This window comes from Myiozetetes cayanensis, unplaced genomic scaffold (assembly GCF_022539395.1).
Source record: "Myiozetetes cayanensis isolate MyiCay16 unplaced genomic scaffold, myiCay2020 scf5-8, whole genome shotgun sequence".
NCBI lineage: Eukaryota > Metazoa > Chordata > Aves > Passeriformes > Tyrannidae > Myiozetetes > Myiozetetes cayanensis.
In genome coordinates, this window is record NW_026087742.1 from 112,177,803 (window position 1) to 112,245,036 (window position 67,234).

Here is a 67,234-nt window from a genome sequence, read left to right on the forward strand (position 1 = left end):
CAGGGAGAGGCGGCTGCATCCCTCTCGCTTTAAACCACGGAGGGGGTCAGCCCAGAATTTGGGGGTTTGATGAGCCCGTGCCCAGTGTGACACCTGCTCCTATATCCCCCTTTCCCTCCCCAGAAACACCTCCTCTTTCCCTCGCAGGAACATGGCCCTCACCGGCGTCCTTCTGCTGCTGCTCACCCGCCTCCTGCTCGGCGGCGCGGCCCCAAAACCCACGTGTGACCCCAGCACCTGCGCCCCATGCCCCGAGAGGGACCCGGAGGGGCCAACCAACACCACTGCCGGGGGCTGCTGCCCACCCTGCCCCCCGCCCTGCGCCTGCCCCCCTCACCTGGAGAGCGAGTGCGAGATGCAAGGCTTCTCCAGCGGCCGCGTCCCCGCCGGCCGCTCCTTCTACATCGACTTCGCCCGCAAGCTGTGCACCTGCCACGCCGGGGGGGACATCACCTGCGCCTCGCTGTGCCCACCCCTGCCCCACGCCTGCCGGGCCGTGGGCAGCCCTGTGGCCGACGGGTGCCCACGCTGTGTCTGCTACGACCAGGAGGAGATGGCCGTGCCCGCCGGCAGCACCACCACCCGCGGCACCCAGACCTGCTCCTGCCCTCCCCAGGGCGGGCAGCTGCAGTGCAGTGGTGGGGAGGGCAAGGAGTGAGGCTCCTCTCCCTCTGCTGGGTGAGGGCAGGGGAGCCCCTGTGGCAGCATCCTCGCTGAGAGGTGCGGGATGCTTCGAACTGCCCCTCGAGGACTTGGGGGTTGTCAGGGCCGTGCCACGGAGCGCTGGAGAGGGGCCACTCTCTCCGGGTGTCATTTATACGCCAGGGCAAAATGTCTGTAGAGGGTGGGCTTGCTTGGTTGTAAGGTTTGTTCCACAGCAAGGGGCTGTCAGAGCTTAGACTGATTGCTGCTCGCATGTAACTGGAGCAAAGCGCAGCTATTTATTTATTTGTGAGATGGTTCTGCTTTTTGTATGTGTTTGTGTTTATATGGGCTGTTTACATTAAACTCCTTCCTCCCAGGAGCCAGGTCTTTGCTTCCTGTAATTCCATCGGGTTCGAAGTGGTGGGATCAAAATCTGGCTCACACCTTCTCTCCAATCTTGTCATGAGGTGGGAGGAGGGGGTGGGTTGGCACAGGGACGTGTTTTTGGGAGGCAAACCCCTTTCATGTCTCCATATTCAGCATTTCACCGTTCATTTCAAGGCAAAGCCTTGAAGACCCAGGTAAGGATGTTGGCAGTCAAGACTCAGTCCTTCACAGCCATCTTGACTGACCCCCTGTCAGTCCCTGCTGTGTCCCAGTTCAGCAGGAATACCCCAAATTCCACGTCAGTAGCTGTGTCCTCTGGAGACAGACTTGGGACAGCAGAACTTCACCTTCTGAATGCTTTGACATATAGAAATATACACACACACACACCATACCTATATATATGCAGGGATACATTGCTAAAAACCACAGCTTTATCAGGCTGAGTTGTTAACAAATGTTAACTGTGTTCCTTCAAGGGGTTGAATAAAATCCACATTACCAATAATCTTCTGAACACTTTACTGTTAAGGACACATATACTTTCCTCATGTGTTAGCTGGTGGTACTCAGGCCACACAAGCCTCTCTCCAACCGCCTTGGCCCCAGGTATACCTGGAAACTTTAAATATGTACCTCAATTTGTTTTCATTTTCTTCTCTACTACTCTGTCCAATGCTGTTTGACCACAAAAAACCACAATGATAAGATGGGATTCAGGTGGAGGATTAAGAAAAGGTTGGAGGAAGCAGGTGAATTTGATTTTCAGGATGTAACAAGGGTCCCCTTCATTGGGGCTGTCAGAGACTGACCTTGCCTCACCAACCTCACACACCCTCACCTGAAGGATTTCTTCCATCTATCAAACGTAAATTTCCCCTCCTTCAGTTTGAACCCATCATGCCTTGTCCTGTCCCTTATGAAAAGTCCTTCTCCATCTTTCTTGTCGTCTCCTTCAGGTACTGGAAGGCCACAGTTAGGTCACCCCAAAGACTTCTCTTCTCCAGGCTGAACAGTCCCCATTCTCTCAGCCTTTCCTCACAGGAGAGCTGCTCCATCCCTCTAAGAATGGGGATGGGAGTTTTACCCGATGATCCTTCCCCTCTGCTCTTCTCAATTTGGTGTAAAAATTTTAATATTTAGTAAGGTTAAAGCTCACTGCCACCTTCCAGACAGACACCGTGCCCACCAGCAGCACAAGAAATTCTTCCCATTACAGGTTTTTAATTAGGTGCTGTCTGGGTATTTACAAATAGCTGAAGGAATTCACATCCTCTATGTGTTTGCAAGGTGTGAGTGTTTGAGTCCCCGGGCTTTGCAAGCACAGTGATGGGTTTTGCAAGCATAGGGATTATCTGGAAGGAGTCATGAGGGATTTGGGAGACTCTCTGCCACCTGAGGAGGCTGGTGGGCTGCTGGGGTAGTTTATCATTTGTCACACATCTTATCTGTCACACTGCCTCCCTCCCTGGTGTGACTGATAAGCTTTGAGCAGGGGAGAATGACCCACAGATGGGGACAGCCCCTGAATAATATTGGTTTTGTGTGAATGCTCTTTATCCAAGCTCAGCACAGGAACAATGACAAGAGTTATTCTTCAAATATCTGTGCAGTAAAGTCCCCGCAGGCCCCTTTTTTAAGCTGCCCCTTGGAGGTGACGAAGAGTTTCTTTGCTCTGCCCTCACCTCTGATTTGAAGATACCTTCCATGTGGAGGCTCTGCCTGGAAGTCTCACAGGATCTCTGTCTGCATTTCATCACATTGGAAGAAGCATTATTTTACTTTTTCCTTCAACAGCACCAGCACAGAGACAAAAGAAAAGAAAAAAAAGCCCAAACCCTGTTCAAAGACACCAATCAGTTGCCAGAATTCATTAGTTTAAGTTTAATGTCTTGGGTTTTCAGCGTGCTTTACTCGAACGGGTGTTGTCCTGGATTCTCCGACACTGATCACCCGTGTGCTTGTCTACAGTTTGGGCACAGTGTTGCTGGAGTTATTTGTATTTTCCCCGGGTCAGATTTTCCCCAAGGCCTGGACAAGGGTGTGGTTTTTGTGTTTTCATTCACGTGGTCACTGTCACTTTGCATCAGAGCCAGGCACGTGTTTCCAGGTAGGCTGCAGATGTTCCTCAGGAGCAAAGCAACGTGCACCTCTAAACTAGCCCTGAAAATTAAGACAACAACTTCTAGGAGCTGAAATTTGCAGCTCCTAAAAAGAGCTCCTTTTACATGTAGTGAAATCAACATTTGGGGGGGTTGTTCGTGTTCTTCATTGTCCTGTTATTTTGTAAAATATCATTACTGATGCTTAGTTACTTGTGGAATCAACAGGGCCTTTCTTCATTGCATTAATCATAGAATCATTGATTTAAATAGAAACATTTTGTCCGTCAGCCATTTTTAACATGCCCTCTCAGTTCCTGCCTCACGAGGCTGTACAATAATAGGGTTAAATATTCACGAGTGAAAAAAAGCCCATCATTTTGGGCACAACTACACCCACTGCCAAGAAACTGAAGTATTTGCCCGAGTCCTTCCACCTTTCCTGACAACCTGCCAGGAGTGAATTCCTCCTGTGGAGTTCACCAAACAGCTTCAGCAACCCCAGGTGTTGGGGGGATGGTTCCCTGCCATTTTTTTCCTAGGCATTGTGCTCTTCAATTATCAGAAATCCTGATCCAGGTGATTTCTGATCAGGATGAGAACAAGGAGGCAGAGGTTTCCTTCCTCTGTGCAGGTGGGCAGGGGAGACCAAAAGAGTAGATTTGGCATTTTAAAACACATGTCCTCTGGGAACAGCAGAGATGACACTTTGGGTTATCTTGGTCAAAACTGCAGGACAGCAAGCAAGGGGCTGCAGAAGAAGAGGGATTTAGTGGCCAGGCATTCGAGGGCAAACTCAATGTATGCACATTTGATGCAGTGTGCATTCTGCTTCTGAAATTTAAAACAGAAATGTGTTTTTCTGATCAGTTAATTTCTTTAAATTGAAGGTTTGCATGATTTAATAGAGAGGGGTTATGCACATTTCCCCAGGATGTGCATATTTTGTGGTGCAGAGCACTAAAATACACAGTTCTATGACTAAAACCTTTTACTGGAGCAAAGACAAACATTATAAAAAAGCCTGTACATGAAAAAAAGTGACACACATTCATGTGGGGAAATAGCATACGTATTGTTTTAGGGTCAAAGTGATTTCTACAGGACAAGTGGAAAGGGTGCAGCAGGGAAGGTTCAGGTTGGACATCAGGAAAAATTTCTTCATGGAAAGGGTTGTTAAACATTGGAAGGGCCTTCCCAGGGAGGTGGTGGAGCCTCCATCACTGGAAGTGTTCAAGAAATGACTGGCACTGAGTGCCGTGGTTTGGTTGACAGGGTGGAGTTTGGTCAAAGGTTGGACTTTATGTCAGAAATCTCTTCCAACCTTAGTGATTCTGTGATTCTACTCCATGATTTAGCTTCAATGTGCATCTCAACTGTGCATCTAGCACTAAGGATGTCTCTTCTTTTAGTTATCATTCCGATACTGCATCCATAGCAGTATCCAATACTCAGTTCTGGAAGGCTGTTGGGCTTTTTCCAGCAGCTGGCTTTGAATCCTGGAATGACCTGCAGAGTCATTATTCAATGGCTATTCACAGTTCAGAAGCTCAAGAAACACAGAAAAAGTCCAGGGTATGTAATCAAGGATTAATTGTTGCCAGCTTGCAAATAAAAAAAAAAAAAGGAAAAAGGACAGGAATACAAAACCAGTTGTTTGAAAGCAGGATGGGGGATCTTAGAGGAAAATCATTATTTCTGAAGTTGCTGGAAGTGTCCCTGTGCGTGCAAGTGAGTCAGGAACATTGTTTTCCCCCAGCATCTGAAAAGCTAAGAAGGCAACAGAGGCATTACTTGAAATGCCAAATCAGTTCCTCAAAATCTCTGGAATTTTGTAATTCTGAGTTTCATTTGATGATGCTTCTTAAAATTTTCAAGAGCTTTCAGGTCTCGGTCCAGCTACAGTACTGAGTTAAGAAACTTAATCAGAATCAGCTGTGCAAAAAAACCCCCCTTTGTGTATTAAAAAAAATAACCCTTTTGTTCCAATATAAAAATAGAGTGAGACACCAGCAATAGAAATATTCTCTCTCCTTCCTGGCCTTAATATGGATCTTGCCCATGGAACCATACATATTCCTAAGTATCTTAGAGAAATCAGTAGCTGCACAGTAATTGAATTTGTAATTTCTTGTAACTGCACGTATAAATACGTTCCCTCGTCTTCTCTGTGTGCCAGCCTCTGCTGAAAGCAAGTGGCCTAAATCTTAAAGACCAAACAGGGTCATAAACTGAGCTACTCAGAAATGTGAGGCAACACAATCTGATGAGTGTTAAGAAATTCAGGGAAGTGTCCACAGTTTGCAGCTCACAGTGAAGGGCTGCAGGGGAAAGAGGATGCACACACACAGAGCAAAAGTGACATGTAAGTCAACCACTAGCTCCTTAGGTATTCTCTGCATGCTTTTTCATGGCCCTTTTTTTTTTTTTTTTTTAAATCTAAATTAAAGAATTCTTGGGTCTTAACGAAGAATTATCTAAATTAACTTTTATTACCACATTCACATTTAGCATATATGCATCAGCTTATAGTCAGGATTCAGGGATCAACTCAACAGAACGTGTGCCAGGAATGATGGTCGGGAGCAGGTCCAAGGGCCTCAGCCCCTGACTTGTGCTGGTAGTGACACCAAAGTCCAAAGACCAACAGAGAAGGTAAATACCCACAGATTTTTTCCCTGATTACTTCATAAGCCCTGGGTCACACCTTAGTTGCATCAGGAAGACAAACCAAACCTGACTTGCAAAGGTCACGTTGCTTCCAGGTTTTAGGAGGGTGTCCAAATTGGTGACTTGTCATTTTGTGTTTTAAATACACCACAGACTTAAACCCACATACCTCACACACTCTGAACTTGCATGAATTTATATATGGACTTTAAATAAATAACACAGTACCTAATATGTGTCCCAGCCTTATTGTGGCTTTTTTTTTGCAGAATCCTCATTTTACACTGCGTGTGGAGTTTGTTTTCCCTTGTTTTAGACTTGAGGATATTGCTCTGGTTTTTTACAAAGAGGCTTATTTAGAAACAGCAAACCAGCTCACCACTTCCTTAGAATTAAAGCTTTTGATTCCTTTAATGGCTTACTGAAGAGGGCATTCAGCTTTCAGGGGAATTTGAAGTCGACTAAAAATACACTGTATGGGGCATAATTTAGGTGATACAAATGTACAACCAGAGAATGGTTTGGGTTGGAAGGGACTTTAAAGATTATCCAATTCCACCTTCCACTATCCCAGGTTGCTCCAAGCCCCGTCCAACCTGGCCTTGGACACTTCCAGGGATGGGGCAGCCACAGCTTCTCTGGGCAACCTGGTGCCAGGGCCTCACCAGCCTCACAGTAAAGAATTTCCTTGTAATATCTAATCTAAACCTCCTCTCTTTCAGTTTGATGCCATTCCCACTTGTTCTTTAGAGGTGTGGGTTTTTCTTACTTTTGGTTTTTTTTTTTGGTTGGTTGTTTTGTTAGGTTGGTTGTTTATTCATTTCAGATTAAGGAAAAAATTGCTCCCTGGCAGCAGTGGAGTTAAAATTATTTCCAATGATATCACCAGGAGTTACTGGCACTAACTCTCAGACACACTTCTTAAGGTCAAAGAAATGATCAAATATTCCTGTGTCTATAACACACACTACTCAGCTATTCACAGATTAACCCTTTGAAAACAAAAATGATCCAAAATTCTTGGGGAAATACGTTCCGGAGTAAGAAAACAGCTGTAAAAAGATCATTTTTTTCCCCTAAGAAAATGGTCAATTATGCTTCTATTAGAACTGCATGTTCCCCAGGGTAAAAGGAGCTCTGTCACACAGATTGCTAAGCCAGGCAGGGCACCTGGGGGCTGTACCAGCTGTGGCCAGTGCAGTCACACACAGCCCCTTCTCCGGGTGTGCCGGGCTCTGGGCTTGTTCCCTTTGGGAGGCACACGTGGATCTCACCATGCCAGATGCTGGGGAAGAGAGAGTGTAGGAATAACCAATGCTCCTGGGCTAAGCAGAATAAATCTTCTCTTCAGATCACCCATGTTTGACTTGGTCTTTGCAGAGCGAGACTCACACGTTGGGTGAAATGAGTCGGAGATTCTTGCTGGAGAAGAATCACGGCCTCCTAATAAAGAGGCAGCTCCTTTCCTGAGGATTTCTGATTTAGGAGAACATGGCAATTTCAGAAATGCACTGCAATCTGTCTGAATGAGTTAACACATGGGACTGGCAGAGAGGAGATCTTTTCAAATAAGTCACTACCATTTGTGCTTGGAACCATTACTGGAAGTTTGCTCTCCATGCCATTTTAATTAATAATTTTGAAACAACAACAAAGAAAAAAAAAAACACCCAAAGTCACACACATTATGGACTATTTACCTGCTAATTCTTTCTTTCATTGAAGCTGCTCCTGCATTACAAAAGCATAATAAAAATCCCCATACTGGTAAGAACTAGTAAACATTTTTCTTCAATTGCATAAACAAGAAACCCCAAACAAATACAAAGGACTTTCCCTGGCCAGGAACTGGTTAAATAGTTTAAAACTACGCTCCAGGTTTCTTGAAAACATATTTGTCTTTCAGCCAAACAACACTGTTAAAAGTCATGTAAATGCTTTGCTTTAAAAATGTGCTTTTTTTCTGTTCACAGAGAACAGCAGTGTAAAAATAAATCATCCATGAGGCATATTCTCATTTTTAATTTTATCCCTTGATAGATCAGCTGCTTCAAAAATCCCTTTAACAACCAAGGACAGAAAAGTTACAGGGTTCACATTTTAAAGATTGTCGATTGTACAGACCCAGTGCTGCCAAACCCACGCAGAGATTTATGGGCCACTTCCGTCACGACCTGAACACACTGGATTCTATTAACTTGAACTATGTCATTTTACAGGAGCCTACAAGGTTGGAAAGGCATTTCACTGCCTTCTCACACCTTGCTTTTCTCTGGCAAAACCAGCTGTGACCGCTCAGCAGGCCCTAAAGATCTAAGTCACGGAAAAGGAGCAGGTTTTGTATTTCCAGGTGACAAGAATGAACAGATAACCTGATTTGGGCAATCACTTAAAAGCACCTTAGTGGCGATTTCACTGTGCTTTACACACTGGACGATCAGGTTACTTTAGGCCTCGAAAATTAAACCTTTTTGAGGGTGTTTGGCATGCCAAGGGCAGGGGGTAAGGGGGGGGGGGAAGGAATCCACACTGAGCTTGGCAAAATGAACCTGTTTACTCCTCAGCTGCACTGAAGAGTGAAGAGCAAAGTGCCCCCAGCACAAGGCTGATGATTTGATCGTTTGCACACCACAATTAAACGTGCATGTTCATGGATATGCTGTTTTCAGGAGGTGGTGAGAGTCTGGATTTATTATTAGGAAACCAAAAACATTTCACTTAATTGTTTAACATGCGAGATTTCCATGAGGGAAGGAAGGGTAGTTACATTTCCAACAGGATTTCAAAACTACACTTTGCCTTTTCAACTCTTAAGCTGAACATAAGGCTGAAAGGTTGAAAAGACTAATCAAAGTAACAGAAGTCAGAAAGACAACAACAATACAGCACCTAAAAATGGGTAATTCACACATTTTTGACATTTGTGTCTTGCATAGACCAATACTTATTATTTTTTTTTCTCCCAAGACGACTCAGCTTCAGAAAATAAATGTTAAATCATCTTTAATTACAATTAAATGCATGGGTTCCAATTTTTCAAAATACCAGGGTGTTCTGCATTTTTGTTTAAGTGCAAATACCATCCCCCTTGGAAAGGCTTTGTTTCATCCTGTGGGCTGTCAAGTTCATAGAAGTCAGGAAGATGAACTTCCAATTCTTCCTGACCCAAAATCCATGTTATTCATGCATTAAGTCGTTGTGGCTTCACTCCACTAGAATATCCATAAACCTGAAGCTACTCTGGAAGCACAGGAACTGGGAACTCCAGTTCCTCACTGTGGGTCTGGCTTCTGGCTGTATTTTGAATACCAGAACAATTATGTGGTGCACACCAGGCCAACGTGAGTCCCTGCCCTTCCAAGCCCTTCGTCCATACCCTGGTTTCCACTGGAAGAACACCCAGGTACACAAGCAAAATAAAGCTGGAGGGCTCTCCAAAAAGTTCTTAACAGAGATCAGGTACCAGAACAAGGAACCAATTCTCTGGCACATAAATGCAGCCTGATGTGGATCCTTATGGAGTTTCCCTGAGGTCAGCAGGACTCCACTTTGACACAATATCCAGACATAGGAAAAACCCACTGCAGAGCCAGAGTTGATTCTAAATATTTTCCAACACGATTATTTCTTTGTAACAGTCATTTAGAAATATATCCTGATTGTTTTGGAATTGGTTTACTAAACTGCAAGGCTTCCAAAGTTAAAAAGTGACAGGAAATTGCCTTGCATGTTACAGGAATCTTGAAAAAACTGGACTGAGAACTCTGGTTTGGGTTAGAAAATAAGAATTACAAGTTTCAATAGTCATAACTGCAGAAGAATCACATTGATTAAAAAAAAAATTAGTTCTATTGCATATGAATGACTTTACTTGGGGGCAAGGGGGGCAATTACACATGGGTTTAAAGTTAGGTCCCCTATAAAGACTTTTTAACTCATGTAAACATGTACCTTTCCTGAATGGTGAAACTTCGCTGAAACCAGCAATCTTTCTTACACAGGAAAAACGAAGGACACTACTTTTTCTTTTTTAAAATCATGAGAAGAACAAGCACCCCTGTGCAGTTCACACCCACTACAGAATTCTCACTGAACTAAAAGAAAAGGTTTGAGTTTCATATGTTAAGCAATACCTTTGATTATACTGGTAAAGCCTTTCCAGTTTCAGGAATTCACATCCCTATATTTTTATGTTTTTGATTTTACAGTGAAACTATTCCACGTTCCCCTTTCACAGTAAACTCTGTACAGTTCAGTCTCTGGGTACTGATAAAGTAGCTGAAGACAAGGTTGCAAATTTTTCAGAAGAATAAAACTTCTGCTGCATGGAGGGCGGAGGGAATAAAAAACGTAAAAAAAAAAAGCTAACTAGATAATGGCTTCTCTCTGAAAAATAAACTTTCAGAAGTTTGCAAACCCTGAGGCCTGGCTGTTTCCAATTGAGTTCCACATGGCACATAACATATTCCTGAAGCCTCTTCCAGTTGGCTGTATAGACATTAAATTGCTTTAATGCCTTCTCTCTTTTTAGGATCTCAGTCCTCATAGTTTCGAGGTGTGGGCAAATGCTCATTGCCACGTGATCTCCAAAGCATGGAAGTTTTGCCCACTTTGGTTTGCCCTTCCCTTCCCTGCTGGCTGTTGGCTACCCCCGGGATCAGCTGGATGAGCTGCTCCCATGCCCACCTGGAAGCAGGATGGGGAAAGTCTGAGGCAGCAACAGCTGGTCAGGGAAGGAAAGGAGATGGTGAAAAACAGCCTGGTGCTCCAGCACAGCCTGATTTGGAAAAGCAGGTGTTTGTCCACGAGCCTGTACTCAGTGAAAAGCAGATTATTCCTCTGCCTGCAAGTACAAGGATTAAAGGTCTATTCAACATGAACAAGAGTGGCTGTATAAAAACCCCAAACCAACCAACAAACATGATCTGCTGTATAATGGAAACTGTGGGGGTGATGAAGCGCTTTTGGAGTTAAACCAAAAACAATTAAAACCACAGAATCTGGCTCTCTGTTCCAGTAATCTCAGTTATCTTTTGCAGGGGCAGTAGGTTGAATGTTTCCAAAGGAGCAGGATTCATACATGGTTTCTGTCCTTTAAAATGTTTTGGGGTCAAACTGGATTTGACGACAGCCTTTGAAATAGTTATGCTATGTCGACACCTTCCTAATTAAACCTTTCATTATTCATTTACCCTGCTGTTTAACAAACATGGCACATTGGTGGCAAAGCAGAGAAGTCAGAAGAAAACAAGTTCTTTAGGAATTACCACTCCAGTGGAGCAGATGGCTACAGCACTTGAACTAAGGACAGATCCTCAGCCAGGAATAAGTGAGTGCCACAGCAGAAACATCACCTGTGTTGAGTAAAACCAACACCAATTTTTTTTTTGCTTTTAAACAGCTACTAGCCACTGAAAACCAGTATTATTTTCCACGTGCACGTGGCAATGCTACTGACATTTCTTCCATAAGTTTTTCTCCACACCAACTCACACCTGCTTTGGAATCTGCAGTGACCACCTTCCAACCATTCAAGCACGTCCAAGAGCAGGTGTGTTAATCCTACCGAAATCAACGGGACCGAAGCACACACGCCTGAGTGTCCTGTGAAGCACAAATTAGGTATTCAATTAAATATTTGCATCTGTCCAAGGGCTTTGTTCAAATACAATGTCTAAAAGCTAACATCCTTTTTTTTTTTTTCCCCCTGTCACATCAGAAACGCAACTAGATCTGCTCTAAACCAGAAGGAAGTTCTGATCTAACCCAACACTGTGACAAACAGGATTAAAAAGGGGATGTTGATCACACCATGAGGCTCCCGGAGTCTGTTATTTGTACTTGACAAAGGGAAATACAAAAGTTCCGAAAGTTCATGGATAGACAGACACAGACTTCAAACTTTGGGAAAATAAAAGAAATGAACTGTTTCCACAAAAAAAAAAAACCAAACAAACAACCGAAAACCAAAAAAACCAGCTGTTTTCACAACAGTTCTTCGTTTTTAAATGACACACAAGGATTTTCTACTCTAATAAAGCCTGCTGTATATTCTGGTAGTAAACCTCAGATTTGAAGAAACTTTTATATAAATCCATAAGTTATATTTCTTTTCGTATTAGGGGAAAATATTTCAAATGCAATAAAATAGCACAATTCATGACTGTATAGTAGGCAGCTTTTCATTTTTTTTTTTTTCAGATTCAGTTGTACAAACTATAAACTGTTAAGTTCCTCTAGCAACTGGAAAAGTTGTGGGTATTTGAATTTACTTACCTGAATAGTCATTTAGCAAATATTTTCAGATACAAGTCTAGATACAGAGTTATGTAATTTGAATATTAGTTTACACATAATATAAATCAATGTTTGACAATATCAAAATCCCATCAAACAGTGGGCCCTTCTTATGCTATTATCAAATATAGTATATCACCGTGGGATAGCTGAGAATCATAGAATGCTACTGTAGGCTTGTTTATTAAATTGGGTCAGTTTTCAGACCTTCCAAATAGGAATACTAAACATTTATTTTTCCCCTCTGGAAATTTTTTTTTTTCTCCTCCTCCTGCTTAATACAGTCGTCATCCCAATTTCTAGTGAATTTATAAAAATATTTTTTTTTTTTATCCAATAACCCCAGCAAGGTAAAAATAGGAGTTTTTATAGCAAATGATAAACAGGCTCACGGACTATGAGAGAAACTAAACTTATTTAAATTGCCATACATTCTCTACTGAATCACACATCAACAGTTCCTTTTTATGTGTGTTGCTGTCCACCTCAGACTAGCAGTTTTTAAGGTGCAGAAGCATCTTTCAAATATATGCATCTAACTTAATAATCAAGTTTCACACACTAGTGTCACATGCTTTAAATTTACATCACCTGCCCATCCAAAGCTGTGTTAAATAACAGCACTAATTGAAACTGCATAATTCATCAGAAACTGCAGCACTTCCAATTCATAGAACAAAGGGGTGCTTACGTGGTTCTTTATATTACTAGAAATAATTTTCTGAAATAAGAAAAAGGAAAAAAGAAAAGGGAAAAAAAAAACCAACCACATTTGAAAGAAGTTGCTGCACCTGCAAAAACACTCTTTAAGCTTACTATGAAATACAAAAAAGTGCACCCTTCTATATCTACATATAAAACATATTAGAAATAAAACTTGTGTAAAATGTTTGCTGTGCAAACTATAAAAAGTCAGTCAGTCAGTCCATTTTTTTTTCTTCCTAAGTGTTTTGTCACACTCTCTCGCTTCCTACTGCAGAGAATCGCTGTTATCCAAGACCAGCCCGCTGATGTTTGTTGTTGAGAGGTCTCCTCCATCGTCTTCCCCGCTGTCTACAGACTCATCCTCGCTCTGCCCTGCCATCATGACTTGCTGAACAGCCAAAGTAGCACCATCAGATGACAAAGACTGGAGGCTGTCTACATTCATGTTGACTGGAGCTGTAATGGTGACAACGGCGCCTGCAGGAGCACAACCACAGTAACTCAGCATCTTTCTTGCCTTCCAATTTTAAGTAATACATATTTATTTTTTACAACAGGGATTTTTTTTTTCCAATCAACAGGAAGAAAACCTAAGAAACTAGATTAAAAGAAAAGCCAGATAGGTCGTCAAACACTCAAGTACCAGGAAATGCCAGGATTAAGTTGGTCAGGAATCTTAAACTTAGCTGTGTTACAGACACCCACTGCAGCAATTCTCCAATCCAGTTATCACAAGACCATTTCTGCAAAGTATTCCTGCTTAATTCATTGCAGAAAAATGGGAGTGTTCATAGAGATTAAAGGTGATTCAAATGGACAAAGCTGTTGTCAGGTCCAGCACAGGCTGAGGGAAAAGTTGCTGCAAACTGAAAAGGAACAAATGACCAGGCAGCAGGACAGAAAGGGTGATCCTGAGATTAAAGCTGTTATTTATCTTCTGAAATTAGGCATTTTTGTTTGATCTGGTGCTGAGGAAGTTACTTCAGTCAGAGCCTTTGGAGACTCTATTACATCTCTCTGCCTCTCATTGTTCACCTCAAAACACATGAGGCAGATGCAGAATGGCAGACGCTCAGCAACGACACTGAAGCTGCAGCCCCGTAGTGCTCATCAAAGAGAACACTCCTGACGTGCACACACGTTCTGAGAGGCCTTAGCTGTACATCAGAGCTGTACATCTCGCTTTTGTTCTGCTGCTTCATAACTTTTGAGACAAAAACAACAGTCGCTCAGCACAAAATCCAGTAAAATATTCCTCTGAAAACACAGACAATAAAGAGAAAAAAAATCACACGCTTCTGTTGTGTTTTCCCAGATTAAAACCACGTTTATACTGAGACATGAAGAGGTTCCCCTCCCCCCAAAAGGCACCAATCCCTTCATTTCCCTGTTACAAAGGAATTAACTTGACTATCCATGGTCCCTCCTTACCGTCGGACATCGTGAGTTCGCTGGATTGCTGCTGAGCAACTCCTGAGGCGATGGAGTCAGGCCAGAACCTCTGGACCGGCCGGTTCTGAGCTGTTTTCTTCTTCGTTTTGGGAGTTTCGGAACAACTGGAATCCAGCATGGGCTGAAGAATTCGCCTTCTAGCATTGATAAACCTGAACACAATCGAGGACAAGGAGAATTTGTGACCAGCTGGCTGTGAATTCTCTCTCACATGCACAAAGCATGCAGTGGAAAGGAAAAAAATCAGGAATATAAAATCTTCTCCCCATCAGCTGGGCTTCACTTTTTTTTTTTTTTTAAAGCTTTTTTTCTGCTCTCAGAATACCCATATCCTTTGATTTTGGCAAACTAGCTAAGAAAGTGCTTCTATCATTTTGCAGCTCACAGCATTTCCCCCCCCCCAACTCAGAAGGAAAAATCCTCCAGACAGCACAACAGATGTACACTTCAGGATCTTATTAAAAACTAAGCACCAGAAAACTTGCTGACAAGCACAGCTCAGAAAGCTGATACTCTTCTCATTAGGGTCCACCTAAAATCTAGCCCCTGCCTAACCTAGTTTGTTTGGCCTGGTTTCATTTACTTCCTTGAGCTTCCGCATTACTTTTTTTATAGGCTCCCTGGCTTTCCAAGGGCTGGCTTCTGATCCAAGAGACAACAGCAAACACATTTTTCGGATCTTTCCCAATTCCTTTTCGTTCCCTGGTTTTCCCTTGTTTACTTTAGCATGTTAATTGCTGCCCTTCCCCTTCCTGCTAGTGAACAAGAAAACACTTAAAACCACATCTCATTAGCTACCAGCAATTAACTGAATCAACTTCGATGCAGGGAGCTGTGCCAAGGAGCTGGGACTGAGGATATCATCCCTGAATCTGACAAAACACAGCCAGGACACACACCTTTGCCTGCAATGGAAGGAGGTTGGTTGCAGCTGGCAGGTCCATGTGGTGTAATAAAATGCTCTTCACAGACAGCAGTCGGATCCCAGGCCACAGAGCTCCGTGACTACATGTCCCACAGGCAGAGTTACACTGTTCCACTTTTGGAACCTGTGTTCTGTCACTATCTTAAGTATTTCCCCACTGGACCCCTCTGCAGCCACTCAGCCAGCGTTCTCTTTGAAACCTGAGGAAGATCCCTGTTGGACTTTGCTGCAGTAATTTTAGGAACTGAACCCACAGGCCGAATAGGTGCGTGTTGGCACTTTCCCTCCTCTCTTCTGGGGGGGCAGGTGTCTTATCTTACACCTCCAGTGAAGATAAAACAGGCTAAAACATGCTGAACCACGAACCAGTGCAGCTGAGGTGCTGCCACTCTCCAGACATCACTGCTCAAAAGAGCATCCTTTGATGCAAGGCCAGAATCAATATCTGTTGACAGTAACTTTGCAACCTTTTCAGAGCTTCAGGTCACTGAACACCTTTCATCTTCCATTTCTTTACTTGCAGAAGAGAAAGGAGAGCCCTTCCATCTCTCTCAGCAATAGAACAGAACATAATTCCTTAGTGTTGCAATGTTTTCTGGGGTTCTTATATAATTTAAGTGGCATGAGTATTATTATACCTTATAAAAATGACACATTTGTGTATCAGTGCACAACTCTTGTATTTCCACACACGTTTTGTAGCATATGTAGGACAGCCAGTTCAGTTCCAGATATCCAGCTTACACTCTTGACTAATTCTATGTTGTAAGCACGTGGAGACAATGACATATTAAATAAGGGTTTCACTCTTACCAGTTGTTAACCTGGAGTAGTGTCAGATTTGTTTGTGCTGCAATCTGCTTCTTCTCATCCTCTGTTGGGTACGGATGCTAAAGAGGCCAAAAAAGCAAACAAACAAAAAAAAAAGGCATAAGCTTGTTTCATCTCCTCATCAAAAATAAGGACTCCTTTATTACTACTGATTAAAGCTGCTCCTCATCAAAAATAAGAATTCCCTTATTACAACAGATTAAAGCTGCTGGATTAAGACCATCTGACTCATTAAAACACGGACTTCAGAAACCTCACAAACTTTTATAGATGTAAATAATTTAACAAGGGGCGCTTTACTACACGAAACTGATTTTATCCTTGAAAGTGTCTATGACACCATTAATCTACTGATGAGTAATCCAGAAGAAAAAGCTTCTCATGGCCGGCAGTCTTTACTAAGCAGCGTGATCCCAGGGCAACACAGCATGTGATAACATCTGATTAGTTATGCTGTCTAAAGGCAATGTCATATGAGAGCACTGACAAGCACTTTCCAGTTAAATAAAGCTGCTCTGAACTAAACAGATGAAGTCAGTGTATGTAACACGAGAGGCGCACACGCAGTTTCCCTGTATCAGTTTTCTGCTGTGAAATAGCTGTAAAATACAAAATATCCATCAACTAAACATTGTAATGTAACTTGAGGCCCATTTATCCTTTCCAGGTAAGCATTTACGAAAAAGGAAAGAGGTTCTGTTGAAAGCACAAGTAGATAGTAACACACTTGGTACACATTAGGACTGCTGGAAAGGAGATAAAGCCAGAAAATTTGAAATTTTCCTCTACCAAAAATATGCCCAAAACACCACAAAACACAGATGGAATTATTTTTCCTTGTGCCATGAATCAGGGTGTGGAGAGCGTTCTCAGCACAGTGAAATGAAGAAAGCTTCCCTTTAACGATGCTTACTGAGACCATGAAGTACTAATGTAACATCCTTATTAAAATATATTAAAATAATAATAAAATCAACTGACATTAGACTGTGGAACTACTCCAGATGACTTCAGGGAAAACTGAACCGAGATTACACGAAGGACAAGAGAATAAATTCACCTTCTTTATGAAGCAAAGTTGTGAGAGACCACATAAAAGAGTTACATAAAAAACTGTGTCTCCTGACCATGCTCAGTCCTTACCCCTATGTGCTGAAAAAGCCAAGATCTCATCACATTTGTAGCGTGCTTGGGAAGAACTCCTCTTTTATTTTTTGATGAGCCATCATCTTGATGCAAGATGCCTAGATCTTGGTTTAATTGCAACTGAAGCTGCACATACAAATTTAGAAGAAATAAGGCAGTTAGCACAGTAATTAATAGTTCTGTGTCAATGAATGAGCAACTCATTTATTGAACAAAAAGAAATTAGGCTTGCATATTTTGAACAAACTCACTGTGTGCAAATATAAACAACTATGGAAGCTGTAAAATGCTACTGATTTGAGACTTAAACAAAGGGTAAAGTAAAATTAATTATTATGCTAGAGTTGCAAACAATGATGACAAAGGTCCTGTTAAAAAAATGCGTCTAGATTCTCCAAGAGCAAGAAGATCTATATGCTAGAACTTTACAACACACTTACTACTTCCTAAGTATTTCTTTCTCTTTGTTTTTCACTTTCTATGGATACAGCAAATAATTTGCACATTGGTTATCTGAACATTTAGGAATACATTCTCAAATGCTTACACAGAGATAAGGAGAAACAGCTTAAAAATATCATATAAGATTCTAATTCAGGCAATTATAACTGAAATAGTTCTAAATCAGGTTTTACAGACAAACTGGAGCAATTTCTTAAGCCAACCATTATGTCTGTGCCCTGTATGAAATCAGTTTTAAACAAGGTTTAAGCTATCAAATTATAAGAAATACATATTGGGAGCACACTTTTATCTCCAAAATAATGCTTTACGTTCCAAATAATCTGCTTGTCTATGAAGGCTTTATAATGATCTTTCAACAGCTCTCCACCAGCAGTTTTCCTTACCCCCACAGCATTGTGAAACACTCAAAAAGAAGAAACTGAAAAAGGATTTTTTTTATGGAATCCAGGTCCAAACCTACACACAGGTGGGACTGGAGATTCCTACTAACACCAAGAGTAGCCACAGATGCGTATAGAAGGTCAAGTCCTTTTTTTTTGTTTGTTTATAGACTATAGGCATTATTTTCCACTCAGTATTTATTTCTTTTTGCCGTAAGAGGTATAAAAAACATTTTTCTTCAAAAACACTTCAGTATAGGAGAGTAATTTTACACATTTGTTTCTGCAAGGTGCCTGAAGCCAGAACTGTATGTGTTCTAGGCAAGTACATATATGCTCCTGCCAAATAAAAGAACATTCTGTGCATGCTTTTTCTGGTTGAAAAGTCAAAATAAGGAAGAAAAGAAGCCAGTGAGTCAGTGATTACCAACAGATTCTGTGGAGATGGTAGCTCCTCATTCACATTTTTAATTGACTCCAGATTCCTGGAAGATTTGATTTACCACTTCCAGCTCCAAGAGAAAGCTAGCAAGGTTTTCTGCAGCTAAAGATGGTCTAGCCTTCATGTTTCCTTTTCCTTGGTTGTTCCTTTGAACTCTCCAGATCCAGCTCTCAGGAGCCTCCCCCAGAAGAGTGCTGGCCCTTATCTTATAGGGTATGACACAGTGAGCCAAATGGGAGGATCTCCCATAGCCTCAACTGAGTATCTTGAAGGTTTTACATCAAAAAATGCTTCCCAAAATAGACAAACTCTGAAGTACATACAGTTCCACAGTAGTAGTGGTTGCCATCACAAGAAAAAAAGTCAGATTTTTCAAAACAGCAGTGTGGCACCATAATGCAATCCAGTAAATCCATCCAGCCATAAACCTCATTCAACAATTAAAAAGTTATACAAATTGAAGATATGTCTAATTCAAAGGGTTTTTTGTTTTAGAGGGTTGTGTTTTGGGTTTTTTCTTGGGAAGGAGGTTAGGAGTTTTTTCTTGGGAAGGAGGTTAGGAGTGGTTTTTTTTTGGTTTGTTTTTGTTTTGGGGGTGTTTTTTGTTTATTTTTTTGTTTGTTTGTTTTCCTTTTTTATTCTTATTTCCATGTACCTATACTCTTCTGCCATCATCAAAAAAGACATTTAACAGGTAGGAACTACGATGTGGCAAGGCAGCTCTGTCTGGGATCTGCAGATTATGCCACGTTATACAACCTGGAACTCCTACAGCAGTGCTTGCACTAATTTTACACGAGTTACTACGTGTGAGTACACAGAGCTCGTTCTGACAGTCTGCCAAATTTAAACCCAACCCCTTAAAACCGCCGAGATTTACCTGAACCCAGAATAACTACTCTGGGAAGCCCACGAAACAAACCTGAGAGTTCTGGATCCGAATAGTCCCAGGTGACAGCGCCTGTGTCACCACCTGGCCTTGTGGAGTGACCACCGTGACTGGCTGATACACTGTCCCCCCTTAAGGCAAAACAGCAGCACAGATTGCAGGTGAGTGACAGCCCTTCAAGCATTATTCTCTTTAAACACATAAAGACATCAGCACTGCAGGCAACACAAGAGTTTTGATAATATATTTACTAATTTTTTTGCTAGTAAGCACGCAAGATGTGCTCTTTGCTACACTGAAACTTTCTCCCATCCACAGAAGACTGTACGAAATTTTATTATATTTCCCTGCATTTTAGGCATCCCAAATCTGTTTTCAAGCGAAAATGCCACGATTATCAGGCTATAAAAAAAGTTAATTGTTTTAAGTCTTCAGAAAGGGTCTCAACACCAAAACCACACCTACGTGAGTGCAGTGGTTAGGGCAGGCAGCTGGGTTTGTTTTCAAACCCTGCTTAGAAGGAAGATAAAATGTTTCAGTTAAAATCTAATTTCTACAATAGCAGGACAACCAGGACACAGACTTGTAGGTGTGGTTCCCAACTCCAGGGAGCATGAGGCAGCCAACAAGTGCAATGTTTTTAGGTAATGCCTGTTTTTTGTCGAATAGAATTCTTTTTAAAGGGGAAAAAGGTCTCTAAAATCTCTTTGTAGTGTTGTACAGGAAGATCTCAATATTATATACATTTAACTGTCACTCACATAGTCATACTTGGTATACAAAAAATTAAAACCTTCATAAAACAGTAAAGCACCTGATTGTATTATAACAACTTTTCAGGTATTAGAACACATTTTTTAAAGTCTTTGTGTATTTTTTGTAACAACTACTAAAGAAACCAACATGAAAAGCAAGGTGCCAGTTGTTTTTACTTTGTCATACCTGCTACTGTTGCCATAGTTACATTTCCCTGCTGCAATGCTGATGCTGGCACCATAATCCCTTGGGGACTGAGTGTGCCTGCAATGGCACTTGGAATTTGCTAGGAAAAAATAAAGCAGTTAGTTGCTTGGATTTTTTAAAAACTTTTTTTTTGTTTGTTTGTAAGGAGATAAACCATGTTTGTGTATTTTTGTATTTTGTATTATGCATTTTTGGTTCTAAAACACATTTGGAACTTAATCACAGGACTACCTTCAAAGGGAGACTTCATTAGAGGTTCATCATTAGCTACATTAACTTCCTCATTATCACCAACCATTACCTTTGAAAACCCTCATGAAAGCAACTGTTAGATGTAAAACTGCCTTTAGAAATTCTAGTTCTAGGTATATAAATAGCAAGAGAAACAGTTTCCAAAAAGCACAAGGGAAAAAGGACAGATGAAATGACCCTTGATGCTCTGATTACAAGCATCAAAGCTTTAGAATTTTAGTTATTACCTTAATTCCATCAATTTCAAAGTTATTAAGTATTCAAGATGCCCAGTATGTTTTATTCTGCTCAGTATAGTTCTTATTCAACCCTGACCAGGCAAACTCTTACACATTCCTTAATATGTATGAATAATTTCTTTCCATAGCAAATGTAAAACGTAGGGGATGTACAAAAACACCTTTAAAAGGTTTTTTTTTTGTCTGATTTTAGAATCTCCTTTCCACACTGAAACCTAAGTAAGGAGTCCAGAAGGTGGAGTTTAAAAGTCACTGAGGCTTTTTTGAATACAGAGCATCAGACATGTGAGTAATTCAGAGAAGGGCCATCCTTCAAGGCTCATTATCTTGTAGGTGCTTGGGTGTCAGGGCTCACTTTGCAGCATTTAACAGCAAAAATGTCAACCATAACGTACAAACTGTTGTTAATTGTTACCAATTTACTACAAAAAATGCAACTGGTTGTTGGCCTTTCCATAATTACACATTTACCTGAGGTAACATGCAATGACAGACATATCAAATATTGCAACTACAATCCATCAGACATTGTCTATTTGTTCCAGACTGTGTATAAAGTGTATCAGTCACCTCAGTATTTCAATGAAGCAAATTAGACTGAGGAGACCTTCTTAATACGGACATTTTTTTCTTCTCCTTTGTTTACTCTGTTTCCTACCCTCCTTCCAACAAAACAGCAAATCCAGGCTATTCTGAGTGTTTACACTTGCTGAACTGGGGGAAAATCATAAAAGCAAGACAGACAATAAAAAACTGAGCCCATGTTCTGGCATATTTAAACAAATTTGTCCATCAAGCAGTGCACACACACAAAAAAATAATAAAATAGCTCTTCCTACTCTTAGTAACTGATTTGAGAAAGTAAAGGAAATTGCAGAAACTCTGTTAGCAAACTAATAGCAAGAGAAGTGCATCTCTAAGTTCCTAAGGAAATCTAAGCAAAAACACACTCAGATGTATTTGGAACATACCTGAGATTGCACAGGTGAATAAGGACTGCCAGGCTCTCCACTTAATAGAGTTTCACTGTTCATTTTTGTCTTCAGGCAGGCAATGTAGCGACTACAGAAATCCTTGCAGAGCTCATTAACCTTTTCTAGCTCGAGCAGATGGATACGAAGAACTTGGATTGCTTTTACCATCTAAGGGAGAGGAATCGGGGGGAAAAAATGTTCAAAACCAAAATAACTGTTAAGTCAAAAAAATATTTGATGCGAGATGTAAGCAAAACGCTACTTTCCAGTACCAGAGATCACCCAATTAAAGCAGAATTACTAATTGCTAAGGCCTGAAAGGTGAAAGGAACATAAGCCAGCTACCACACAGGGGGAGCAGAGCAGGCCAGCAACGTGATCTTTGTCACATGTGGCACATTAGGAAGACAGAGCACAGTGAAGGTGTCACAGGGCACGGGATGATCTTTAACCCCATCGAACAACTCTGTGCCACAAACCACGCAAGACTGAAAGTGAAGGAAAGTAATCCCACCCACACGTGTTATTTGGAAAGCGAGGCTGGGACAGGCTTGGCCACCAGCAGTTGTCCTGAGCTCTATAAATCAGAGATATCAGCTCCAGCTCCACGTTACACCCTGACCCGAGGAAACCAAAAGTGTACAGGTGAGTTTGAGACACACTGAGAAGACCCTCCTGTGATTTCATCATAAATTTGTCCCCCAGACTGCTGGGGAGGGTGGAAGTACAGGAAGTGGCCTGTCATCTCACCCATAACCATAACACAACAGCTTTTATCTTTCAATTAAATTAGAATAAAGAGGTCCCAAGCTTTGTCACATTGCTCAACAAAGCTTAAAGTAATCAAACAGTTTCTCAGTCCTACAGCTTTTATTTAAGTTCCTCTGCGAGTGTATGTCAAAGATGAACAACTCTCAGGTAAAAACCTTCTAAGAACTTTCAGGTGAGGAGACTGGTTCTGAAATATAAACCATCAAATAAAAAGCACTAAGCTCAATGAAATAGAAACCATCAAATAAAAAGCACTAAGCTCAATAAAAACCCGACACGTTTAAACAAAAATCAAAGTGCAGGAGATATGTACGTGGTGAGAAGACTTATCATGCTTACTGTAAGAAAAAAGACTTGTAAGCCTGGATAACCAGTGGCATTACATACTGCATAAAAATAGCTGAGGTGATTGTAAGGGTCATGGCAGAAGATCAAAAGCTAAAACCAAACCCAGATGGTCTAAATTTTCATGAAGCAGTAAGAAATCCAGGGCATTCAAATATGTACACAACACACTAGCAAAATAATTATTTTTCACACAGCATGCCACCCCCAACATTTATGTGCTATGTTAAATCTCCAAGAGAAATACCCTTTGGTTTTATGAAACTGAGTAATTATATTTTTCAGGCAAAGTGCAGAGCTTGATTTTATAATTATTTGGAAAAACTCCTCCTATATGAAGGGTCATTTCCCTGGCCAGAGCACTGAATCCAGTGACCAGAAATGATGCCTTATGAACTAATCCACCTTATTACTTCTAACTCAAGAAGCCAACTGGGAGGTGAAGTTGCCTTTTTTTCAAAGCACCTGGAGGAGACCAAGGCAGGAAAGCTTTTGGATGTGCTCCCCTCTCCACCATGACAATTTAGCTTTCATTGTCACAGATCTTCTCCCTGTTTTTCCAGCAGAAGGTATTCCAGTTGTAGGACACTCACCCAGTGTAGAAAATTGTATGTTAATAAAAAAGAGGGAAAAAAGTTAAAGAAGAAAAAAAATAGGGAAGAAAACCTTATTTCTTCTCAGGGCTAAAAAGAAAAGAAAAAGTTACATGTATCTTTCAAAGCTGTAGATGTGAGGCAGTGGATCCAAATTAGTATCTGGTAACTCTTTGGACCTATGACACCAAAAGCCTTTGAAATAATAAGTGCAATGACCCAGCGCTGAGGCGTAAAACACTGATCTTCTACACCAGCCCAGGCTGCTGTTTAAACTGTGTTTAAGTACCTTCAAACACAACAAAGTTAAACCATGCAAATTTAACTAGACTTTAACGCAAAACAAAGGTCCTCCATGTCTAAACATACCCTGTTTCAGAGACAAAAAAAAGCTTAAACGAGAAAATTCTTTGTATTCTGCAAATCAAGACACTGCATGTATGTCAGTGAGTGCTTTAAACATTCAGCTAAAACTGAGGTAGCAAAAATATGCCTTTGGACACATAATATTTAACTATATTAGGGATTAGTTTTGCTTCGTCAAGAGGGTTTTTTTTCCTTAAAATATTAGCCCTATTTGTATTATTTATTTATCAGCATGTATTTGGATTTTTCTCACAGGAGGAAAAATAAAAGTCCTTTCTTCAGCTTAGATTTAGTTTCAAATTGATGGTCAATACCTGAAGTGAAAATTGAATTAAAGTCAGAATTAACCATAAATCAAGTAACACTATCCAGGTCTCTCCAGAGACTGTCACTGTCACACTACTCTTGCAGGAAGCTGTGCTAGAAGGCAAACAAAACTTTGTAAATACGCCATGCCTGTCACCAGGACTTATTAATTAATTTACAACTACACTAATTGTGGCCATATGGCTCCTGCTCTCTTGCAGCATGGGTGGACCAAAGTTCCATGTCAGCAGAAGTTCACCTTTTCCTTGAAACTAAAAACAAAAACAAACAAAAAACCCCAACCAAACAAAAACCCAAAAAACAATAAAATCAAGAACTCCTCATAAAATCACCCATGCTGAAGAAAATTAATACAAAGAAATGTTTTTAGACAGGCCACAACAGCAGTAATAGTTCATTCTTGTATTCTTAAAACACACAACTTCAAAATCTACAACCATGTTTTTCGGTTTTTAGTGCTCCTGGATGGAATATGCCACAGGACAAAGGATTTTTATATGCCAACTGATTCAGTTTTTTCAGCTGTAGAAATAAACATGGTCTATAATTTCAGACAACATACATGAAAGAATCTCCATACACTGACACATAATCTTCTCGCTCAAATAACTCTCTCCATTCGCAAAAAAAACCTAAACAATTAAAATTCATTCAGAGCTCACCTACCTCCCTGACCCGAACTCTCCTGGGGTGATTTAGGTCTTCAGGGGAAGAACACAAACTCTGGGAGAGGAGGTATTTTGTTTCCATTTGTTTTGATTTGAAAAACCTCTTTCCCCTATTTTGAGTTCTCAGCTACCAGACACAGCTAGAAAGGTATCACTACAGGTTTATGAGACAGTTCTGCACATTAAAATAGTACGAAAACTTGTCAGAAATGTGTGACTTGTTCAGCCAAGAATATTCAAATTACATCAGCTGGCTTCACCACTACAACTTACCCTGACACAGCTAAGAATTCAATAGAGGACAGTCTTAGAGAAGAGGGTACTGAACCAAAAATCCTTACCCCGAACGAAACAAAAAACTTGAGGGGTCTTCAAAAAACTCAGTGAGTGTCCTGTTCAAATACAAAAGTGAGAGCATGTTTAACACTCCTTGTTTTGTTCTGCTTCTAGACTTGACAAAGCCTTAAGTAACCTGCTCTGACTTAACAGCTGACCCTACTTTGTGCAGGGGGTTGGACTACAGACCTCTTGATGAGCTTGTTGTCCAACCTGAACCATCCCAGGGTCCTGTGAATGTGGGGTAATTTAAAGTCACCCACATGGGGGGAGAGTTTACTCTGAACAGAAGTCACTCAAGAGGTAGGAACCACCCAGAAGCAACGTGATATTTATGCAGCATCTGGGTTAACACTGAGCAAAAAAAAACACAAAAAGCTTTTAGTAATGAAAGTCTTAAAATATGCAATCTGTGATAGCTCTAAAAATTATCCGCAAACACTCATGCTGAAAAACCTCTCAGACAGTCAGGTTCCTCCCTGTCTAAGTCCTAAGCACAAAAGGATACAAACAGAGAAAAAAAAGAGCAGTTTAGAGCATTGGTTGATTCCAAGATCCGTTTTATCTGTGAAAATGAGGTAGAGATGGCAAAGGGTAAGGGGTGAAGGGTATGAAGCTCCAACAGATGTAATGAGGACACTGAGCTGGAAGCTGAGAATTTCCAGAAAGAAGAATGTGCACTTGGAAACCTCTGGCTAGTGATACAGAGCAGATTTTGCTGCAAACACACATCTGATACTGATGCTTTACATAAGTACTAAGGTGGATGCAAATAGCAATCCAAGAAACATAAGGAGGCAGTTAAAGCTTAGAAAAGAAAGCACACTTCCAGTCTAGTAAGAAGAACATGAGCACAGCCTTCAGCTTCAACTTCGTTCCCACAGGGACTAGGATTTGAAAAGGGAAGGTCTGCAGCACAGGATGGGTCAGGTTAGAAGGGACCACAGTGGGGTCATCTGGTCCAATCTCCCTGCTCCAGCAGGGCCATCCCAGAGGATTGTGTCCAGAGGGTTCTGGAATATCCCCAGTGAGGGAGACTCCACACCCTCTCTGGGTGATCTGTTCAGTGCTGGGTCACTGCCCAGCAAAGAAGTTCTTCCTCCATGTGCAGGTGGAACTTGCTGGGCATCAGTTCCTGCCCGTTCCTCTTGTGCCATTGCTGGGCCCCCCCGAGCAGAGCCTGGTCCATCCTCTGCTCCCTCCCTGCAGACACTTATTGATGAGGTCCCCTCTAAAGCTGCACTTCTTGCAGCTGATCAGCACCTTAATCAAGTTCAGAGAACATCAACAGGGACACAACAAGTGACCAAGGCTCAGAAAAGAGAACAAAATCATTGAAAACTGGAAGAAACCTGCAGAGGACATTCCAAGATAGAGGACAGTTCTGGTTCAAGTAATATGCTGTGCCATGCACATCTAAAAGAGCTAAACACTTACTGCAAAAACACCCCAGAACATGAACTTGCAGCTCCCTTTTACCTCTCTGAATAATCTAAACCCGTGTGGTCAGTCAGTGGAGTCAGAAGGGAAAAGTTTCAAATTCCTGTTTGCAGCCAACAGTTCTTGAAGAGCAAATGTAGCTACCACAGAAAAGCCACTTCCTTTGTGTATTTATTAGGGATGGACTGGAAATCAGGGGGAGTTCTGCGAGGTGAATCTGCATTAAAAATACACACATACCTAGAACGTCAAGACTTCCTACATCTCAGAGCAAGCTGATAAAAACTGTCCAGGAGCAGGAATGAAGCTTCTCAGTTTTCTTTCAACAGATCTCAGAACTGAACTTTGCATTTTCCTGCTATATGCTCTTCCTTGGAAAGAAAAGAGGCATCTTAGACACCTCTCAGATGCAGGAAGAGACAACAACTGAAACTTCACACTTCAGGGAAGCCACAGCACAATTTTGTGGGTTTTTTTTTTTAGTGCTGCAGGGTTCAAACACAAACCATTGCTGACCCTATTACATGAATGCAAATAGAGAAAAAAAAAACAGGAACACAGCAATAAACCAAATAAAAAAATAAACTTAATCCAAATAAAAAATAAACTTAATCCATGTCATCTCAGGGAGTACCCTAAAAAACCATTTAAGTGGAAAACACCTTCCACAAGAAAGTGTAACTTTTTCCACATCTTTTCAAATTCTTGTAATTTCTTCTGAGAAATTCTCACTCTCTTAAATATGCTGAAGCCTAATACCAAAGTTCTGACCCACCCAGAAGCCAACAGTTACAGAAATGTTCTTATCCATTTCACTGCAAAAACCCTGCTTTGACCATGTGCCTGACAAAGTCAGACTTGGGAAAGACACTGCAGAATAAGAGGCCTGGTAACACTATTTCTGGGTTGACCACAACCCTTTGCCTTGCTGCTTCAAGATCATCCATTTATGCTGTTGGAGCGTTTAACTGGAAGGAACAGAATCCCTCCCTCTAGATAATAAAAGTTTGAAACCTGGTTTACAGGCCAGGCTTAACAATATATGGGTGTCCTTAAAATTAAGTTTCAGGTGGATGCTACCTGTATTTCCCAGTGCTGAAATCCTTTATACTAATAATGCAGGAAACCACCAATTAATTCAGAATGGGAACCATAATACCCAAGTAATGAGGTAATCTAGACTGTATCTTTAGAGCTACTCAAGTTGGAACAACCACACACTGCTCTTAATGAACTTCCTTTCTGGTCACACTGATCCAATGCCTGCACCACCCAGGTTAACATTCCTTTGGATGAAAACCAAGCTCTTCCTTTGGAATATGCAAGAGAGAGCACAATGTGGAACGTTGCCAGGACTGTAAGTGACCCCTACAATCATCATCTGTGACCTTTCATAATTTCTGTCATCTGGTTAATTAGCCAGCAGGCAGCACAGAGAATGAAATTATATTCTGCTGGTTTGGAGCCACCAGTTTAAAGTTCCATCACAAAAAACGTGAAGTGCAGTTGAGTTTTACATCAAACCAAACCAGCTGAATTAGTGGCCAATTTCCTTACTGTGACTCTGCAGACAAGACTTGAATTTGGCTCCTTAGAGTACTGTGATACTCAGTTTATCTCAGTTTAGCTCTGACTCCAAGCTGAACGATTGCAAGCATTTACACCTGATTTGTTTGACTCTCTTGATTCCCTACCTGCTCCACCCTTCTAGCCCGTTCTAATTAACAGCCCCAACAGCTTCTCCTTTCAAGTGAACAGTTGAATTAACGCTGGGAGTTAAAAAGGGAAGGACAGAACAACACAAGATGTAACAAAAGTTCACAACAGAGGCCCTCTCTACAGAAGAAAGACATTTTTAATCTGTGTAAAAATGTATATATTTATTTGACACAAGGCAGAAAAAACTGCCCATCTGCAGCCTTCTCTGTGCAAGCACCAATATTTCAAGCTGAAGAAGAGACTCAAAACCATACTAGCCAGTTCACTACTCGACAGAAACTCTTCTACTCATTGCCCCAGACAAAATGATCAGCATGACAGAATGTCAGCTGTTCAGAGTTCCCAGACTCCAGGAAGGGCAGAGGACAAGCTGCACTCAGATTTCATTTGGCATCTAGTAACAGAAAGTCATAGCTAACAAAACGACCACAGGACATGAGTTCAACGCCAAAGATTTTTGATTTTGCACCATGGTTCCAGTTTAAGACAGTACTGACCTCAGGAGCCACGGGATCCAAGACATAAATGTTTCCTCATCCACCTCAAGCAAAACCAGCCAGATTTGTGCAGCCCATCAACAGAGGTGAAAACCACATAAAACAAGAGACTTTGTCGCCACCAAAACCACAAACAACTGACAGGAAGGACTGTTTGAACACAGCAGACCCGTCTACAACCAGAGTTAACACAGACCTGAGAGAATGTTTGTGTATGACCAAAAGCACACAGGAAACAGGCCAAGGCACGCAGGATCTTTGGGAAACCAATATTTGGAGGCTCACAGAAACCAGAGAACAGCTGGTTGGAAGGGACCTCTGGAGACTGTTTAATCCAAAACTCCCACTCAAAGCAAGGTCACCTAGGGCAGGTTCCTCAGGGCCACGCTGAGGTTTGACTATCCCCACATGGAGACTTCACAACCTCCCCGGGCAACCTGTACTATTCAATCCACCTTGCAGTAAAAAGGTTTTAATGGAACTTCCATGTGTTTCAGTTTAGGTCCATTTCTTCTTGTCCTTTCACTGGGCATCACTGAGACGAGTCAGGTCTGTCTTCTTTCCTCCCCTATTAGGTATTTAGATACATTGATATGATCCCCCTAAACCTTCACTGCTACAGCCCCAGCTTGCTGATGAGAGATGATTTCATCCCCTAATTATCTTTTTGGCCCTCTGATGGACTGACTCCAGTGTGTCCATGCCTAGAGGTGAGGAGCCCATAACTGTACCCAGCACTCCAGAAGTGTCCCACCAGTGCCAAGCAGAAGGAAAAGGATCACGTCTCTCGACCTGCTGACAGTGCTCTTCCTAACACAGCATATGTTGAATTTCTTTGCTGCAAGGATGCACTGCTGCCTCCCACTTGGCTGGGTGTCCACCAGGACTGTCAGATTCCTTCCCATAAAGCTGCTTTCCAGCTGGTTGGCCCCCAGGGTGTACCAGTGGAGGGGTAATTATTGCTCCCTAGGTAGAGGACTTGGCATTTCCCTTTGTGGAACTCCACGAGATTCCTGTTTGCCTACTTCTCCAAAGCCAACAAAGTACCTCTCAATGGTGGCAGAGCCACCTGTGCACCAGCCACTCCTCCCAGTTTTGCTACATCTCCAGATTTGCTCAGGGTACACTCTGCCCCATCATCCAGGTCATTAATGATGTTGTTAAACAGTTCTGGTTCCAGTATCAACCCCTAGAATACATCACTCACAGTTTGCCCTCAACTGCCTTTCATGCTGCTGACTGCAATCCTCTGAGCCCAGCGGTTCACCCGGTTTTCAGTCCACCTCACTCCTCATTTATCTAGTCCATATTTATCAGTTTGTCTACGAGGACATTGTAAGAGACACCAAAATTCAAGATCAACCACATCCACTGCTCTCTCCTCATCCACTGAGCCCAAGCTACTACCTTCCACCTACTAGATTTCACCTGTGCTTCTGAAAAGAAACTGGGATTAGAGAGTATATTTGTATTGAATCCAGAGTTACAAATGAAGCAAATAACCTGAGGCTTAGCAAGGCAGCAGACCTGCTCCATGCAGAACAGAACTAACTCTCATTTCTGACTAAAATATTGAAGGCAAGTATATCCAAAAGAGGGGAAATCACAGATCCCTCACAGGAAGGACTTTCAGAAAGCCTAAAGGAGTCAGTGGCATGTGAGAAATAATTTGTATATGGTAAAGAGTTTCTAAGCTCATCTTATAAGAGCTCTTCTCCCACATTAATTAGATGAACCCTGAGTAAAAAAACAGCTGCAAAAAAATTTACATTGATTACCTGTTATTTTATATTTTATATATTTTATATAACATATATTTTTTATATATGTTATACACTCTAAAACTGATATGCAGAGTCAACCTGGCTGTGGCAAAGACATGTTTCTGTTTGTCTCCAACACACTGATCTCAGCCAGCTGAGAATAGGGAACAACTGGGAAGGGCCCAATGTAAATTTACAGATAAGAGAGAAAAAAAGGGGTCAGAACAAACTTAAAAAAATGCTTCTCTGCATTAACATAAATAAGAATCTCTCACAGGAAGAAAAATGCAAGGAGATCAGGAATTAGGAAAAAGATGCAAATGTGATGACTGTTTCAGAAATAAAACAAGCAGCTTATACTCACCAAATTATCGGTTTCTGGGTCTTCACAGAAAAAAGGTTTTCCTTCTTTCTCCTGCTTCCTTACGAAGTTTTCAATATCTACATCAAAACTAGCAGAAGTTGTGCCTTCTGAGCCTTGTGTAGATTGTTCACATTTTTCAAATAATAGTGCTAACAAGGGAAATAGTGGGTGCCTAGAAAAAAAAAGTTTAAATATATGAATAAGTATTTTCACTTACGTGTACACCACTGAAAATTAGGACATCTAGCTCAGATGAGGTCACAGTCACTCATGCAAGTGTGACAAGCCTTGGAAGAGACTGCATTTAGAACCACTAGTGCAAAATATGATAGAGGTTTATTTTCATTTTGATTTATCACTCTCTAGAGGCAAATACAGCACTGAAATAGGTATATATTTAAATAAATTTAAATAAAGAGAACAGTCACAAAAGCTCTGACATACTGTTTAATTCACTGTAACTGAATAAGGGATACATTAATACAGTGCAAGAGAAATGACAACTAGGATTTACAAACAGGATGAATGCAGATTTAAATGAAGTCTGACAAAATTCATTTATTCTTTAATGTGGGCCATATTTATACATCACAAAATAACTTGAAAGACTTGAAAATAGTATCCAGGCTGTACTCAGAGGCCTCCTATGAAATCATGCTCTGAGGAGATGATGATTTTGTTAGCACAAGTCTGTAAATGAGTGAATACATCTTTCAGCTTCAGGTTGGCTTTTTTGGTAGTTTGTTTGTTCATTTTTTCCCTTTTCTTTTTTAACCTGAAAACCAGTAATAATTCTGCCTTTATAAAATGGTTAAAGTGAAACAACATTTAATCTCATCAAAACTGAGCAACCTGCTTAGCACAGCACTTAACACTGAAAAATCTCAAATTAGTGTGTTTGTACATCAATATTTAATCCCTTTTGAGCTAATTACTGGGCAATAGATTGTTATTGCTAAAAAAAAAAAGGAACAAAGATCACCCTAATTACAATAAAAATAAAAACTTGCATTAAAGATAAAAACTACAGTATAACAAATAGTGACCACAGTTTGACAGTCTAAGGTAGCTTGCTAAATATCCATTAGAACATCCATTAAAACTACTGAAATTAAAGAATCCTGCTATCTAGGGAAGTTATTTTCTTGGCTGATGACTGACAGGGAGGCTAATTTGATCTCATTTTTTTTTTTCCCCTGCAAACCATGGAGACAGTCAGCCAAGAGATCATCTGATTTTAAGCTAGTTATTATTATTTGTTAAAAAAAAAAAATCCTCTATTCTTTACCCTTCAAAAGACAGAACACGAGTCCATTACTACCTGTAAATGGCCTGCTTGTCTGCATCCATTGGAGTTTGAGATTCTACAGGGGCAGGACTCACCCCTTCTGCATCAGTTTCAGAGCAGTTGGGATCTTGTTCAGTTTTTAACTCTGTCACCACTTGCATCTGTAGGGAAAGAGTAAGTTACAAGTAAATCTGTAGCCTTGACGTAAAATAAGGGCACTGTTCTCTAAGAAAAGAGGGAAGCAAAGGGCTCCTAAATTGCCAGAAGGTTGGTATGACTTGGCAGTGACACAAAAAGTAGCAGCAACAAACCCCGTCTTTTAATCCTTGACACTTTTTTATGGGTAAAGGTCACTCTAAGTTTCAGTATTTGGCTTTAAAACGGGAATGATAGATATTAGTAAACTGTTAAAGCATTCTGTCTCTGAAGTGGCTGTTTTTGGAACAGGCTAAAGGACACTGCTCCAAAAAATTTATGGGGATGTCTGCATAAAAGCCCTCTGGGATGAAATCAATGTAAAGAAAAGTTTCTCCCCTTAAGTTTTCTTTATTTCTTACTGTACATTGTATCAGGATACTGAAGGAGAGGATCTCCAAATTTTTCTTGCCCATTAAAATGCACATTTTCTCAAGAAGAACTGAAATATTCTGTGTCCCTCCAAAATCCTTCCATTATCAGGAGCACAACCTCCCCCGACCTTTACCACTCCACTTTACCTATTGTAGTAACCAATTATTTTAGGAGAGAGCAGCAGTAACTGCTCCTACACATGCATTTAACACACAGTCAAACAATGAGACACCACTGCAAAAGCAACACAGAGCCACAGCTTCCACTGAGCACCTCCTGAATTGCACCAGGTGGCTGGGAACACCTTTGGGGTGCTTTGAAAGTGGTTTTCCCATCACCTCCAGCTAAATATCTTTTGGACTGAAAGCTCTTAAAGGAACCTGACCTGTGAAAGTTATAGTTTCCACCCCTCAACCCAAATTCCTTGGTTTTCAGCCCTTTGAGCATCTGCACAAAGGCATGAAATCACTGCAGCCTTTTCTCCTACTTCTCCAACAAGTTTTATCTCGATGGAGGATGGGCATTGTTCCACACATCTCCAGGCAGCCAGACCTGACCACTGCAGAGAGGAAGTGTACAGAATAAAATGCCCTGCCCTCTTCTCCCATCGGATGAAAGCGTCTCATCACTCACAGGAAGCTTCTCAGAGGAGAGCTGGCCTCCAGAAACTATGAGAGAACCTGACTCTGGTAGAATTTATTTCCACACAGCAAAAAGCAGAAGAATCTGTGCTGTTCTGCCCGTGAAGTCTGGGAGAACCAAAAGCTCTGTGCTTTGTCACCTGTAGGGGCCAAGCCACCTCCTAGCAAAATCAGAAACTGAGGAAATCCAGCAGCTCCCACCCAGCTGAGCAGCCTGACTTGCAAAAAGCTTCCTCCAGAGGAGACTTTTAAGCCAGAATGCTTGAAAAAAAAAAAAAAAAAAAAAAAAGATACAACTAATGGACTCATTTCTTGGCTAATGACAGGAAGGAGGAGCAAATTAAAAGAGGATGACTCAGACAAGTGATTATAAATGTTGGCCATACAACTGAATGGTTTGAAGGGAGAGAGTATGTTCAGCTGGGGTTCTATCTCACCAGGAAGAGGAAATAGCTCACTTAAAACTGCAAGATATTTTCTGTGGGTCATTTCCAAACTACAAAAACAGCAGGCACCCGAATTACCTGGGCACTGAGAGCCTGAAATACAGAACAAATAAAGACAGAAAAAGCTCTCTCCCAATCTGTTATTAAGAAAAAAACCCAGATTTTACTTTCACTGATGTGCCACAGGATGGCATCTACTTGGGGTGGGGGGGAATAAAGCCAAGGATGTAAAGCAGGTGAGAGAAGAGAGAGAAATCAGAACTGCAGTGAAAGAAACAAACAACAACAAAAACCCCAATAATCTCAGACTCTGTTCAGAGAGACACTTCCTAAGAGCTGGGAAAAGTTGCTGCTTTTCTTCCGACTGTTCCCCATTGTTGCCATCTGCTGACAGAAGGACTTGTATCTACTGCTTAGGGCCGATACAGTAACCTAAAAATGCCACTTCAGAGTACAACCCTGTAGGCAGGACTTGTCTCCAGTTAACAGCATCTTAATTCAGCTATTCAAATTGTTGCAATATACAGCCTGTTGCACAAAAAAAAGCAACATATCCCAATGTGTTTCATTATTCCAGTGGTTTGCCAACTCAGATAAGAAACTGGACTCCGAACGAGCAGCTTTTCAATTTTAATTCTAATCCATAGCCTCATTAAAATGAATTTAAGTCTTTAACTAGTTTTCAACCTGAAGCATAATTCCACCAATTTAAATGCAGTCAAAGTAGCATATAATTCCAGATAATTTTTCCTTCAGCTGCTGAAGACCAACAAGTCTGTGACTGTGTAAATACCTTCTATCTGTTGTAACTTCAGATATAGGAATATTGAAGTACCATACACACAAAATATTACAGAAACCCCTTTGATTTTCCTAAAAATGGGATCATTACAGCACACAAATAATTCAGTGCAGATACAGAGTAAAACCCCTTACCTAACCATTCTATCTGAAGTTAAGCAAAACCATGCAAAAATCAGTTAAACCTTTAATAGGCACCCAAGAATTAAAGTGATAAGCTGCTATATTTTAAGGATCTTTCTTTACAAGCAAGACCAGACAATTAAACAATACCAAAGCAGCCATTGAGGACAAAGCCACTATTTTCTCTTGCTAACTGTGTTTAGCTCACAGAGAAAGAAAAACACACCTACCTGTTGCCCATCTTGATAGTTGTCTATACTTAATGTCTGTGTTGCCATCATGGTTAATAAAACGTTAATTATGTCAAATCATCATAAGTGTGAACAAATATTCTTTAGAGGCAAAGGAAAAAAAAAAAGGCAGTTACAAAAGTGACCACTTAGAATCCAGTTCTAAAAGGTGACAAGAAGAAAAAAATAAAGGAAAACAATAAGATTTATGCTCACCTCTCCCCAAAGAAATCATTGAGTTTATTGACAATGAAAGCTACACGCATATTTGAACAACACAAAAATTCAGTTGGAAAATGTAACAGGTTTAACCAGCAAAAGTTTCAATGCATCTTTTTATATTTTAACGTAAAAATTTTTAATGAGAGGTTGAGGTTCTTTTACATTCACAGGCTTCAAGTACTCTTTGGTATTTATTTTTGTACTACTTAAGTAACATTCTAAGGTAATACATGAAATGTAGAAACCAGCAGATTCGTGTTTCTGTGTTTTGAAAAGGTTAACAACACACTGAGCATCACTGTAGCTGGAATAATAAGTTACAACTGATGAACCAAATGCAAAAACAGATAAGGAGCACCCTGTTCACTTAGAGTATGAATCCCATTTCTAGAGTTAGGGCCTGAAACTACTTTCAGAGACTGGAGGCTCAAACCCCTTCTGACATTAGGAATCTACCAACCAACCCATTTAAGGTTCAACAACTTGATTATAAAGTTTCAGGAGTGACCCAGGAGTTCTGAAATGTCGTTTTCAGAGACATTTGATACTTTGGGAAACATTAATTAAAACAGGATTTCAACACAAGTAAATACATGTATGTTATTCCCTCTAGGCATTAGCTGGAGTTTGGTGCCCAGATGAGTTAAATATTTTTAAGTCAGACACCCAGTAATTAAAAAAAAAATAAATTAGCAAAGCACCACCACCAGATAGAGTGTACCCATCAAATTTCCAATTTTCATTTCATTTTCTTGTCAGATTTGCAGCCATTACAACTGAAATCACATAACTCATTAAGCTATTACCATTAACTATTACCACAGAAGTCAATTTTCCCTGACATGAAGGAGTCCTAATGTTTAGCTACTATAGGAAAAGATCCATATTAAAAAAGAAGTCAGAGCTCATGCCTTGAAAAAGATTACATCCAAGTACTAATTCCAGGTTTTCTGCTCTCCTTCACTTATGTCAGTATTTGAAGAACTAAGTTTTAGAACATTCAGCAGTTTAAGTTCTGAACAAAACTTATTTCTTTGTAATGTGTTCAATCCCTACAAATTTTTCAACTATTTTTAAATCTTTCCTTCACCATTGCATACTACTGTGGTACAGGACCATTTTTTTAAGAGCAATTTTTAAATTTCTGGATATTTTCCCCTACAGTTTATAATAGTCTCAAGTAAGTGTTTCATTTTGGAAACACAGGAGAAATTTCAAGATTCCCTTCTCTGTTAACAGTTTCAGGCACAGAGACAAACCCAACTCCTCAGGACAAACCTCAAGGCTTATTTTGCATCAAGTTCTGCTCAAAGTGTGATTCCTAAGCATTGCTGCAATTTTAAAAACTTATTTTTTTAAAGAGCTTTAAAGACCAGAGAAGTTCACCAGGATGATGTGAGCATGGCTTCCTTTACAAAATAGGTTATATCTGTCTAAAAAACATCAGTATCTCTTTCTTTGAAACTTCTAAAGTAAATATTACTGATTTCCCCACCAAAATTAAAAAGGGAATAACAGAAATGCACTCACTGACTGAAGTACTTCAGATTTTAAAATTTGATCATTATGAGTCATTTGGTGTTAGAAGTAAAACCAGCACTTGTCACAGTAGCAAAGTGAGATACCTTTCAAAATAGTTTGAGGGGACACAATCTAAAATACCAGTTCTGTAAGCAGGACTTAAATTTAAACATTTATTTTCTTTCATAAATGGCAGCTTACAGCCCAGGCAAGTGTCTGTCTGTATTTACAGAGTGAATAAGCACATAGAAAATGCTGCTTTTCTTCCTCCTCCAAAGGCACACATGTAATTTCTGACTGTGACATCCAAAGTACAGACCAGACTACCCTCAAAAAACAAGGAGAACAATTGAAATGGTCAACAAAGAAAGAGTAAACACTATTTAATAGTTCTTAAGCTGAAGAAGTTCCTCGTAAGGCATTGTTAAATAAGTTGTTTCGCTGTGGGAGAAAGATGAAGTTCCTGGTCAGAAATGAGGAAGCAGAAGGTGAAACAGTCGTAGAAGAGGAAGAATGTCTTAGAGCTCACAAGGATATGAGATCACACTAATGGCAGAAAAAACTATATGGAGAGGGAAGCACCAAAAATACGTAAACTGGTAAAGCCAATAGGGCATGGCAAGAATTTCTGGAGAACAAGACATGCTGGACCAAGCCTTCCTTCCAGATCTCCATAAGGGAGAGAGACATCCCACATCTAGAAGGCCCTCAGGACACACCAAAGAAGAAAGGAAAGAATTCTGCATGGGTATATCCTTTATTTCCCATAAGAGCTTCCCCTCTGACTTATAATTACAGCAGAAAAAGATTAAGCTATTAGGCAAGATAGGAACTGATGAGATTTAGTGAAGACAACTACTGCAAATCAAGAAGAACAAATTGAGCTAATCACACACTTAAATTGAGGAAATTAACCGAGGAATTACTTCGGTTCACTAAAAAGAAACAACTCATTACCCAGAAGTGGTAAGACGCAAACTATGCTAAACTTTAAGAAAAGTGACTGAAGAGGTATTTACACATTTGGTTTTTATAAGCTAATTTCGGATGCGGCACCCAGCCCTCGTTAGCAGACACAGCCCCAGCAGATGTTCACTCTGCAGACAGCGATGCTGCTGTCGCTCCCAGATGTTTATCAGTGCCACCCTGCCAGAGCTAATTACTTCCACAGCTCCACCACTGGGCTCACAGAGCACGTGGGCAGTTTCTGATCTCTTTTTTCACATCAAGTCAGCCAGGCCAGTCCAGCCCTGTGTTAAAGGTGGCTGTGATGGAAACCAGCCGACTCCGTCCCAGGCACGTTGCTGTGCACTCACACAACCCCTGCTCTTGGCTCACCTACTCGTGTGGTAATTTCTGGCTCGTGTGTGTCGATTTTCAACTCACAGCAAGACCATCTTTAACCAGCATAGCTACACCTTGGGCCATACAGTATCTGAGGTGAGCCTAAGAACATGTGACTGTGGGACAACTTGGCTTTCAAAATGCCAATTATCCTTTGTGAAAGGAATCGGGAGTAGAAGGAAAGCTGCACGTTTGCGTTACATTCAGAGAGTTACAAATAACAAAAACAACCCGAGGGCGAGTCTGACAGTCTGCTTCACACAGAACAGAACTAACTCCCATTCTATTTATTTTGAAAGCAAAGCGTGTGGAAAACCCAAGGAAAGGATTAAGGTCGTGTAACTGGAAGCTGATGCATGAACTGCAATCAGGGAACTCCACCGATATCTGTGGCGAAAGGGAATTCACAAAAGCAGTGTGTTCTACAAAGCAAAGTGGGAGGGGGGGGGAAAGGCAAGCCTTTAACACAATTGAAGGTAAAACGTAAAGCAGGAAGGAAGCTAAAGGGAGTAATCATAATTAGAAATGTGGAGACTCCATGCAAGTTGAGTATGTAAGGAGAAGAGATTAAAGGAGAGCTGAAACATGCACACAAAGTGATCACTTAACATACATCACTCCTCACTTGCTCTACTTACTCCTTTGTAATTAAGAGCAAAGGGACCACCCAGTAACGTTAACATAAGGTGCAAGTAAGCTGTTGGAGTTCAGTGGTATCGTTTTTTTAACATATACAAGCTACAGCAGATGTTTGTAAGAGATATAAATAGTTATGCTTCAGGCTATAAACTAACCACTAACCCTCTCAGGGTTGTGAAGGACCTACCCACCAGACTTGTTAACAAGTAATCATTCCTTCTAATTTTCCCTCATACGTGTTCCTTTGAAGTCCTTCAGAGAGAAATGGATGGCTGACAGATTCACCATGGCTCCTTTGTTCATTCTTATTTAACTCTGGTCCTGTCACTTGCTATATAACATAGATCCCCACATTCACACAGAGAGTTAAAAAGCAACAAAAATCAGAACAGTGAGTCTGTTTGACACATGAAAAGCATCTAGAACTGGCTTCACTTTTCAACACAATACACGATGGTATTTGCTTCCAGGGCACACTGTTTTCTAAACGAGAGAAAGTATTGTCTGTGAGAAAGCTGCTCACCCCTTTCCTTCAATGGGTCGAAGAAGACATGATCTTGTTCCAGCAGAGATGCCACTGACGTACAACGTGGAGGGCAGAGACCTAAAAACCAACAGAGAAATAACCAGAAGAAGAAAACAACACAGAACACACTTTCTAAGACTGAATGTGATTTAAAAGAATTTCTGGTTTATTAGGTGGTTCCCTCCTCAGTTTAAGTGAACTGAAAGGTTTGGGGGTTTTTTTTTGCCTGTTTTGCAATATTTTTTTTGCATTGTTAATAATCTCTAATCACACCTGTATCCCATGCTGTTATCTGCACTTTCCCTCATCTTATGACATTCATTCTCCATATTTACCTTTGTCTTTGCTGACACCTCTAACAGAAGGCTCCATTTGGAATAATACCTTGCTCACTGTTCAACCTTCATATTTTACTCTATGGCTCAGTGTCTGCCTAAGACTACACAAGGCAAATCCCAAAAATAAAACTACAAAATGCAGACAGGAATAACTCACCAGTGTTGTGAAAATTAAGCATGAAACCAAGAGAGGTGAAAGACTTTCCCCCCCCCCCCATTTAAATTTCCTTCATAATCATTTGAATACATTCCATGGTGTAATCAAAGCATGATCAAGTAATCTCCTACATGATGGAAACTAACAGATGACAGGAATGGGCCATTGTCAGGCTCCTGTGTTCTGTGAACACAGGTTCTGTTACAGGATTATTTAGCAATTTTAAAAAGCCTTTCAAAAATTACCACTTAAAATTACTTGTATTGTATTTAATAGCACCTGTTTGATACATTGAAGTTACTTTTAAAAAGTAGTAACGATTGTGAAAACATATTTAGAAAACAAAACTGCTGAAAAAGCATTAAAAAACTGTCTCAGGGAAGTTCCAGGCACTGAGGTTGCACATGGGCTTCCTGAAATGATATGATGGCTAAAACACACAGCTCAGATCTTGAACCAGATTATCTGTTCCTCACAAAGTCCACAACTGCACAAGAACTGCAGCGAAAGCGACTCCAACATTTTTGAAAGCGGGAGGAAGTTGGTATTTGGATTTGAGAACCAAAATTTATGCGTGTGTTGTTTTTTAGACAAGCTCATAGAAAAGCAAAATTCTAAGGGCCTAGACACAATCTAGATGCCACCTCTGGTGCGTGAAACCTCGTTCTAACTCTGAGGGGGTCTAAGGCAGTATAAATTTCAGCCATTGGTAAGAGATTAAACACTGAGCTAGAAGGAGTTTCAGTCCAGAGTGATACACACACCTGGTCTTGAAGGCTCAAGGAGCAGATCATACACTAAAAGCTCTTACCACTTTTTCTCAAACTGTCAAAGATCTATGTCCTCAGAGAATGGGCTTCTCTCGTTTCTGCAGCTTCTCAATACCATTCTGAGAAGACACTGTAACCCCCTTATTCCCTTCTTCACACACCATGTATTTTGTATAATTTTGGTACTCATTTTCGCCCACCTCAATTTACTGGTCTACTTTCAAATAGAGGACTTCTCACTATTCACATTATCTTCAAAATGTAGGTCACTGCCAGATAAATTGGGATAAATAGATAAAACATCTATTCTTTGTCTCAGACATAAAGGAGAATTGCTGAAAATCTTAAAAATCTGTTCCCTTAACTCAGAAACAACTCCAGCAATGAACCAGTGGTCCCACTGCTGCCACTTCTGGTCAGTCAAAGATATTTAATGCAGGAAGAAGTAGCTCTTGCCTGCAAAGCCCTCAGCTGAAACTCTGGAAATAGGCAAGTTTCTAGGCAGCTTAGGAGATATCGAGAGCAGGAAGAGATGCTAACGAAACACAGGCCCAGTGAAAGATGCTGCAGAGGGAAAGGTGTGGCTGAGAAGGAGCCAGGGGATGCTGCAGTCATCTTGACCTCTTCCAAGAGACACTTAGCAGCATCCAAAACTACTGTCTACCCTCAAACACATCAGACAAGAGAGATCTGAGTTTGCACGTTATGTCTTCTTGCACATCTCACTCAGGACAAGAACAGGGAGCAGATACACCTGTGAAAGGATGGAGACAACACCAAGACACTGTGGAGTCTAAAACTGGAACTGCTCTTGCCCATTTGTGTTTTCCTTCTATTCCTCTTGCAGAAAAGCTTTAAAGTTATGTTTTCATAATAAAGATACTTATCTACAAAACCAAAATGAACTTGCTTTGTCTCTCTCAGAAAGCAGATCACGACTGAGGCTTTTACTACAAAGCAAAATATGAACTTGCTCAGCCAATCATCCAAGAACCCTCTTTTCCATCGTTCTCTCACTTTGCATGTCAGCCAGGAAGAAGCAAAGACCTGCCTCTACATTGACACAGACACATATTAGCAGACATCAAGATCCAGATACATTTGTATGTTTATAGATTCAAATAATAATAACAACAATGAAGCAGTAAGTGGAGTGCAGATGACAACATGCCATCCAGGATTCATTCCATCTTTTCATGCAGTGGTTATCGATCTCCATCAACCTGCCCATGAAGAGTCATTCAGTGAAATTAAGACAAACAAATCAATATGAAGTTGATGCAGACAAGTTTATTAAAGCTGTGCTCAATGAGAATGTTCTCATTCGGCAGCAAGGTGTCTTCCATTTCCCCTGTCTTATGTACTTACCAAGTACAGTCATTGTTTAGAATATTATACCTTTAAGAAAGATGATGTTCCTGAACAGGAACATAACACCAGCCTGAGGGAGTTCCATCACACAGTTACACAGTTATTATACAACAGCTATGCTGTCAATTGCCCTGGGAGTCAAGCCCTAAAAAGCCACAAAACCAATTTTTGGCTGCAGTAAAATGAGATTTACTTTGTGTCACTTTTTTCCCTTTATTGTTTGGTGGGTGCAATAGAGTTATTTATATGTTAATGTTGATGGATATGAGATTACATTAAAAAAACAAATGCATATTATACTTTAAGAAACTGAAAATTAAATTTAAATCCACAACTAAACTTGAATTTCTGCAGAGATACAGGCTACACTACAAGCTACCATCAACCTTTCTTTGCATGCAGGATTTTGAATATACATACCATGTAGCACTGACTTCATTCAGTAAGATCTCTCCAGCACTACATATACTGCTCTGCTGTCTCATTAATCTTTCATAGCATCCTCTTTTCATATCCCCACATTTCATAACTTAACAAGCCGCACAAAATATTTATATCACAGACCACCTTCCCAGCATCACCACACAACGTCACACAGCATGACAAACAACAAACCACCTCATTAAAAGATATGTGTTTCTTTAGCAATTCACTCTCTGTGTAAAATCTGCTTTTGGTATATATTTAAATCAGCAAATTCTCCTACTTGCAGGGACCAAATACAAAAAAAAAAAAAAAAAAAGGTATTATGAAACATGTGCCACTTTATAAGCTTAAACTGCACATGCAGTTAATTGATAAAATGGATATTAAGGATGTATAAATCATATAAATTTCTCAAGGCACAACAGAAGTAAATTTATTAAGGAGATCTTGTGAGGAACTTCAGCTCCTAATTCTGCACACATCCTTTGTGTGCACACCAACATATTTAGTGGGAAGTGGTGCATAATTATGGTTCATGTTCCTGGCTCATATCATCACCAATTTACCACAGCACTTTTTAACAACAGGGACAAGATGAGGAATCCTACTCAATCCAGTCACAAGATAATGTCACCTCAGTATCCCAGGTATCCCGTCCCCAGGTAGCTCTTGGCATTACAGGAGGAAATCCTCAGGTTGCTCTCCTACCTTCTCCAAAATGAAAAACCTCCTTCTTCTGACTATTAAAAGATTCTCAAATTCAAGAAACTTCCTGCAGCATATCTCAGTTTCCCCTGCCCAATTCACACTGTAATTTGACCCTGCTTTATTAGCTCCATAAAGTAAGGAATTATGGGACTGAACAGCAATTTTGGCAAGAGAAAAACAGAAGTCGGGGGAAACAAAACCTCCTTTAATTGCTCCAAGACTCCTGAGGGATTAGGGTATGAGGGAGCAAAAATATTTCCCATCACTCCCTCATCCATCACCAATATTCACACAGTAAGTGAAGAATCCTTTCTTTCTGTGTACTTAACACTGCAAACTAAAGGACTTTTTATGGTTGCAGCATGTGAATCCTCACACATATTTCTTGTTATGGGATAGAGAGGATTTTTTCCCCCCATCAGTTTTTACCCAATTTGCTGTCGTAACATTTTGGACCCAAAAATCAAGAACAGTGTCTAGAGAGGGTGGCATTACAAGGGCTATGAACACCTCTCACATACCAGAGGACGTGTATCAGCAGCTCCACAGCTGGAACTGATCCTGGTACAACTTTCCTACTTAATGATATTTAATTACTTTTTTTCAAACACAATTCCATTAAGGGAAGAAAAAAAAAAAAAGAAAAAAAAGAAAAAAGAGAGAACCCTCCCCTCCACATCTCCCTGGCATTCCACACATGGATAAACAACAGGGTTGCTTATATCCTAGACACAATTTCATCCCTTTGCTGTTGAGGCCTCTGGAATATCCACACAAGCTTCCAGTGACTCTCCTACTTTTGGAGACACTCATAGAACCATATCCTTCCAGACAAATTAAGTCAAAGCAACAGGAAATCCTATTTTAATCATGATTTGCATCAGCACCCAATAAACTATGACTGAAGTTAATCTTGTTTTGTGTTTATACTTTGTGGTTTCATAAAGAAGACACAGAATAACCACCAGTCTCACTGCCTTTATTGCTATTGAATACTTTACAATGTTAGCAGTTTATGTAAACATATGTTGTGTTTTCCAACATTTTTATTATTAAATCATAAGTTTCCAAATACTCGTTCTTTGAAAGAGTGAATTCCTAACACTATTGAAGTACAGCTGAAGGATGAAGAGGAGTTTTATTTAAATAATAACTGAATTTAAAATGGACCTTGAAAGGGTAAGAAAATGCTCTCTGTGCATTTCTGGCATTTGAACACTTCATCAAGATGTTGCATTGCCAATTATTTCCTTTTTATGTCCTTTATGATTTCAGGAATAATGACCCCATTAATGAATCAAGCATGGACTTGGACCAGTGAAAAAACTGAATCACACCAAATCCTAGCCCAGCAACCCTCTGTCAAATCCAGATCCAGTCCATCACTAACTTTCCCAGAAGCTCCCCTGTTTTGACCCTAACATTTGGTCAAACCTGACCAACTTTGTTTTGCTACTAAGTTTATGCCCTAAAATGAACTGTTATTTTCTTTTCAAAATGATGATTAAATAAAAATCCTTCCTTTCCTGCCCCACTCTGTTTTCCACCTCTCCCCAAACATCAGTCCTCATCCCACCAGGAGCAGGACTGTTGCCTAAGTGTTCTGGGGTTGGGGGAGAAGCACAGGTACAGAAAGACTATTTAGGATTAAATTTACCCATCCCCTATTGCTGTGGGATGCATCATGTTAACCACTTGGTCCAGAGGATGGCTGTGCAGTCAGGGGATACACAAGGACCAACAGACAGGAAAAACACTCCTGTTACATGGAATATTCAGATAATTTAGCTAATAAATCTTCGTCCAGTAACATACATCAACCAGGTTTTCCAAGAGCTTATGATTTGTTGAAGTTTCTCAAGGAACAGCCATATGTTCCATGGGAATGCTGACCTTCTCGCTCTCCAGTGCTAAATTCCAGAACTCAGCTGTTGATGTGCTCTTAAGTAAGAGGCATCCCCCTTTCCTTTAAATTTACATATTTACTTTCTCCTAAAGTCATTTTCAAGATGCTGAGTCATTTAAAATTGCCAGAATGACCCTGCTCAAACATATTCATTGCGGCAAATTTCAGTATGACTGAGAAATAAGCCATTGAAAACAACACCTTAAAATAACAATAATAATAAAAAAATAACCAGGTAATCTTACTTTTGGTATTGCTACTATCGTGGCCCAGAACAAACAAAAATGGGCTAGAACACGTAAGTTAAGTGATCATAGACAGACCTGGAAGTTCTTCAGTTACAAAAAACATGCAACAGAGCACACACAGTTCCATTCCCCTGTTCTCCAGGCATGTTAAAGGTGTACAAAGCTCCAAGTTTTGTTCTGTAATTGCCTCTGTTTCCTTTGAATATAAAAGGCTTGGACTTTTATTTTTCAGTAAGCATGCTAATATCCTTTTCCCTTTGTTTTGTTTGCTATGTGATTTGAAAAAAGCCAAGCAGGATGTGAAGTAGAGCCACATTTCCTAGCTTCTTCTGTCCCCAAGAAAAAAACCACAGGCAATTCCAAAAGCTCACCAGTAAAATATAAATTGGAATGTGTTAGTTTTGAAAAATGGATCCCTCTTTTATTACACCAGCAATAATCTGCTATATTGTCCTTTTTTTGCCCGAGTTTCCTGCGAGGTGCAGAAGAGACAGTTCCAGCCCCCTGGGCACAGCCGGGCCAAAGGGACAGTCTGTGATTATCACAGTCAGCTTCCATTTTTGAATATCACCTTTTGACTCTCTATTTACCTGAATGGCCTTCAGGTTTAACAGCAAATACCTTTTACACACCCGTGTAGAAAACAATGGGAACACCATGGCCTGGAGCAGCTGCCGTATTAAAACCCGAACAGCGTGTTCCTACCAAGGGCGATAACCAACCACGGGATGACAAGAAGAGCTAAGCTTTATTTCCACCTCTAACACCGACTTTTCCCTTTCAGTGACACACACGATGTGGCATCCCCACGCTGCTGGCAGGGGAACCAAGTTACTGCCCCTCACCAACTTCATAAAAACGTGGCGCTGCTCCAGAACAACAAAATTGGAGTCTCCAGATCCGTGGTGCCGCGATTTTATTTCCTACCCCACCCCCAGTTCCACCTGATGAATCCCCGTGTCCCACAGTTCTGGCACGAAACAACCCCAGTGAACAAAGTGAAGAACCTGCTACAAGAGTGAATATTTCAGCGCTCAGTTACCTTGGGGAGATCTGTAATGCTCTGGGTAAAATATTTCGGTAACATCTGGCACCAAGCAAGCAAATGAAAGAACTCTATCAGCAGCTTTTTCTCCTTGCTCTTGGAATCCTCTTGCTTGGAAGAGCAGTAAGTTGCTTTACATTTTCTACAGCACTGAGCTGTGGTAAAATAACCCTCCCCCCAGAGAATTCTCATTTTTAAACCTACAGACTCTTTTAACAAGTGAGACTAAAGTAACCAGCTGCTGCTGCGAGAGAAGTAACATTTGTAGAATTTTAAATTTCACACACACACACAAACAAAAATGAATTCAGTCCTACTTACACCAAAATAAAAATATTAATCTGCTTTACTGTAAGCTTTCACATATGTGCCAGTTTTGCAGAGGCAACATTTGGCTCCCAGACCACAACATAATATTCTGAAATACAATTTGAGCTGCTTCATTCAGGACATTAACAGGGCCATTAGAACAGGCAGTTCCACTACCACAGCAGTGGTTCTGTGGATCATTCATCCTTGGCCACTAACACTGCGCTTAATAACACCAAAGAGTTACCCTTTTCCAGGAAATTGAACTGCTCCTAAACACTTCCAAACTTGCTGTGGTAGCAATCAGAATTATCAGGACTTTATTAGAGTATTGCATTTACAGCACAGGGAAAGGTATTAGAGAAATATAGTAAGAAAGCAAAATTCTGAAGAAGAAAATACATCTTCTAGAAGACACAGTTATTTTATGAGACTGAAGTATTTAAAATAAATTTAAACATATATTTCATTCATTCTAAACTCCTTTCAGTCCTACTAATGGAAGACTGCAAGGTCTCAGTTTTAAAATGTCATTTCTACATAACCCAAATATTTAGAATTGTATTGAGATTAAAAGTACAAATCAAGGCTGTAACTTACTTAACATCAGACTGACTTTTTACATGCCAAAGTGGAATTTCCAAACACAAAAATAAATTCCCAACCAACTCCAACAACAACACACATAAAATTTGAAGAATCCTCAGTTTTCCTATCAGCACATCAGAAAATTTCAGTCCAGCAAAGCACATTAGCTACATGATAACAGGACCCACTTCTTACATGAGACAGGTATTAACACTGAATTTATATAGAGGATACACAAGCACAGATTAAGGGGGAAAAAAAGAAAAAAGGATGGTCCAAACCCACTCAGGAGATCAATGAGAAATGATCTGAGTCTCCAAAATCTCCCTGCAGTGCCAACAGCCCCTACACTTCCCTATGACTGAAGCACACTGAGCTCTGCCTTTCACTACTTATCTGGAGATTACGCTACGAAGACAGAGTGGAACCTACACTGAAATTTTCCTGGGGATACTTTAATCATAAGATGACAAGAAAATACATCAAGGGGTAACAGTCAACAGTAAAAATATACTGTACAGTTTGTAAAGTAAACTGAAGATAGAACATACAAGAAGAACACCACCCGAACTACTTATTTCAAATATGTGAAATATTTTGGGGGTTTCTTTCCTCAGAAACTTCTGAAAACTTCAATGTAATGATTCTAGAAGTTATTCTCAGAAAAGGGTAACTGCAATTTTATATGATGGAAAATGCATTTCAAATGCATTTGCTATTGCTTGATACTGTAGCAATGACACGGTCTGGAAATACACGGAAGGATTTCTGATACAATCACAACAATTTGTTTCCCTGTTCAGTGTAATCCATAAAATTCACACCTGCGCTGACAGGGACTAACCAGGACTCCATCCAGCTGCCGAAGCCATCTCACTCTAACCACACACATAACTAAAGGGATATGACCCCATAAGCACAGGCAGACCATAAACAGATTAAATCCCATAGGGGAAAGAGAACAACCTGGAGTGTATCCACAGTACTGAGAACAGCAAGATGCGTGGATCTCTTAAGCTGAGTTGTTACAATTTCCCTCATTAAACAACCTACGCTGGTGAAACTCTGCACACAGCACGCTCAAGAATAAAATTAGAAACTTTGTGCATGTTTTTTTTTTTTTTTTTTTTTTTGGTAAAAACTAAGACAGAAATTGTTAGCTTTAACAAAAAAACAAAAAACAAAAAACCTGAAAAACAACAACAAAAAAACCCAAACCAAAACAAACCAAAAAACCAAACCAAAACAAAGAAACAAATGAGACATTTAGCATATGTTGAAAATTATGTACATCCTCCTGCTATTCTCCGCAGGATCCTGGCCCGAGCATTTTCCAACATCCAGGACACACTGCCCACGCTCCCTATTCCTGTGATGTGTTTAATGGAATGCACAAATCATATTCCAAAGAGGGGTAAGGACAGAAATGAGTCTTGCCTGGGCTGCTTGTAAGTGCACGTGAGGTAAAAAAAAAAAAAAAAATTAAAAAATGTAATTCATTGCATGGCACAAAATTTTTTTAAGGGTGTGATACCAGATTTAGAGTCTCATATTAGGAAGAAATTGTTTACTGTGAAGGTGTTGAGGCACTGGCACAGGTTGCCAAAAGAAGTTGTGGATGCTCCATCCTTGGAAGTGTTGGGATGGATGGGGGCTTAGAGGAACCTGGTGTAGTGGAAGGTGTCCATGGCAAGGGGTTGGAACTGGATGACTTTAAGGTCCCTTCCAACTCAAGCCATTCTGTGATTCTCCCTCCCAAAATCACACTCATCATTTACTAAGATACAACTGCAAAAAGGAACCCAAAACTATTAAAAAAAAAATTAAAAATACTATGACTGTCTCTAAAATTACACTATACGTCAACACTTAAGAAAAAAGAAAATATTTAATAAACTATTAAAAACCCCACAACAATAAGCTACACAGAGAATTATCACACAGATGTGTTAAGTACTTATATTACTATATTGTTAATTGACAGACTGGCGTGGCGGGAATGAGGGAAAGCCGTGGACTACTCCATGGAGACCCGGGACATGTGGCTAATTGAGGCAATACTTCAGGACAAAACCAGCGCTTGATTTATTGTTGTTTACACACATCACAACCCGGGGCCTCTGGGCAGTGTCAAGTCTCGGCTCCTAATTGCGGCCGCGTAAACACCCGGGAACCCCCGCCCGGGCGCCGAGGGGGTGTCTGCCCATAACCGAGCCGGGAGACAGCGGGGTCACACCGAAAACGGGACAAAAACACAGGCACAAACCCACGCCGCCACCAGCAGGCTCCGCTTTCTATGAATTGGGGCGGGAGGAAGGGGGGGATGGGGGGGAAGCATCCCCAAAATCGGGGGCTGGGGGGGGCACCTCCTGCATCCCCTTCCTCCTCCTCCCGCAGCAGTGCAGGTGCGGAGAGAGGGAGAGGAGGAGAGAGGGAAGGAGGAAGAGAAGGACGAGGGAAGGAGGGAAGGAAGGAAGCAGCTGCCGCGGTCGGAGCGGCCGGTCCGGCCCGGCGGGGCCCGGGATGGTGGCGATGGGGACCGCGGAGCGCCCCCCGTTCCCACCGCCACCCCCCCATCCAGCCCCTCCGAGGAGCGGCCAACACGGCGCTGCCCCTTTAAGCATCACGTCGCCTCCTCCTCCCCCTCCCTCACCCCCCATCCCATCGCCCCCTCTCCTCCTCCTCCTCCTCCTGCTCTTCCTCCTCCTCCGCGCGGACCCGCGCGCTCCCGCGCCCTCCCCTCCTCCCCGCGCGCGCGCCCCCGCCGGGACACAACGGGCGCACCGCGGCCCTTCCAGAACCTTCCTCGCTCCGCTTCCCCCCGCCACCACCAGCACCAGCACCAGCACCACCACCCCCGCCTTCCTTCCCCTCCTTCGCCTTCCTCCCCTCCCTTCCCTTCCCCTCCCCGCGCCCGCCGCCACCGCCCCTTTAAAACCCCCCGTTCCGCTGCGGGCGGCGCAGCCCCGTCTCTCTCTCCTCTCTCTCTCTCTCCCTTCTCCTCCCCCCCCCCCTCCTCCTCCGCCGCCGCTTTCTCTCTCTCTGTCTCTCCCTGTCTCTTTCTCTCTCCCCGCTCTTTTCCGCCCCTCCGGGGGAAGCCGCTCTGCCGGCGCGGCGGCGGCGGGCGCGCCGTGATGGACGGCGGGGCTGGAGCGGGCTTTGAGTGACAGCGCCTACCTCGGGTGCCAATCTTCGTCACACTGACAAGCGGCTGCAGCAATCGGCACCCGCACCGCCGCCGCGCGCGTCACCGCGCGCCGCCGCTCCCGCCCAATCGCCGCCCGCGCCGCCCCGCCGCGACGCGACGCGCCCTCATGCATATTCATGAGCGCGCGGGGGGGGGAGGGGACACACACACACCGCCCACCCCGCGTTGGTTCGCGCGGCCGCGAGCGGTAATGAGGGGGGCGGGGTTATGGCGGAGCCACGCCCCCTCCCCTCCTCCTCCTCCTCCTCCTCCTCGCCCCCTGTGTGAGGCGGGGAGGGGGTGAAACCATTGCTGGCGCCGGGGGGGGGGGAGGTGGGAGGTACCAAGTGGCACCGCCCTGAGGGAGAGGTGGCGGCCGCCATGGCGGGGTCCAGCCGCGTCTCCACCTTTTCCTCGCCCTCGGGTCGCCTCACGGCGCGGCTCCCCGGGCTCGGCTGAGTCCCCTGCCTCCTTTTGGGTCATCCCGCCTTGTGGGGTGACTCTTGCCTCGCTGGTTTGGGGCTTCGGGTCACCGCGCCTTTGTGGGGGTGCCCTGCCTCGCTGGTTTGGGGCTTCGGGTCACCCCGCCTTTGTGGGGGTCACCCCGCGTTTGTGGGGGTCACCCCGCCTTTGTGGGGTTTCCCCCGGGAGTATCGGCCCCGAGGAAGTGCCGGCTGTGCGGTGCGGGAGCCGACGCGGTGGAGGCTCCGCAAGGGCTGTCCCGGGAAGTCGGGGAGAGGTTCTCGTGTGCCGGGCGTGGGGTGAAAAGTGCCCGGCGGAGCCTTGGGACCCTTCCAGTCCCCAACCTGCGCCCCCCTGCTCCTCCAAACATCCCCCAAACCGCGCGGTCTGAGTGAGGGCAGACCCTGTTCTATCCCTCAGGATCCTGTTCGGTATCCTGCCCATGGATCAGATCCTCTCCGTGGACCAGGTCCTGGTCAGGATCCTGACGTGGATCAGGTCCTTTCCATGGACCAGGTCCTGGTCAGGTCCTGCTATGCTCCCCAGTAAAGCTGCACACATGACTTTTCTTGTACTGAAAATCCACCTGGAAGTCACCAGCGCTGTCACAGCTCCCTCCCTCATGAGTTACCACTGTTAAACATTCCCCCTTTTCCCCCAAGCTGTTCTTAAGGAAGGGGCAGGACAGCGGCAGGAATGTGGTTTCAGGCAGGTGCCCTGTGGCTTGGCCATTCTGCTGTTGGGATATTTAAAAAGTTTCTCTGCTGTGCAGAAGGGCTTGAATGCCTTTCAGCGGGGTCACAGGTGATCTGTTGTCTCCACCTTGTTCCTTGCTGCCAAGACTTCAGAGAGATCATCTCCACAACCCCTTGCTGTCTTTGAGAGCAGAGATTGTCAAGCGGACAAAGAAGGCGACACATACAGACCAAATCTCATCTTAGGAAGCTCAGTTTAAAACCAAAGCAGGCTTAGTTTCAGGTTTTGTAGCCCTTCTGCAGAACAGCAGCTGGCAATCTACTTGATCCTGTACCCGGTAAACTGGGAATACCCTACCTTTTTCTTGGTCAATGCCACTCTTCCTGATGGTTTAGCAGTAGCAAGTGACCTGTTTTTGGAGGGTTTTTTATATATAACACCTTCCTGGGCCAGGCCACTTTTTAAAAATCTGGGTAATAGTTTGGCAACAGAAGCAGCTACTTAAATGTTCCTGTAAGCCAGGTCTGCCCTCAGTCCTGTGCACGTCACTGCTGTGTCAAGACCCTGCTCAAGCCAACACAGTTGCTTCAGGAATCTGGTCACTCTGTACACACTGCCACCATTTGTCCACTGACAAAACAGTTGCTCCATCCTCAGACTGCCTGGAGCCTTTACAGGAGTTCCTTTTCCAGCCATTTTTCCCACACACACAGTCAGAACCACGTGGACATCAGGCTTGTGAACAGAGAGGGAACTTGCACAGAGGGAGTGGGAATGGAAACGAACTGCGCTAATCCAGCGTGCTCAGATGGCTGAATCAGGGCTCAAAGTTAATGGGAATGATTTATCTAAACACTATTAAAAAAAACCAAACCGACCAACTCTTAGTTTGTCTCATTCGCAAGAGCCTCTTTCTCTGTTTCCGCTCTTGTGCCGTGCAACAACGCCTCTAATAGAGTTCCTGTGGCCAGGTTGGCATCTTCTACCGCAAGTTTCAGCTCCCATTATCCCTGACACATTCATTAGTGACACATTCACTAAACAGTGCTTAAAATTAACTGGCTCCCATGCCCAGACCTGCCTCTTCTTCAAATTTGATTCTCCCTGCAACCCCTTTGTTCTCTTCTGCCTCGCTTGCACTTCTTTAGATAGGAGTTCACTGATTTCTTCTGAGAACGTACAAATTAAATTCAAAATTAATTTAGTTGCTGTTTAATCTCTTCTCCCAGTGATCTTCAAAGCCTTTCTTGATGCCTTTCCTAACCTGAATTTTCTTTTCTCCTCCTGCTTCCCTTTGCTTTTCCTTCCCTTTCTGCCTGCCACTTTCTCTTCCCCAGCTCCCCCCTCACACACACAACAGGTGTAGGAATTCCTCATCTGCTCTGTTTTCCCCTCACCCCAGTAATCCCATCTTCTGGTCTCCTTTGTAGTGAAAGTTACTCCATCCTTTACTCTCCTCAGCCTCTTATACATTTTGTGATCTCAATAGATGTTTTAACTCCCTCGGTCTTAAAGCACGTGATCAGAATGAAGAAAGCCTGGTTCCCCACACATCTGTACCACGTGGTTTGTTAACTAAAGGGTCTAAGGTACAAGCTGGAACTGAAATCTCTTCCAAAGTTGAGGTATACTTAAGGTCTCTCTTTAGACAGTGGATGCTGTTGCCTAAAAAGCTCCTGCTGCAGCCTTTCCATCATGCGGGGAGTACCCGACACATCCTCCCTGCTCCGCAACTTATTTTCGTGAAACTAAACTATTCTGACAGCTTTAATCCTGTCTGGAGTAAGCCACTAGGTTAAAACGTTATTAACCGATGGATACACCCCAAATATACCTGTAGCTACATGACATGACTGTATAAACCTCACTCCCACAAGAAAGTAATGTAAAAATCATTCTTGATCGAACTCATGCCTTCCAGCTCTCTGAAAGCAATGACCCCACCCGCTGTCAAGAGGTCCTTGCTTTTCAGTTTGTCTTCAGTTGTCTCTGACACAGCCTCTGCAGGCATGAAAGCTAAGCTTAAATTTTTAAAATGTCACAGCTGAAATGTCTCCGGGAGATGAAAATTTAAGAAAGGCACTCGAAACTACAGGGCTTTTGAGAGAAGCCGGCAACTTGGAAAACAGGAGCAGCAGTGGAAAAGGATGATAAAGTAACTGATGTGCGGTTCAAAGGCAAACAACAGAAACCCCCAACAAAAAGGGAAAGGGCAGGTGCCCTTTACTTTCTCTGTTTCTGATTCTTCAAACCGTGTTGTCCCTCATCGCTCCTGCAAAAGAACAAGAGTCCAATCCGTAGGATGGAAGACAGCACTCGTGAGCAAATTCTCCATACCACACATCTTGTAAGGATTATTACACAACTGATGAGTCTTATGCTCTGAACTCCCATTGGTATGGGTGCACTCACTTCAATGCAGTGGTGAGAGGGCTGCTTTTCTCTCTAAAAAAAAGCAAAAAGCCACATTCCAGGGTGAACGAAATGCCATTTTAATATTTTGTAATAGCAAGTTACAAGTATGTAAAAATGAGGTTTGGTAATATTCAGGCAGATAACAGAACACTCAGATTCTCCAAATTCTGTTACCTTCTTTACATTGCACATGTTAAATAAGCTTATAAAATATAGCTCATTACCTAAAGCATGCCCAGATATGTTTGCAGGGTCAGGACCTCACTTGGTTACTGAGAACAGCCCCCAATATATAAGAGCATTCCTCACAGTTGGCCCAACTATTTGCACACACTAAGCTCACCAAACAACACAGGCACTCTCCCCAAATCTGTTCACTGAAACACACTTTCAGTAGCAATTTAGTGACAGGAGGATTGTGTAGGTGTTTTGGAGGGCAAAACTGTATCCTTCATACAGCTGCTGGAGGAATCAGGCTTACTCTTGACATCCTTCAGTCATTTTCAAGATCTGAATATTACAACTGCGTGCATAATATAACACTAATATGCATTTAACCTGTTCAGAAAAAGATCACTTCTTATGGCTCTTGACTGTGTAAATTGCAACTCTTTCATAATTAAGTTTTCAAAGGAAACATTTACATAGAGGTGAAGGGATGAGATTCCACACAGGTGGCAGTAATCTGTACTTGTAACTCGTGGAATAGAGATTGTAATTGCAGTGATAAGACTGGAATAGTCTAAACAGAGCAGGGTTTCCCCCAAATTTCCATAAAAATCAGGTGAGTTTTTAAGTGTTGATCTCCTGACAATGGGAGGCCCCTGCAGAAAACCAGTTTCTCCTTTCGTCACTCCAAGGGAAAAAAAGGATGTAGTAAGACATGTCAACAGCTCAGATGTCCTCTGGCTGTTTGGAGAGCATTCCAAAGAGCAGCCTTGGTGCGCCCTGTTTGCAGGCACAGCACATTCACATCTGCAGCCACAACTTTACGTGGTCTAGGAGGAGCCTGGGAAAAAAAACGTGTGACTTACTTTTACAATGGATAGAGCTTTTAAGATTTTAAAGCCGAAATTAATGAGTTAACTCAGTTTAAATAAATGTCAGGCTTTGCTTGAACTAGATCATGGAGATCTGCGTAACTCAGCCGGGAACACTCCCTCTGGAGAAATTAAGAGCTCATGTCCCACAGCAGGACTTGGGCTCGGACCAAGAGCTGGCACTGCAGTGTAGCACTACTGCATGGAGTTTCTGTATATGGATCAGGATGCCATCCTTTGGATGAGCTGCTATTGTCTTATGTTTTCCCACCCTCTCTGTTCAGCAGAAAAACATAAAGCCTCCTTCAAAAAAAAAAAAAAAAAAAGAGGAAAAATTATAAATGCCTTATTCAATATTTCTCCCCATGTTAAATCAAATTTGAATTTTCCAGAGCTGTACATTAGCTGAATCACTGGCTGCATACTACTCACTCCATCTGTTTATATGGTTGAGTCACTGCATTACCAATATTTTAACACGTTACTTGGAAAGAATTTTCGGTGATCTGGAGGATAAACCCCCAGAGCTCTATAAGATAATGTTCCCTTCTCGGTGTTCTGCAGCACCGTACTCTACATTGCTCCCTTTCTGCTATCGGAGATGTTAATTGGAACAAACTGCTATTTTAGGAAGAAGAGCTTATCATAAAAGTACAGCCTCCACTTAAAGGCTGGAGACCAAGCTGTGATGTAGAAATCCACTGTCACCTCCCCACGTGCAATGCCTCGCCCTGGGAACTGTGCGAGGAGTTCCATGGTGATGGAACAAACATCTTTCACAACCCAAGGTATCTTTCTGCCACTTGAGATACTATGAACACATTACCTTCTGAGGGCAAACTGTCTGCTTTTAATGATGCCGAAAAGTGAGGGTATCCTATTGTTTGACTGCAACATTTCTTAAAAAATGCGTAAAAAGAAATTTTTATTTACCTCACTGGGGGAGAAGGAGGAAAAGACTGAGGTGGAGTTGCTAATACACACCTTATTTTATGAAAAACATAAAAAGAGAATATTTTGTATGAATGACACCGTGGAGGACTATGAATGCATTCGTGTTATTCTGGGAGTTGAGAAGCAGAAAGTGAAACCAACTGAAATAAAAGAAAACCAGTGAGGCTAGTTTTACTTTTCAGACCAGGGGTTAGATCCAGCTCTCGCAGAACTCAGTGGAACAATTCCCACCGGCTTGAGCGGGATTTGGATTCAGCAAAGTGAAATGCAGAAAAAAATAACCAGGAAGCATTAATGAGAGGTTCTCAAACACTGGTCTACAGAGCACTTTCTTCAGTCCATAGAGACCTGACTTTCCTCTCCATTACTCATTTACTTCCAGCTGCTTTTATGGGTTTCTACATTTTGGAGCCTAGAAGGACCGAGAGGTGTTGGGAACAGGGAATGAGAATGGCTGGCCAGCCGAGCCAGGTCTTTTGCAGCTGGAAGAGGAAAGGATTCAAACTGCTGAGCAAACAGAGAAGAAATAAAGAAGGGACTATCTGAAGGAGCAGAAGGCCATTAAGCTGAGAGGATTAGGTGGCCTTCAGTGAGGATTAGGTGCTTTGCTGCCTAATGCAACTGTCTAGCCAGGCACCTGAGCTTCCAGCACAAAGCAAGAGGAAAGCTGAGCTCCACTCTGCGCGGAGCTAAAAGCAAATAGGAAATGCCAAGGGCAAGAGCATTCCACAAACATTCCCCTCCTCATCTCCGCCAAGTTGGGATTTATGGAAACCACCATGAACTCCCACCCCTGGGCTGAAAGTAGCCAAGCCTGTGTCTGATGGTCCAGGCTGCACCATATCCTGCAGGCCCACATCCTGGACAGATGAGACAGATTGGATGGACAAAGCTGGCACTGGTTTTTAAGTGCAGGGCCATCCTTTCCTCCACACGCACGTGTGGGTCACACGGCCCCAAGTCCAACAGCAGCCAGAAGTAAGTGCTTTGTGAAAGAGTGACCACAACTGCCCCAGCCTTCCTCTGACATATCTTAGGAGCTCCTGGGGCTGAGACTTTGTGGAGTCACGGAATCATTTAGGTTGGAAAAGACCTTCCAATGCTTATCAACCCTGTTCATGAAGAAATTCTTCCTGATGTCCAACCTGAATCTCCCCTGGCACAGCCTGCATCTTTCTGATTTAGAAGTTGCAACCAGACCATCGTATTCCATAGCCACTGGTAGACGACTCCTCCATTAATTCCTTTATTCTTTTTTTGAGCCCATTTTCAGATTGCAACTCTATAATGCCCTTCTGCCTGCCAGCGGCTTACATTACCTAAGTAAGCCTTTCTTCACAAGAAAGAGGAGATGCAATAATCTTTCTGGACAATTTTTCTAAGATTCATTGTCGAGAAAACATTTTAGGAAAGCACGGCCTTTGTCAACACCTTGCAGAGGAATAAGGTACAGAGATCCCCATGCTGGCTCTGCGTGAAATAGCTTTGGATCTAGAAGCAGTAGGAGAAATACCAACCTCACGCTGTGCCCGGGTTAGTTGGTGGGCTGGGAGGCAAGCTGGCTTGAGGCTGAACGCTCTGCTAGCAAGGCAGTGCTGCTTCTGGGATCGGGCTTGTATCCCTGCCAAGGTCTGCTTCTTCCTCTGAGAAAGACTGGCCCATTCAGCCCTGGACTGGGGATCAGCAGCACAGAGATGCTTTGTGTCCCAATGGCACACTCCAAGGGGCTTTCTCCCAAAGCTCTGCAATGCCTGGAGATACAGACCCACCTGCCCCACGGACCATCTAACAGGCAGGGTGAACTGCTTGGTGGGCCCAACACCGCTGGCACACGCCACTTCCCTCCCATGGGATCTTCCTGAGGTTCTCCAGCAGACCTTGCTCTGCTGGTCAAGACCTGTCCAGACCAAATGGGTAACTCTGGTCTGGTGAGCAGCACATTTACCAGGGTGAGGGGACAGCTCGGCCCCAGCTCACTGCCCCAGTCAACAGGCAGTGCAGTCATGCTGGGTGGCTTTTTTCCTCTCTTATCCAAGGAATTTTGCCCAGAGAAATTGTGGATGCTCCATCCCTGTGAGTATTCAAAGCTAGGCTGGATGGGGCTCTGAGCAACCTGGTCTAGTGGAAGGTGTCCCTGCCCATGGCAGGAGGGTTGGAACTGGGTGATCTCTAAGGTCCCTTCCAACCTGCATCACTCCACGATTCTGAGCCCTGGAGAAGAGATTTATTAACAACTCACTCCCTTTTACTCATGTAAGGCATAAGTCACATCAGTAAGGGATGGAATTTCCCTTTTTTTTTTTTTCTTAAATCTAGTAAGTTAAGTTAGTGTAGATTGCATATCTTTTCTAATAATCTGTATAATTTGATAGATTTACTTTCATAAATATGGCATTGATGAGGGTCAGACAGAACACCATGAAATCAGCGGAGACCTTCTGAAAAGTGCCAGAAACAATACTGCTTATGGCTTTGTAGCTGTTCATAGAGAGCAGGATCAGCGCTGCAGTCCATTTCATAACTAACCCCTACACTCTGTAAGTAGTTTAAAGCAACAGAAAAGGCAGTGATGAAATCTGCTCTTCATCGAGAGGTGACTCCTGCTCTGCTCCCTCACCACAGCAGAGATTTACAGCTCAGCTGCCTCCAGGGTTTGTTTCCCTCAATTCTCCTTTCTGACTATTACCCCCGAACCCAGTCAAAATTGTGCTTTTGTTTTGTGCTGCCTTCTCCATCTCTCTTCTAAAAATGGTCACGTTTCTGCTTTTCCAGTCGCACAGGAATCGAAAAGCTGTGTCAAACCCAGCGTGTTTATCTCAGTACAACATCCCACATACAAAACATGTGCCTATTTTGGCTGTCAATCTTCATTATTTTCTCTACTTCAATCAGACCTAGGAAAACAATCACAAAACACTCAGGGGATTATTTTTATCCCCCCTTCCTCTCTGTGCACATCCAAAGGATGCTGGCATTCCTTTGGCTGCTAAGTAAGTGTATTCCCTGACTTCACAGCCTCCATAGGCAGCAGTGCAGCTCCCTTGCTGCACAGTTTGTGTGACAGGCTGCGTTTGCACAGTGAGATTCAATCCTGTCTGCTTGGAGGGACTGGGGCTGGCTTTTTCTCTTTAAAACTTGAGAGCAAAGTTTTGCATTATCAAAGGTTTGGTGTTTTGTGTTCCCCCACCTCCCCTTCCCCAATTAGTATAACATAAGTTGCATGTAGCCAGAATCTGTGGTGACTGTAAATTCCAGCTGCTCCCCTAGTAGACCATGGAGGGGCAGGACACTACTGAGAGAGTTAAACATGGAAAAAAGAAAAGGGAGCTTTCAGAACCCCCATTCTCCTGTCATACCTAGACCCAGCCTTGCCCCTTTCTCATACTCCAGTTCAGTTTTGTATCACCACTTCCACTGCTGACAATACTTTTTTCAATGGGAATATCACAGCCACAGCCACTGCCAGAATCTCTTGGCAAACGAGCTGCTCTCTGAGTCAGAGCCTAATGCCATTACAAGGTCTGCAACAGCTGCAGCAGTCATACATCTGCAAGTCATTTGAACATTTTATGATGAATAAAAACTATCCATTACATAGACCTATACATTATATATTAACCCTAATACTTATTCAGTTACACTAACAATAACCTTTTCCCTCTGCATGCTGTAAACTTCTTTGGCTGCAGCACATGTTAACGGGGGTACTCAGAGCTCCAGTCCATGGTGGAGAAGTCCCTGTGTACAAATTACCTAACTTTTCTACCTATTTAAACGCAAAATGATGGAGGGAAAGAAAGAAAGTGAATGCAAAGCTATAAAAATTCATACCATGCATGAGGAAAACATTTTTATATAATTGTATGAGACTGCACACACTCACACAAATAGAGGGGACCCAAAACAATGAGAAAGGCAGAGAACACAGACTCAAAATGTACAGTTAAGAGATCCGATTCTGATATGCACAGATCTCAGACCCATCCAGATGTTTCCAGCCACCAACAGGATCCTCAAGAGCACAGCCAAGATCTGAAACCTACAAAGTCAGAATTCCGACGGCGAGGCAGCGTGGCTTATGGAAAAAGAAACCGGAATTGTGAGGAGTTAAAATCCTTTAAAATAATAACGAGGACAGAGAAGCATAAATGTGGTTTCATGAAGGAAATGTACACAGAGCCGCAAATTATGAAGTCAGCCCTCCAGGACATCACATTCCTGGTGGAAGCTGCTGAGCCCGCTCAACATAAATAGGTGTAAAATACACTCACCGGCTTAGTGACTTCAAGGATGGAGTCCCATATGTGATTCCCTACCAGTGAGTCTTCTGCATATGTACACTTTCACAACAGTAAATGCGAACTGGGCAAGACATACCTCCCTATGAGTTTCACCATAAGAGTTTTAAAGAGACAAGGCGAAAGTCTGGCGTGACAGAAATTATCGTAAATTTTCCGTGATATTCATCCCAGAGCCAGAATTTTACTACCAATCCACAGGCATGTCAATGTGATTTCATGTTTGTTTATTATGTGTCGTTTGCAGACTCTTTGGGATTTCCAGAAATACATCCCTATTGTTTCCCAGTCGCTTTTACTCTGTATTTCATGGAGCAGCTTAGTGCCCATCATAACACCAGTATCGCTTTGGAGGCAGAATGTCCATTAACTTGCACTTTCACACTGAGTTAAATTAGTAAACTGCAGAATAGTGTAGGTTTTAGGTAAGAATCAGCCATTAGAATTGCCTTATAGTCAGAGAAGTGACTTTTAGGAAACGTTTTCCTGACTTGATCTGCTTCCTCTGTGCAGGCAGAGGCCAAACTGCTTATTTTACTGGCAATCCATCCTTATTGCTTGTGCTGGCTCTAACATTGCCATTCAGACAATCCACACATTAAATATGAGAAAGATCCCAACATCCTAAAATCCTAATAAGGTTACAAACAGTTCATTTAAAGGGGATTTGAAAGGAGTCCAGCAGAGATCTTTCTTTTCCAGGGTCGGAAAAGCATGACATTTCAGGGCTGAAAAACCACTTTGCCCCCCGATGGATGGGACACTTCACTCGACGTGGCCCAAATCCCCGTGGTCAATTTGTGGAGCACCTACCTCCCACCAAAAAAAAAAATAAAAAAAGGGGGGGGGAAGTCGTGGCTCTTCTGATCACAAAGATAACTTACCAAGCGTGACGTGACGCAGTGATGTCTTTCTAAGTCAGCAGCCAGCCAGCTGTCTCCTTGCTGCTGCTCCTGCTTTTCCCATGCTCCGGGGGAGCGGAGCTGAGCAGCCAGGCCAGTTGCAGAGCCGCTGTCGAGTCAAAGGGCAAGAGCAAAGCTTAGAATAAACACGCTGTTTTCACTCGCTCGCTTGAAGTGCTGCCAAATCTCTTAACATCAGCACACGTAAACCCAGGCGAGCATCACGAAGCCCGAGGCCCGAGCAGCTGGAATCCCGGAGCTGTTACCCGGGATCTCAACGTCCAAAAAAATTGCCTCCCCATTCCTCAAGGCTGCGTGGAAAATCTCAAAAAAACACAACCGTAAAAGCGTGGCTAATATCAAGGAAAAGAGCCCCCAGTTAGTTCTTCCTTCAGTTCTCTTTTTTTAGAGTCATCTCAAAGTTTCAGGGGTGGGGGAGCGGGAATGGGGGGTGTCTCTCTGGAGATTTTTAAAGATGCTGGTTTCCCCAGACTGGGCAGAAGAAAGCAGTCATTGATTCTGGAGATAAATCCTGAGGTTACTCAAGGGGAGGAAGGCTGTGAAGATAAGCAGCTCAGGGCCCAGCAGTAAACAACCAAACAGCAGGAGCAGCTGGAGGAAGGGTAGAACTGGTCCATTTTTCTCTGTCCAATGGTGACCTTCAAGAAGCAGGAGTGGGGCAGAGTAGTGACGTTCCTCCCCTGTACTCCAAAGCTCAACAGCTTTGAAACAGTTCTTTAGCAAGGACTAGAGAGAAAAAGCTCCCTCTCCATATCCAGCCGCCAAGAGAAAAGGAGTTGAAAAACACCGATCTCTTATGGCTAACGGGAGGGCGATATAAAAGATGGAGTCCATTGACTGGTGTCCAGAGACAACAACCTGGTATGAATTCCAGCACCATTCCACTTCCCAGCAGCTGGATTTCTCACCAGGGTGGATTGCTGGTTTTGGACACCTCCCCATTTTTTCCTGTCTGTTAACAGTCTTCCACTAGTAAGTATTTGGAACAGTTGTAAAGCTTTTTTTGTATCTCAGCGGCCTTGCCATTGCCCGAGTGCAGTTTCAGAATCGCTGGCATTGCTGTGCAGACTATCTGAAGTGTATTTTTGTCACGCTGTTAATAAGGGTTGTGTCTCCTGGGAGAACCTCAGCTCGCTCCAAGTTCCTGAACGACGTGCGTGCTCGAGACAGGAGATGTGAGGAAAAAAAACTTTCCCGTTTTTGACTGGTTTTAATTCTGAGTTGCTTGCTAAATACATGTGATGCGCAAAGAAAAAGCTGGGACCATTCTCCTCATTTATAAAGCAAGGGTGAGAACCCAAGGAATTATGTGTCTTGCCAGCACAGGTAACCAGAGGTCCCACAAATGATCCAGAACCAGCCCAATACTCGAGTCATAAGGCCCATCCTTGATCTCAGTTCCCATATTATCCTTCTGTATTCTGAATTTGTTCCCAGCTCCACTCACGTTTTTCCCAGCCCTCAAACAATAGGATACAGGTCACTTTAAGGAATACCCCAGGAGAGTTTGGGAAACATCCATACAGTTCAGGATGGCCTTGTCTGACATGATTTTAAACCAAAAAAAAAAAAAAAAAAAGCATAGGAGATGCTTTTCGGAAAAGGAAGGCATGGAAATGAGCAAAGAAAGCATGAAGCAGTGGCTCTCTCAAGTCCCTTTCCAAGCCTCCAGGGAAAAATAACTCCTGCCCCCTTCTTTGAGACAGGACACAAGCATTTGCCAGGCACAAGGTGTGTTGTGGTTTGCACATTCCCTCTCCTGTGCTAGACAGATGCTGTCACAGATTTTAGTAACCAAGTGTACCCTCCACTGCACAAACAGCCAAGTGGAATGCCAAGAGCATCTCAAAACCATGGAGAGAGATGAGACAGAAACAGAAAACCAATCACAAACTCAACCAACAACAAAAAAAAGCATAAATAGCCTTAATTAGCTCATTTTTTTACCTTGCTGTGTGTTAACTGCACTAGGAACTGTCTATCCAGGCTTGATATCTCCGATTTGGAAAGGGACACTGCCATTTAACCACATTTCAGACTGGAGTAACAAAGACAACTAAGAATTTTAGGCACTAATTTTAACTAAAACACATAGTACAGGTTCTGTGAGTATTAGAAGTTAACATGCCTGTAGGCTGTACTCTGTGATGCTGCAGATTTACTGAACCATGCTCCTGCTCATCTATTTCTCAGTTAAACGTTTGTTGGGAGTGCAGGGGAGACCAAAATAAATTCTGAGAGTTGACCCACCGACTCTATACACTGAGCCAAAGTTTTGGGGATATTTTATTATAAACACACATATTTATGTCCCTAATTTTTCATTAATGCAGTCTTCTTTTCTATCCCAAAGCTGCCACATATCCTGAGGCTTCCAGAGGGGGGTATGAATTTCCAAGTGTAATTGAATGTGTGTAGGCAAAACAAAAAGAAAAAGGAGCTCAAAAATATGTGTAGCTTGTATTAGAAGTGGTAGCATCCTGAGCTGAACACTAAGGATAATATATATAAGCACCAAAACCATGGAATCATAGAAAAGACAACAAGTCTTTACAATTCCATGAAGTAAAACCACTTGAGAGGAGAAGGACGATCTGGAAACCTGACGGGATATTTTGTTTAGAGTCCAGAGTTTAATTAATATTACCCAGAGTTTAGAGGGGTTTCTCTTGAAAGGATAAAATTAAAACAAATAAACAAACAAAGCTGCAGCGGGAGAATGCCCTGGTTGTGAAGTCGATCACTCAGACGCTCAAAGGACCTGCACTAATCCTTGTTTTAGCTCCTCGTGCCTAACTCTGTGTGCAAACAGCAGCAAAGAAACCAATCTGGAATAGCACAGGAGGGCTGTAAATCCCAGGCAGATGGCAAACACTCGGGCCAAGAATGATTCCAAGATTTTTTTGTTTGTTTTTACAGCAGAGGGGACCTGAACCTGCCCCTGCAATACTGTTGCTGCAGAGCAACTCGAGGAGCAGGAGTCTCCCAGGTTTCTTCCCAAACACTTTAGTGTGGAAGACTCCACACTAAAAATTAGGAAAATTAATAATAAGTGCCCTTCTAGCATGTTATACCTTGAAGTATAAGCTCTGGGGAGCTCTAGGGAGATCAGAGACCACTTAGCAACCTGTGTTGCTACAGAACAGAGTAGGACAGGCTGAAGGTGCACCATGACCACATAAATGGGCCTGGAATTTGTTTCATAAGATGAGCCTGAAGGAACAGGAGTTACCTGGTCTGAAGAGGAGAGTAAGGGGGACCTTAGTGCTACCTTTAACTACCTCCTTGGAGGGTTTAGAAAAGAAAAAGCCAGGCTTGTCAAGAGGCGTGTAGTAAGGATCATAAAAACAAAAATTCCAGTTAGGTAACAGGTAAAGGTTTTTGTTTTCTGGGTTGTCTTTGAAGTCTCGAGAGTGGTCCAAATGCTGGAGGAGGTGACCAGAGATACTGTGTGACCTCCATCCTTGAAGGCATTCAAAACTCAACTGGTCAAGGTGCAGGACAACCTGATCTAATTGCACCTGTCAGAGATCATCTCAGGACTTCCCTTCCAACCTCAATTTGCAGAATTCTGATGTTATGATGCTACAGGACGCTCTGAGGATGCTTTCTGCTCACACACTGCACTCACTGATCAGACCCACCCAGTATTAAAACTGGAGCAGACAAGCAGTGCAAGCAGCTTAGGTGATGGCACCTCATGTGGTGAGAGAAAAGACATGGGGCAGGTTTTTAGGGCTTATTGAATGTGTTTTGATTGTTGAATGTTGGGGACATACTGTGGAAGATCTGTAAGTGCACCCACTTGAAAGTCTAATTTCCCAAATTTAAAAGGAATTTTGAAGAGATCCTTATATATTTCAGTTCTTATCATGACTGGAGGCAAAAGGAAGCGCCAGAAGGACCAAAAAAGTCTTGAACTAAACTAAAGTGATCACCACAAGCTCTGTTTACATTATAACTTCTGGACTTTGGACTTTCAACAGGTGTCCAGAACCTTCTGGAGCTCTAAGTTACTTCAAAAGATTTAAGTGGAAGGGAATTATGAAAAGCAATTTTATTACCACCTACCTACACCTAAAAAAGAAAAAAATAAATCAAAGAACCTAAAGTTTAAAAACCATTCCCTTTGAAAAGGAAAGTGGCTGCTTCATCTTTTGAATTCCACTCTCCAGATTTTCATGTACTCCCCCATTAAACGCTATTTACATTGAAACCCTCGCTTCTGAAATTTGTGCTGGTTCTGAAAAGTTGGTTTTCACAATAAATAAGCTGAGACCTAATTTCTTTCACACCTGTGGTTTCCCAGGCATTATGTTAACATCCTGAAATCTACATTCTTCCAAAGAAGGTCCCTGACTGTATCTAAGAAGTGCCCAGCACAGCAAGACAAAGTCACTAATGGTACAGAATTGGAGCATTTTGTGTCACACCCTGCTTGAAATGTTAGGACATGACTCAAACACAGCAATATCTGATAAGGGCCAAGGACAAAAAAAAAATTAAAAAAATTAAGCCTTTTTCACTGAAGTCCAGGAAAACACAACAGTGGGGAAAAAAAAATCTTAGTGCCCTTCCTCGCATTATCTGCCCCTCCCAGAGCAGAATGGTTCACTGAACTGAGCAAACCTAAGATGGGCACCCCAAGAGTTGTGAAGTTTATTTGACTTCCAGCTTCATTTTAGAGGTGCAGAAAGATCCCTGGAAGACACAGAGATGGGATTGCACGGATAGGAAAGGCATTCATGGTTAGTTTCTGTTGTGATCATGAAATAAGGGCAGCAAAATGCCCAGCCTAGAAACAGATTAGAATCTCCTTAGTTAAAAACACAGCTGAGGAGAGAGTAGGAGTTGACTGAAAGCAAGACACGCTGTTTCAACTCTCTCCTGACTGCATTCAGTCAGTGTTTATAACAACAACCCTCCTTGGAAGTAAAGAGGGCACATGGCAAGCAATTCTGACTCCAAAGTGCCAGGAGTCACAGCTACCGGGGGCAGGCTGAGTAAATACACATTTCACATCCACTGTTCAGGTTCTGACAGTTTGCAGCCTCCTTCCCTAACCACAGACTAGTTCAGGACAGAGCTCCAACCTGCGGGGCTCAGGTTACCACGTGGAGTGTCGGGTAATAACACAACACAGCGGCTTCACTGGGGCCCTCAGCAAAGGAAGACCCCGATTCTTTCATGTTTTTAATGTCAACAGCAAATTTCCCTCCCCTTTTACAAGCACAGCGTACGTGGTACCACCGCTGTCTCCAAGTGACTTTCTGCTCTTTATTCCCCAGCACGTGGCTTTATACATGAGCTGATTTCCAAATTTCAGCTGGAGTCAGTAACATGCTTTTGGGTTTTTACGGGACAATAAAATTGCTTGCCAGGGGTTTCTGACTTCAAGTCCTACACAGCAGATTGATGTAGGCCTCTTGATCCTCCTTACCACGTTTTTGCCATGTTAAGAGTATAAAATATCTGTTCCCCTAATTGCACCCAGGGATTCACATCCAATATCCAGATAGACTCCTAAAGCCGACTCTGTTTACCCTTTGATCTTGCCTAGTCTGTTGCTTGAAAGAATACAGACAGGTGATGGGAAATGCTGGAGCTATTGCAAGAACTGCTTAAACACCAATTAACTCCAAAAAGCCCAGAATGAACAAGAAGCCAAAATGGAACTAAACCCACAACAGCTGGTGGTCATCAAGGCAATTTTCCCAGAAGGCAGAAGACTGTTACTAATAGGATGGAAATACAGAATTTACTGAGACCAACTGGAACTGCTGATAACATACATTGAGAAATGCCTCATTTCGCACATTTTCTGCAGAGCAAGAGTGAGGCTGGACAACAATTTTAACTTTCAGCGTGGGAAAAAATAAGTGGAAACTGAAACACAGTCCCAGCTCTTAGTACGAGGAGCTAATTTTACCATAATGGTATTTCCATCACATTTAAAAATAACGATGAAGTGTTTTTATCCATAGAAATACATTTTTTTCCCCCTCAGAGTTTAATCAATGCAGTATAGTTCATCAGGATCTGCCCACTGAGATTCTCTTACATTTTAAATTATTTCAATTACTGCAGAA

At 42.2% G+C, this 67,234-nt stretch overlaps 1 protein-coding gene across 2 annotated transcripts; it reads right to left on the bottom strand.

Moving 5' to 3' along the window:
* Nucleotides 1-5,607: 5,607 nt before the first annotated feature.
* PKNOX1 (PBX/knotted 1 homeobox 1) lies at nucleotides 5,608-50,439 on the bottom strand. Of its 2 annotated transcripts, none has more exons than XM_050332115.1 (12): nucleotides 50,348-50,439; nucleotides 39,302-39,382; nucleotides 35,053-35,154; nucleotides 32,275-32,402; nucleotides 30,954-31,125; nucleotides 21,762-21,932; nucleotides 20,279-20,378; nucleotides 19,370-19,467; nucleotides 17,158-17,286; nucleotides 15,997-16,073; nucleotides 14,238-14,410; nucleotides 5,608-13,283 (listed from the first exon to the last, which is right to left on the bottom strand). In XM_050332115.1, exons 3-12 carry the CDS (start codon nucleotides 35,101-35,103, stop codon nucleotides 13,072-13,074), a joined length of 1,311 nt encoding a protein of 436 aa, XP_050188072.1. In that variant the 5' UTR covers nucleotides 35,104-35,154; nucleotides 39,302-39,382; nucleotides 50,348-50,439; the 3' UTR covers nucleotides 5,608-13,071. The 2 variants fall into 2 exon arrangements, with proteins under 2 accessions (XP_050188072.1, XP_050188073.1); XM_050332116.1 differs by lacking the exon at nucleotides 50,348-50,439 and adding an exon at nucleotides 39,640-49,717.
* Nucleotides 50,440-67,234: the final 16,795 nt, after the last annotated feature.

Bases quoted from the DNA above. Each gene is read 5' to 3' on its own strand.
- PKNOX1 (XM_050332115.1), bottom strand. From the start codon at position 35,103: ATGATGGCAACACAGACATTAAGTATAGACAACTATCAAGATGGGCAA. The intron at 32,403-35,052 runs GTAGGTGTGTTT...CTTTCCCTACAG, and splicing joins ACTATCAAGATGGGCAACAG to ATGCAAGTGGTGACAGAGTT. The intron at 21,933-30,953 runs GTGAGTATAAGC...CCTCTCCCTTAG, and splicing joins ACCCAGAAACCGATAATTTG to ATGGTAAAAGCAATCCAAGT.